We start from the raw sequence: 72089 nt of genomic DNA, 5'->3' as shown, positions 1-72089 counted from the left end.
CTATTTTACTAGATATTCTGCCCTCAATTGCTCTTTTGATTACAGTGTCTATAATTTGTGGCACCATGTGCAAAAATAAAATCATTTTGAGAAAATTTTCACATTATCCAAGCTTGAAATTATAGATAAACTTTAACAAAAATCAGGAAAATTCGACCCTGGTAAATTTGGCCATTTTTGGAATGAATGTTTTTGGCTTCTTTCGTTCTTGGAGATACCATGAAAATCTTATTTAAGCTAAGGCTCTGTTCACTTCACCTTATTTTTGCTGTACTGAAATTATTTTTACCGAAGTGAAATTATTTTTGCTGAATTGAAATTATCTTTACTGATTCTCAATTATATTTCTTCTTTGGAGTTACTGATTTTTGCTGAACTGAAATTATTTTTACTAACCTGAACTTATTTTTGCTGAACTAAAATTATTTTTAGTGAATTTTTTTTTTTTTAAGGTGAACTAAAGAGGGCCTAATTCTTTATCTGGATTTGTATCTTTTAGACATATGTAAAAGCTTTTAAATTTGGTTTCTCTTCATATTCTTGGGATTTTAATCTGTTAGGTACTGTCAGTGTATTTCAGAAAGAATATTACTTTATTTTGATTTGGCTGCAAGTCTTGTAACTGACTGTCACCAAGTCAAATGATTTACTGTTTCAGATACTAAAGATTAAAAAAGAAAAAAAAAAGCTGTTATTTGTCTTCTCTGTTCATTTTCCTGCCGCTAGAAAACGAGTATTTTGTTACAAACTGATATCCATACATATCTGAGACTAGTCTACTTGGAACATGTTAGGGCTTTTATGCTTGCACATGTCATCGGAGACATAATCACGGGGGATTTTGCTGAACCTGAGATAGCTGTTAGTGCATCACCATCAGTAGGAGGGCTGCTTGATTCCCTCACCGGAAGCATTGGGATATCAAGTATCTCTGCAAGAGGCAAACCAGTTCCTGCATCAGTCCCCAATTCCCCTGCATCTCCTGCTTCTCTAGCTGGTTCTGTGTTGTCAGATGCTCAAAAAGCTGGTTCCAGGCCACTGGAAAAAGATGCTTTACAATCTTTCATCAGCAGCTCAATGCCCTTTGGTTGGTATCTTTTGCTATGTTATTCTTCATTTGACGATGGATATGATACTAGTTACAAGTAAATCTTTTTTTTTTTTTTTGAGGAAAGACATGTACTTATATATTATATCCATTAAAAGTTATAATTATACTACTTGCTCGTATATCTTTAACGCAGGTACTCTGTTGGATCTCAGCTACTCCAATCTTTCAGCTATCAGGCTGAGTGGCTTCTCTGCCACAGATGTGCCCCCTGCAGATGTCAAGCAGCCAGCTTGGAAGCCCTATCTTTACCGAGGAAAGCAGAGAATTCTGTTCACTATCTATGAGACAATTAATGCTTCCATGTATGACCGTGATGAGATCTCTGATAGCATTTCGATCTCAGGCCAAGTTAATTGTCGAGCAGAATTGGAGGGGTTACCTGATGTTTCCTTTCCCTTGACAGGCCTGAACAACTCTCGTGTTGAGGTTTTGTCATTCCATCCATGTGTTCAAGTTCCAGAGCATGGCATTGATAAGCAATCTCTAGTCTTTTCACCGCCTTTTGGTAATTTCACTTTAATGCGTTACTTGACATACTGCAACCTTGGACCTCCGGTCAAGGGATTTTACCAGCTCTCCATGGTGTCAGAAAATGAAGGTGCATTTTTATTCAAATTACGACTTATGGATGGTTATAAGGCTCCACTTGCAATGGAATTTTGTACTATTACAATGCCCTTTCCTCGAAGAAAGGTAGTCTCTTTCAGTGGGACACCATCTATTGGAACTGTGTCTTCCACAGATCACTCAATTGAGTGGAAAATTATAGCAAGTGGGAGGGGAGCTTCAGGAAAGAGTGTGGAGGCAACATTTCCAGGAACTGTTAAATTTGCACGCTTACAGACACAAAAATCTCTTGGCTCAGTAAGAGGGACAAGATATGATGAAGATAGTGATACAGAAATGGAGAATGCAAATAACGGTGTTAATATTGAGGAGTTTCTGGAAGAAAAGATGAGAAAAGATCTGCCACCAATCGATTTAGAAGAACCATTTTGTTGGCAGGCTTATGACTATGCTAAGGTACATAACCCAACTTTTTTGGATTCTTGAATATCACTGGTGCCTATTTTTAATTGACTCTCTACCGTGTTCCGTTTCCCGCAGTAATACTCTGCTTGGGTTTTTTTTTTTTTTTTTTTTTTTTTTTTTTTTTTTTTTTTTTTTTTTGGTTTTGTTTGTTGTTGTTGTCGTCATAGTAGCTGTTTTCTAAATTTAAAATTTTAATCAAACAACATGAATTTTCAAGCTTAGGAGATACTTATACATAATAGACACATCATAAGATCTACATGTGTAGCAGGTCTTTGTTCTGCCATTTGGAAGTTTTAAGTAATTCCTACTTTCCCTTTATAGTGGATGTTATATTTTTAACTTTCTTATTGTTGTCTTCCATTTAAAGTAAGAGACTTGACAAGTTTCATAAACATGGAGAGTCAGTTCCCGATTCCCAATTCAACATTACCCCAACCTTCAAACAGGCTCCCACCTGTGGGTCAGGAAGGTTGGATGTATGCAGTTTTAATACTTTATTAGTATAGAGGCCACTCCAAATGTGTAAAGACAGTCTTATTAATAAAATTTTATTGGTGTCCTGTGATTTGGTGTTTGACTCTCTTTTTTTTCCCCTGATGTGTGATCAGATAGGCTTGGCATATCATCTTACCTTTTCTTTGGTTCATGTTTTTTCAGGTGTCCTTCAAAATCATTGGGGCTTCGTCATCTGGAATGTCTGTTGATACAAAACATGTAAGTTCATAGCTTTGTCTCTTTCTACTTGCTCCAGATTTTGTCTTGCTGAGTTGCTGCTATAATATCTTGCGAGGGTATTAAAGTGTTTCATTAAGAGGACTTCCATTTCAGGTCTCAAAAGATATTGATCAAAAATTTTCTTAGCATTTACTGAGCACTAAATTAAACCGTCTATGAATTATATAGTTTTGATACTAACTCAAGTGATCTGACTAAACCATCATGGCAATGTCAAACTGACATGGTAATTGGTGATTTTCAACCATCACTGCCTTAACCTTCTCACCAAAATAAGGTTCCAACCAAATCTCTTTGAAAGGCCAGACAGATTTCCATCATTCTTTATGCTCTTTTTTTGGGCGGAAGAGAAGAGGAGGATGGGGAATTGTCGTGGGAATCTTTTGGGACTTGCAAGAGGATTCATTTGATATTTATATAATTATATTCAGTGATTTATTCCCTATATTATTTTTAACTTTCTTGGTTGCATGAAGATGATTATGTAATTGTTGGAGATAGAATTCCATCAGTGATGGCCTAATATGAGATAATATGGGTTTTGGTTGACATATATCTTTGGGCAAGTAGTGTGAACTAATAATGGTAAGTCCGATATACATACTTACCAACAAGTATGTATATTAAGTGTTTTTGTTTTCTAATATTTTGGTAGTTAGACAATGAGTTACATTGAAATGAGATATAGGGAGAAAGAGTATATAGTTGGAGATTATTTGATTATGTATTCTTTCGAAATGACCATTCTACTCTCACCATCCATAAATAATTGTCACATTATGCCAAACTATCATAATAAAGGGTTTATTATGAACCCACTGAACTAAACAAATAGTTGTGTCCCTTCCTCCCTCTCCCCCTCACTTATTTCATATGAGGGTGTCATGGAGTATCCTATTTTTCTCTGTTACTATTGGACTGACAACTTCTTATGGACATACCAAAATAGCATGCAACTTATGTCTCCTGACACAGGATATGTCACTTCCTCTCTTTCTCCCCCTTACTCATTTCACATGACTACATGACTAACATGAGGGTGTCATGGAGTATCCTAATTTTCTCTCTTTTTTTTATTAACTGACTTCTTATGGGCATACCAAAATAGCATGCGGCTTATATCTCCAGACACAGCACGTATTATGTATCTGAGTGTATAAAAATGGTGTTATGTACTGCTTTTGGTAGCTGCTAGCTCTCCCATTGTTTTGTTGGTTGAGTATTGAACCCTCTAGCTCCAAGTCCTGACAGCTTTTTATTCTAGGAAAAAACATTTATATATCATTAATAATTTTAATTATATACAAGAATAAAAATAAAAATAAAATAGAGGGCATACCCGCTAAGTTCCAAAGGCAAGAAATCATTTTAAGAAGGCTCCCTCAATCAAGGCCAAGGGGCGAACACCACACTTCATCAAAATCATCTAACATCAAATGTACCCTACCTGTTTACCTGTCATTTAAATTACTAGACCATTCAACATGTTCTTGTTTCCATATACAGGGACTAAACTTTTGATTTTCTTAGAAGCAATTTTCATTACTTTTCTAATGACAACTTCAGGACAAACGACTGACATTGAATTTTGGAATCTCCTCTCTCTTTGCAATTTTCTCCACCTGCGTCGATTTGCTGTAGTGTCTTGTTGATGTAGTCAATCCCGTCCTAGTTTATCTCTTATTTGTAGGTTCATTGATCAAGTTGTGGATTGCATCTGTTTCTTATACTGTTATATGCTTTGCATCAGGTTAACATCTATCCTGCTGTTAAAGCGCCTATTGAGTTTTCTACTCAGGTAACTTTCCTGTTTAAAATTGTAATTATAATATCACATATAAACACTCAATTATTTTTGGCCTAAGGTTTTGTTGTGTTGGTGATCTGTTTCCTGCATTATATTGAAACTTGGAACTTGTTATGAGTCAAGTATATAGCATTTGATAATTCCTTTTTTTAGTCTTCTGTTGCTTGTGTCCTTGCGCAATCAATCTTAATCATTCCTTAAATACACTCGCACTTTCTGTTGCTTTCATCCTTGTGTGATAAAAGAACACCTCCGCCTCTCCCCACACTCAGTTTTAGCCTCCTGTTGCTTGCATCAGTGTGCAATAAAGATATCGTCTCTAGCATATTCTTGTACTTGAATTATTTCCAAATTAACTATTATTGGCTATGCTCCCTGGAGCATGTATGTCTTGGATGCTTTGTAGATGTGGATAGTGTATGAGCTTCCTTTCTTGCTTCATTTGTAAGCTTTAGTTGCTCTTGGTTTTCACATCCAAAAAAAGCAAAAGGAGCCTTTTGGCTTTTTGGGGTTCGCTGCTGTGTGTCTTTTCGGATGAGTCATAAGACTCAAGGCACTGAACCTTTTTGTAAATACTTTGTTATGTAAGCACTACTTATTCTTGGGACCACAGTTATTTATGGCACTGACGGTGACCGGTGGCACTTCGATTTGGGGCATCTCTATGTGCTGTGGCATTAGTAAACTATGTAGGATAGCTAATTAGCTACAATTGAGGAGGCAACTCGTCTGTGCGATTTGGTCGGCATATATCATGTTTGAACAAAATTATGAAACATTAGACTTCTATATCAATATTCCCCCCTCCCCCCTTCTTAGAGGGTAATTTCCTTTGCCCAAAATTTATCTGATTGACTGATGTGAAGCATGTTTCAACTTTACAGGTTACTTCAGGGGACTATATTTTGTGGAATACATTGGGTAAATGCCCTTCTGCTGCCATGCCTACTGCTTGAGCAAGGACTAAAGCTCAACTGCTCTTTTAACCTACCATACTTGGCGAAGTTGCTCGTGGCTTACTGGCGGAGTTCTAATGCATGTATACAGTCGAGGAGAGATTTACTTGGGATTAATCAATTTTGTTGTGCTACAATGAAAAGTTGTATATTCTGGCAATTGCCGCTGATGACTAGCGACTAATGAGAAATCTTTGCTCTCTGATCTTACTTACAGGAATCCCTTGTTTATGACAATGCAGGAAAATTTTGTACCCGTTCAAAAAAAAAAAAGGATAATTTTGTACAGCTAATTTGGGCATCTGGGGAAATCCACGTAAGTCCCAAAAGTGCCTTCTCATATTCTTGAGAAAGTGAAGAAATAAAAAGGACATTTTTCCAATTTTTTTTTTTCTAAAATCGTCTTATTTTTCAATCAATGGTTCATGGAGGCGGATGTACTATGCGCATGATACATCTGTTCAAAAAAAAAAAAAAGCGAAAAGAACCTTGTATAATGTAAAGAATATTTAGTCAAAGTGAATAGAACATTGAGTTAAAATAAAAAGAACATGGTTTAGAATTGTAAAGAACATATATTTAAAGTGAAAAGAACATATTGTTAAAATGTAATGATTGTAATAAAAGAACATAAAAGATATAAAAAAAAAAAAAAACATAAAGCTATTATTTAACAATGAGCTTGACTCTATTTTATAAAGAATCTTTATCTCCATATTGTTTAATTGTCAGTGTAAGGTATTTTTATTTGTGACATAATATTCGTTGTTTAGTATGAAATGTTCTTAAAATTTTGTCTTTAGATTATGGTGGGTGAATATAAATAATGTTCATTACATTATATTATCACGTTCTTTATTAATACGTATTATTATGGATATTCTTTAGATATACAAAAAGAACCTAAAGTTGGATGTTCTTTGTAAAACAGCTATATATTCTTTACAAAACAGCTATATGTTCTTTACAAAATAATTGTATATTCATTATGCCTTTTATCAAAAATTCGGGTGTACCATACTTGATAAATTCGCCTCTTCAAATAAAATTTCATTATTTTTTGCTAAATGGCATCAGAACATAGTGCTCCCCTTTTTTCTTTTCCTCCTTTCTTTTTGTCATGGCACATCAATTAATTACTTTATGCTCCTGTACAAATCTTGTACTCCAATTCTTACAACTAATTTTATTCCGTCGATGTCAATTTTCTTGCATCTTCATAAGTTTGCATATATTTGGCCTTAAGTTTCATAAGTTTGCATATATTTCACCACAACATATGCGCGCCTAAAGAAAATGAACATCAGTTCCTGTTAAATTCAGGTCGAATCCCGGTACATTGGTAAGTTGGAGTGCAAGTCTGGTGGGAAATCATGTTGCTTAAGCAACGATAATGCATTTCTTTTTGTTGAATAGATCAAGTAGTCGAAATTCTCGGATAGACCAAAGAAGATAGGCTTCTTTGAATCCGGTTTTTTGAGGGAAGATAACAGGAGTTATATAAGACATCAAGGGCATGAATCTTCTTCTCCTGGAATCCTCCGAGCCACATCACTGAGCTTTTTGCTTTGCATGGACCATAGCACCACCAAGGGATGCATACACATGTATAAAGGACCACTTTGAAGTGAAAAAGGATAGGAGATTCCAATCACTTTTCAAAGATAGCTTGTAGGTGTTTAACCCCAATTTTATCAAACTTTTGTAAAATTTACTTTTTATGTACTATCGGTGCCAAGCTTAGCCTATTGTATACCATACACTCTTCCTAATTTATTTTAACAAATACGATATTTACTATTTTACGCTAATTGTTTCATTTGGTAATATGGATGTTTGGGTGTATAGATTTTCTTCTTCTACCTTCATCAAATTGTCTGGCTTGAAAATTAAACCCTAGAAATCAGTGAAAATTTAAGGTCTAATCAGGATTTTCTTTCCTCCCACTACTAAAAAAAAAAAAAGACAATTCATTTCAATTAAATGCTTCGCATATGTTTTGAGTTTAATGTATTAAACTTATTTTGAAGCACTTGTGTTATTTGAGCTTATTCTATACGAAATTTCTTTTTTCTTTTGAATATGTCAATTTATTTTTGTTTATAATGGGTCAAAAAGAACAAAGTCTACCAAACCCTTTTTATCATCTAATTTACAAATTGTTGCCCACTTGCAATGAGTATGGTATCAATGTACCATTGTACCATGAGTGGACATGAACATGGAGCAATAAGGACCACAAGGTACCATTGTAAGAGATGCTACTTAAATTTAATTTGCCAAACACACCATTTTTGGGGTTTTGGGTAGATCTATAATCAACTAAAAAGTACATATATTGAGCTATAATTACATGAAATGAACGTGTGATTATATCATAAACTCAAATCTTAACTGCAAAGTATTTCAGATTGTATCACCTGAACAAACTTTAAAATTCTAATGCTTAACTGGAATAAAAGAAAAGAGAATGACAACAGGCTATAATAAAAATCTTAAGGCATAACAAAAATGAAAAAATATCAGCAGGTGAGATGACTCACACCACAAAATGAATAGATGTGTAAATTAGAAATATGTGAATGAAATGAGAAAACTCTTCAGATAGATTTTTAGCAGTAAAATAGAACAAAAATATATAGTAAAATCAATCTATTGCAGTAATAAAACCGGGCTTTGGCTTCAGCTTCTCATCAGAACCTCCTCAGTTGCAGTATGTATAAACCTGAAGAGAAATTGATCTTTGTACGATAATTAGAGAGCAGAAGTGTATTTCTCACTACAGATGCATACTAAAAGCAGTAAATTACAGGGTCTATATACATGCAAACCCGCTTTCCATTTACCTTTTTTTTTTTTTTTTTTTTTTTAAACCTTTATTTTTGCCCATTATCCTAGACGGCTACTACAGACCTCAAACAGGAGGAGAAAAAAACACAGGATCTAGAACAAGAATAGCAAACTGATAACCTACACTATAGGAACTAACCCACCTAAAAGATCTGCAGTAAAAAGTGGAAGAATGATTCACAAATTTTCAGAGTGAAACTTCATACAAACCCCAAAAATCAAAACCTGGAATGAAGTCAATCTGACAAAAGACGCAAACCCAGAGCTTGCCCAAGAGTACCCCACCTGAGGCTGAGACAGCCGATGACAAATTTTTTCTGCAGTCTGCACAACAGCAAATTTGGCTGTTGAACAGAAACGTATAATCAACGACAAAACCTTCATCTTTTATTACTTCCAGGAAGAAATGATGCTGATGTTTTACCTATAGCAGATCCTCAAGTTTAACTTTGCTTGCTAAGGATAGCTCATATAGCTCAGTTAACATCCAATCTTCTCCTGTCTGACCACCAAGAACTATAGCTCTCGTGCCCCCAACGACACAAGTGCTGTGTCCCCAAGCAAATCTTGGGGGTCGACCGGGTACATTTAGCACCCTCCACGTTGGCTTCTCTTCAGTAGGGTCAAGTAGATACAGATGTGAGGCAGAATGCAGACCAGCCACTGATCCACCAAACACTAGAATTCTACCACCTGGAAGGCTCACAGCTACATGGTCCAACCGGGGAGGAGGAGCAATGCCTCCAGGGTTTCCAGCACCTGGCATCCCACTTCCAGTAACACATCTCCAACATGGCTCTTCCTCACTCAAGTCCATTGTGTATACATCGTTTGAACGGAAGCGAAGTGGTCCACTCTTAGCCAAACCTCCAAACATCAAGATTTTCTCCCCACCATAAACTGACAATGAGTGGCCAAGACGACAAGGTGGAGACCAAGCTGCTGGAATTTCTCGCCACACGGGCTTATCCAATGAGAGATCCAGAAGAAAGGTGTCGCTCAGCAGTACCCCTGAATCTGCACATCCACCTGACACGATTAATTTGGTCCCATCAAGTGTACAAGAGCTGTGCCATGATCTAGGAAGAGGAGGAGCCAATCCAGAAATTTCACGCCAGGTTGGTTGCTTGGCATCCAAATCGAGGACAAAAACATCATTAAGCAGGCCTTGAGTTCCACAACCACCAAAAACAACCAGATTTGAATCATTTACACAAGAGAGAGTGTGACCCCAACGACCTGGAGGTGGAGAGCTCACTTTGACATGCCGCCACTCAGGGTTATTAGAATTTAGATCCAACACAAAGGTGTCATTCATAGGCTGCATGTTAACCCCCTCTCCACCAAACAAGACAACCCGATTACCGACTGCACAAGCACTGAAGTTGCAACGTGATGGCTCCACTGCACCACCAACAATCACCTTCCTCCATGCAGCTGCTTCAAGGGTAGTCAGTTCTCTAGCCAGCCGGCCCCACCCAAGTCGCTTTGCCCCAGGAACAGTCTCAAGAACGCGGGTTGTTTCACTACCCCAAGCATTCTGACATACCATTCTCCAAAGATCCTCATTTCTTGTTAGCTCATAAAGCCGCCTGCAGACAGAACCCACAGCAGCAATATCCCTTGGCGTTAGCCGTGACAATATCTTCAAAGCAAGGACTTCATCACTCAGTTGAAACAACCCACAAACCTCAAAACACATGTTTTGCTCCCGAGATTGAAAAGGTTGAAATGATGAAAGACTGGAACGATATAGATCAGATGACCTCATGGACTCTTTTGCTGTAAAGCTAGGAAGTGGACCAAGATCAACATTAGCTTCTGAGAATAACTGAATTCCAATAAAGTGAGTAATGGTTTCATCATCTCCATATATAGGCACCAGCCGCAATCTGTTCATGAGAGGAGAGCCATCTTTCCTAAAATTTAACAATTCACCTTGGAACTCAATCCCATCTTCAAGGCACCTCCTTATTTCTGCAACAACAGCGGAGTCCACCAAAGGATGTCTTCTCTTAGCAAATGGACCTCTGCATTGCAAAAAACGACTGCAGAGCAGCATACAGAGTCAATTTCATCCATCCTCTCTATCATAAACAGAATAGCACAATAAAAATAGTTTAATTGCAGAAAATATGATCACAGAGGACGTCCAGAATACTAAAACTCCAAGTGCCTATTAATCAAATTATTATTTACAGTAATACCTAATACCACCCCCACCACAACATGAGCTTCACTTGGGATTGACATGCAGATTGAGAACAGTAGTTAAATACAGTTTTAAAAGTTGAAAGTGGGTAGAGAAAAAAATCAAGAATGAAATAGCGTAGAGAAAAGGAGAGAGATATATGGATGAAGAGGGAAAATGAAAACATAATTGTATAATGGAAATGAACAGTCGCCCAAAAGGCAAAAGTAAAGCTCATTGGGATGGAAGTACTAAAAAAAAGCAGCAATAGTCAGGTCGAACACCAAACATTTGTCTTTGGAGGAGACAAGGAACTGCTTACTGCTATCACATACATGGGATTACAGAACACTTCTTAAACAATTGGTGCAAAAAAGGAAATTTGTTCGGGGTTAATGCTGGGGGAAAAATCATTAGAGACACCCGAAACTTTAGGATATTGTATAAAGTTGGATTTGCCTCCCAGCCCCAAGATGATGATTAGCTCCATAATGATTGTTTGATTTGACACACTTCCGAGTTCTAACATACTAGCAATTGTACTGTACTGTAATTGATAACAAGAGTAATGTCTCATTTGCAGATTGACATGAAAATGACAATGCAGGGTTTTAAAAATTAAACAAACAAATTAAGATGGAGATTTTAATATCCAGTATGGCTATATCTTTTGCAGATTTTTTTAACAAAAATTGAATGATTACTTCAGTTACTTGTGATTTTACATACTATAGCTTATCAGAGAGTGATCACTTGCATTTCTTTCAATATAACCATTGCCATGGAAGCATAAAGCACTAGGCACCATGGTGAGTATGGTGAATGAAAGCATGAAGGGAAAATAAAAATAATAATTAAAAAAAAAAAGTATTAAACAAACAGCATGAGAAAGACATGGTGACTGAATGGAATTCGTCCTGCAACATAGCCTCACTATTACAACAACCTGTATGTGTGTGCCGCAGACTTGTGACCAAGTGGGTGTTTGGTGAAGGAAATATGAGGTATAAATTCATATGGTACGAGTCAGACAATTAATAATTTAATAAAAGAGCAAAGCTCGCATAGTAATGATCCTGGCAAAGAACGCACCCATTATGTTTGTGCGTGTCAGTGTATACAGTCTATCAGCATAGAGATAATTCAGAAGTAGTAGGACGGGCTATCTTACTAGAACTGAATATTTATTCAAAGAAAAGATGTAATAGGTCTCCTAAAGCTAGATTTAACATCACTTGACGTCAGTTGTTTTAAAAAATTGCAAGAGAGAGATAACAAACTATTACTCAATGACTATATTGAGGCTACTAAAAGATGAGGAATTTCATTCTATGACCAAATATGATGTTTTAGCACTGATGCAACATAAAGGAACAATCCAACTCATGGTAAAGAATAAAAACGCCATTCTAACTCTTGATACTGATTCTGTACAGAAATTATCATGCTTCATACCCCCATCCAAAAATCCATACATTCACCACATTATATCCACAGAAACAACATAAAATAAGAATCAACACAACACCAAGTGACTGTGTCCTAAAGTCACAAACTTATTGCAAGAATACCTAACCTCTTTTCCTAAAGAAGCAATTGCTTATAAAAGGTTACTTAAATAAATTCACACCAGGTACAAGAAAGCTACACCTACAACCCAAGGTAAAATTAAAAAGAAAGAATACCCTTTTAGAAATAAACATTGATGTGATGTAGGAGTAAGATGACAAATTTCATTATCACATTTCACAAGTATATACCAAATCACATGCAGATTCCAGATATCCAGCATGTTAAAACTAAGGCAATTGAAGGTGCAAGCACATACACCAACCAATAAGCATAGATTGTCATATAGTACCAGCCTACCAGGTGCATGTTAAGTGCAGTCATCATACAATAGCATGCATGAACTAAAGTGGTTGGGGGCCAGTGGCCAAAACATAACACAAGTCACGGCATTTAGATTCAGCCTACACTGAAGATAGAAATACAGGCTGATAAAGCAATACTTAGGCCAATAAGTTTAAGCTTTCCCAGACATAAGGTCCAATTCCAAAACTTCAGTCACTTAAGGTCATATCCAACACCAAAAACTTCAGTTTATATTCACCTAAACTATTTTCCAATAGAGCTCCTAGCATCTCAATAAGAAATAACAGAGAGGGAGCAAGCTAGCAAGCAGTATACTCAACATAAAGAGTTAATAAAGCCCCACAAGTTTCAGACTAAGAGGCAGCTGCAGCAGGGCAGGATTCTTAAAGCTGAGCTACAGACATCAAAGCATATAGTTTCCATTCAAGAACAGCGAATAATAATAATGAAAATCGTGGTAGAGCATGCCAGTTATCTTTCATAAGTAACAATAACAAACAGTGATTTAGAGCTGATTAAGTAAAGGTTTAGCCTAAAGTCATTGAGCATTAATATGCTCCAATTAAAGACCAGCTTGAGCTGGCCTAGCTCAAGTTACGATATTATTTTATGTTTATTTTTATTGGTACGAACCCCATGCCACAGAGTAGACCGGACAAACCAAAGCCATGTCATCCATGATCAGCTGATGGAAAGTTCAATTGAAACAAAGGTCCAACCATTCATATTTCATACATAACACTATCAAACCCTAATTAAACAATATTCTAAAGTTTCCTATGATATCACAAACAACAATTTGTCCCAAGTATTACCCCTTTTATGTATACCTCAAAAGTAACCAAGCTATGAAACCAGAGATAATTAACTGGAGACATAATACCAAAAAAGGAAATTTTCATAATTATTCTTATTCCATCAAACCTAACCAATTCAAGAAAATTACAAAAACCCAACAAAAAAAAGTTTAAAACCCAAATTTTAAAATGACATTAAATTACCAAAAACAACATTTTTAGCCACCAATTGCAAAATCCCAGAAAACCCCACATCAGAAAATTCATAAAAATACCAATTACTTACTAAATAAACAAAATAATTACATATTATGTTCTTCATAATTTATTAGAAGGATTACCATCAAAATTCCAACAAATTACAAACACCCACTTGAAAAAATGACATTAAATTGCCAAAAACAATGATTCCAGCCACAAATTGCAAAAACCCATAAAACCCCACATCAAAAAATCATAAGAATACCAATTAAATCACTAAATTAACTCCATTTTAGAATAAATACATAAAAAAAAAAAAATTGAAGAATTACCAGTTTCGACCAAGAACTTCTTCAGCTCGATATCCAGAAACCATCTCAAAAACAGTATTAACATAAATAATAGGATGGTCAGTTTCCAAAGCATCAGTAACAACAAAACCACACGGCGTCGTTTGAAGGAGATTTTGAACAGGAAAAGGCACAGAACCAACTCCATCATTAAGCAAAAATCCTTCAAATTCATCTCCGCTATCATCAGAGGAGCTGCTATCCCACTCCATCATTTTGTATCCCTCTTCTCAAAAACCCCTTGAAATTAAAACTAGGTTACCCCATCAAAAACCCAGAAAAGAAAGATCAAAAAAGGGGGAATTTTGAAAATGCAGAGGAAAAAGGGAAGTGGGGATGATTAGGGTTTGAAGAAGAAGATTAAAGATGAGTGGATAGGAAAGAGAAAGAGAGATAGAGATCTTTGGGTGAAAAGTTCGGTGAGTATAGAAGAAAGAAAAACGAGGTACAGAGAGAAAGAATGATGAGATGATACAAAAATATCTGAGCAAATGAAAGAAAGATTGGATTTTTGGGTGATTATAATTTGAGGAGTAAAAATATTTATGTTGTGTCTTGTTTCTGTGTTTTGTTCTTCTTCTTGTGGGTTGCGTCTTTTTAGTTTTAACGCTTGCTAGATAAGCGAACCTTGTTTATTTAGTACTTGGGGATTTGTAGGAACTTAGTACAAAAGTACTAGAGACTACAAAGACTTGATTTTTTTTGGCTTTCTAACTTCTTTTTTAGGTGGGGTCTTGGGAGGGGAAGGGGGAAGTTTATATGGGTCAATACAAGAGTATCTATTTGCTTACCCTTCGACTTGAGTCGGGTTAATATGAGTCAATGTAAATTTTACTTTAGATAGAGGTCAGTTCAGTTAGATCAAGTTAGTTCGATGGTGTATCATTTTGGGTTTAGTTTACATAAATTTGGTTTATGTCAAGTTAGGTATGGACAGATCAGGTTAGGTAGGTTGTTTATCATTTTGCATTGTTTATGAGTCAATGTAAATTTTACTTTAGATATAGGCCAGTTTAGTTAGGATAAGTTAGTTTGATGGTGTATCATTTTGGGTTTAGTTTAAGATAAGTTTGGTTTATGTTAAGTAAGTTAGGTATGAATAGATCAGGTTAGGTTGGTTGTTAACAGTTAGGGTTGGGAAAATGTAGCTGGAAAATAGTAAGCTTTTGAGACAATTTAATTCTTGGATTCAACTGAAATTTTGATTGGTCCATCCTTAACTTGATTAAATCTAGCCCGACCTTGACCTGGGCTGAAAAATTGACGGGCTTAGACAGAATTTTTGGACATGAATTTCGGGCCTAACTTGATTTTTAATTGTCTTTTTTGGGTTTGGGCAATTTAAACATCCAGTTTTAGTTAAATTTTTTGTCCTGCCCCCGTGATCACCTTTATATTCTAATCATGATCATGTAGATTCACTAAGTTTATGATTTTTGGTGATGTTTGGACTATTAGGTTTTAAAAAAAGTTTGTCAAATTTTCAATTTCTTAATTGGAAATCAACATTATGCAAAACAAAACAAGCATTTAGGTACCTAGTTTATGAAATTGGGGTCAATTATAAGATGGTGTTCATCATTTTAGGTTTTAAACTGAAATTGGGGATTTGTTATCTAGTGATTAATTTACGAAATTAGGGGTAATTTGCATTAATTCATGTATTATGTTTTCAATTAGTAATTTAGTACCAAAATTGATATTATTGTTAAGAATTTATTACGAATTCTTGCTGTGAATAATTATGACTCATATGTCTTTTCCTTAAATTCAAATGGCTTTCTAAATAACTGGATGTAATCATAGATCGAGCATATATATCATAATTTCGTAATCTTGAATTATGTCGAATCTTCCACAATAGCATAACACTTTTCCCTAAACCGATTTTAATGTTTGTAGACAAAAACTGCAATTGAACATGAGAATTGAAGAAGAAGAAGAATTTACGACGTCATTGTATTTTGTAGGAAAATGTCATATGCTTGGAAAATTATTGGTTGTAATTTTTTTTTTTAAATAATTGTAAGCGGTAATTTCTAAAATGATTACAATTGCTTATGGTTGTTATCAAAGAAAAAAAAAATCTTAAAAAAAATACTTGTAGATAGTTTCTCAATTCTTGTCATCTATCTCAAAAGATCTTATGGTTAGGCAAATGCACACAAGTGCACAATCACTGAAAAACTACTCCCAATCTTCTTTTAATGGTGACCTCTTCTCTCTTTCTGTTATCTTCTTTCTTTCTAACATTCTTCCCTTTTCAAACCGCTTATTTACTTATCCAATTCACTCAATTTCCCACAAAACTTTAGCCCCTTTTATCTTCTTCTTCATTTTCTTCCATTTCTTCCATTTCCATTAAAATAAAGCTTCAATCTTTACATGTTTAGCTTCAATGGAAGGCACCATTTTCCCCAACAAACCAACATTACCAATTCAACAAGCAAAACCAAAACCAATTCACCCACAAAATCATCAACAACAACCAAATATAGCCTTGAAATTTAGCTCTACTACTTTACCTCTTCCTTCTCAATCCCAAAACCCTCCTCCTTCTTTAGCCATTGATTCTCTTCTTCAACACCTTCTTCATCTTTCTTCTACTCCAACCAATACCCATTTCTCTAAATTCACCAATTCCAATACTACCCTTTTGCCCTCTTTGCCACTTTCTTCTCTGAACTCCTTCAATCATAATGGTTTTCATTGCATAACCTCGAATTCCGCCACTCGAATGGTGGCGGATGAAGTGGGTAAGAATGGTGTTGCTTCACTCGATTTCTTGTCTGATAAGGGTAAGTTGTTATTGAATTCTATGTTGGGAATACCCTTGTGTAATTTGATTGATTTCTTTGATTCTGTGAAATTTGATTTGTTAGAAGCTGATTTAATCAGTTTATTGAAGGGGTTAGATGTTTTGGGGAATTGGGAAAAGGCTGTTTTGTTGTTTGAATGGGGTTTGATGAATGTTAGGTTACAAGATAAAAAGATGAATTATCAGGTTGTTGAATTAATGGCTAGGATTTTAGGTAGGGAATCACAGCATACTGTTGCAGTTAAATTGTTTGATGTTATTCCTCTTGAAGAGTATACATTAGATGTTCGAGCTTATACCTCGATTCTTCATGCTTATGCTCGAACTGGCAAGTATAAGAAGGCGGTTTCGATTTTTGAGAACATGAAGGAGAAGGGTCTAGTTCCAACTTTGGTTACTTATAATGTAATGCTAGATGTTTATGGAAAGATGGGTAGGTCTTGGGATAAGATATTGTGTCTTCTAGATGAGATTAAGAGTAAAGGGCTTAAATTCGACGAATTCACTTGTAGTACTGTGATTTCTGCTTGTGGTAGGGAGGGGTTGTTAGATGAAGCAAGGAATTTCTTTGCTCAGTTGAAATCACAGGGTTATAAACCGGGAACTGTTACTTATAACTCTTTGCTTCAAGTGTTTGGGAAAGCCGGAGTTTACTCTGAGGCTTTGAATATCTTGAAAGAAATGGAGGAGAGTGGCTGTCCTCCTGACTCTGTAACTTATAATGAGCTTGTTGCTACTTATGTGAGGGCGGGGTTTCTTGAAGAAGGAGCTGCTGTGATAGATACAATGACTCGTAAAGGGATAATGCCGAATGCAATTACTTATACTACAGTGGTTGATGCATATGGGAAAGCTGGAAAGGTTGATGAGGCTTTGGCTTTGTTCAATTATATGAAGGTTTCTGGTTGTGTTCCTAATGTTTGTACCTACAATTCTATCCTCGGGATGCTAGGGAAGAAGTCAAGATCAGAAGAGATGATAGAGATATTGTTTGACATGAAGGTAACCGGGTGCTCCCCTAATCGAATCACATGGAACACGATGCTTGCAATGTGTGGTAGTACTGGCAAGGAGAAGTTTGTGAATCGGGTTTTCCAGGAGATGAAGCGTAGTGGTTTTGAGCCTGACCGGGATACATTCAACACTTTGATCAGTGCATATGGTCGGTGTGGTTCACGAATTGATGCTACCAAGATATTTGAGGAGATGATGGAAGCAGGATTTAGCCCATGTGTCACTACTTACAATGCTTTTTTGAATGCGTTGGCTAGAAAGGGAGATTGGCATGCAGCAGAATCAATCATGCTTGATATGAATAACAAGGGATTTAAGCCTAATGACACCTCTTACTCCTCAATGATTCAATGTTATGCGAAGGGAGGGAACGTGAAGGGCATACAAAGAATTGAAACAGAGATATATCAGGGCCAAATTTTTCCCAGCTGGATGCTTCTAAGGACCCTTGTCCTTGCAAATTTCAAATGTAGAGCACTGCCCGGTATGGAGAGGGCATTCAAGGAGTTGCAGAAAAGTGGGTATAAGCCCGATTTAGTTGTATTCAATTCAATGCTCTCAATTTATGCAAGGAACAAAATGTATGACCGTGCTCAAGAAATCATGCACTTGATTCAAGAGAATGGATTGCAGCCTGATCTAATAACTTACAATAGCTTGATGGATATGTATGCAAGAGCTGGGGAATGTTGGAAGGCAGATGAGGTATTGCGAAACCTGCTGAAAAGTGGTGGAAAACCTGATCTTGTGTCTTATAACACAGTCATCAAAGCATTTTGCAGGCAAGGTTTGATGCAGGAAGCAATAAAGATTATGTCAGAGATGACAACAAGAGGTATACGCCCATGCATAGTCACCTACAACACTTTCGTGGCTGGTTATGCAGGGCGAGGGATGTTTTCAGAGATCGATGAAGTTATAAGCTATATGATTCAGCATGATTGTTGGCCTAATGAGCTGACTTATAAGATTATTGTAGATGGTTACTGTAAAGCTAACAAATATAGAGAAGCTTTTGATTTTGTTTCCAGAATCAAGGAGAAGGATAACTCTTTTGATGATCAATCTTTGCATCGGCTCATATCTCGCATTAGGCAGGACGAGGAACTGTAGCTTCCTGATGTAATTTTGTATAATAGGGAATTTCAGATGTCCTGTCTCTCAGTTTTGCTATCTTTTTGTTTAGCCACTGTAATTCAGATAAGTGAGATTCATCATGATTTTTTTCATAATAGGATGAAAAATTCTTTTATAAGAAATTAATAGCTTTATCAAGCTGATACTTGAATGTTTCTGGTTGTTTCTCTTCTTCGGAATTAAGCTCAATTACTTTGTACATTCACATTTGATATCATTTCCAACGATATCAAGTTCCTTTCCTCAAATATACACCTTTCGTTTATGATGATAAACTGTAAACAAGGTGGAACAATCATTTATAAGAGCAGGGAAAGTGTTATCTATTACTCCATTTATCTGTAATATTTCTCATTTAAGCCACAGGCAAAGCATACAATATATACTAGACTGGCGTGTGTGCGTGCATGACTTAAACGCGCCACAAACTGGTGTGCCACAAACTTGATACCTCTAGGTGCATCAAATAATTTACTCTAGGTTGCATGAAGTAATAATTGACAAATAAAAATGAAAAATATGGTACTTTTCATTTTTACACCTTTATAAAAATTGAATTATCTATGAGATTGTGACGTGGCAATCTCTCCACCCTTCTTCAACTATAAACCTATTAAATCCTAATATCCTATCATAAATTTTTTAAAAAAATTGTTTCAAAATATCAATTTCCTGGCATCAAAATACATTATTGTAATTATCTAAAAATATCATCTTTCATTTTCTCCATTTCATTTCATTGCATAATTACCTTTATTTTAATATTTTTAAATCAACATTTAATCAATGGGAGTCACCAGATTCTATTGAATAGAATGAAACAGAAACTATGGGAGTATTATCAGTGGCTCATAAGCCAAACCCAGAAAGATTACTAATTCATTCATCCTCTTATAATCACCAAAATCAACATCAAAATTTCCCAATTTCTGCTTTCTCTCTTGTCAAGGTTCAAACTTTATCATTCATTTTTCTGGGTTTTTCAGAATTTTTATATACCCATATTTAATTCTTAATTAAGATTACTTTATTTATTTGCAGGTGCATAGAAGTAACACAAAGTGCAGCATTTTTTCTGGGAAACAAAGCAGCTATGTCAGAGGTCAATTTGTTTCAAGCAATTTTTTTAAATTTGATAATTGTGCACGTAAGAAAATTCAAGCTGGTAAGTAAGAGGAGTACACAATTTTATTTATTAATTTAGCTTTTTTGTCCTTTGATTTTGTAATTTATTAGATATAGGAAATTCTGCATTGAACTTATGTTCTGATGATAGTAATATAGTCAAAAATAAATTATTGACAATGTTGCTTTAATTTTGATTTTTCTAATTGTCGTGTCATTACTAGTTCAAACTACAGAATCGTAGTGGCAATTATTTATTGATGGATATGAGTGATTGCACGAGTCCCTAAATAAATGGGGCCTCGATTAACAAGGGGTGTAAATCAGGTGACAATTTCGTAATACACGAGTAACAATAGTTTAATAAATGAAGTTGGAATGATTGAAGCATTGGATGGTAAGGGATGCAGGAGGAAGTTTTTTGTCGATTACTACACAAAATAATCAAGTTTGGTTTATGTAGCTAACCCCACTTGTGAAATTTAGATTTTAATTGATTGATTGAAGTTGGAATGGTTGAAATGCACGGGTGTTCTAATTGAGCCCGTAAAAAATACCCTTTTTTTTTTTTTTTTTTCCCTCTCTACGGAGTAATTCTGTATGTATGATATGAATTATATGATCACAGTCAAATGAATCAATGTAGTATTTAGATTCATGGTTCTATTATAGAAGAGCTTGATGAAGTACTATATGCACTTTATCTCCGAGGCATAACTTTACAACTTATGGTGCATTTTATCTATGTTTGCTTTGCTGTAGGAGATGTGGTTTCACCAACTTGTGTGCTTCCATTAACCGAAGAGAATGTGGAGAAGGTGCTGGATGAGGTACGCCCTGGCCTTATGGCCGATGGAGGAAATGTGTCATTGCACGAAATCGATGGTTTGGTAGTAGTGCTGAAGCTAGAAGGAGCATGTGGGTCATGCCCAAGTTCAACTATGACTTTGAAGATGGGGATTGAAACTCGTCTTCGTGATAAGATCCCTGAAATTTTGGAGGTAGAGCAGATCCTAGACACCGAGACTGGCCTGGAACTCAATGAGGAAAATGTCGAAAAGGTGAGCATCTGATTAATGCAGTTTATCTTCCAAGAAACTAGGCCTTGCCATCCTCTCCAATCTAATCACTTTAAGTGTTGAGACAGCTAGTACATTTGTCAATTAGCTTTAATTATTGGCATGAACTAGCTTTGTTTTCATACCATATCCCCTGCATTTTCGAGCCTAAAATGATCTGTGTGAACCTTTGTTTAAGGAGGTTTACTGGTTATAAATATGCAATTAGAAATAGAATTATTAGGGGATTTATGTAAAAAATAATACTCGTGCTTAAAGGCAATTTCATATATCTGCTTGATGTTTCACCTCACAGAAAATCGTAGTTTTTTCTGAAGGGGTCATTATGTAACTGTAAAGCTCTGCTAATGAAGTATACAACTTTTGTTTCTTCAGCTTTTAGCCGAGATTAGGCCATACTTAGCAGGCACCGGAGGTGGGGTGCTTGAACTCGACAAAATTGAAGATTATGTTGTCAGAGTGCGGCTCAGTGGACCTGCAGCTGGGGTGATGACAGTACGCGTTGCCATTACGCAGAAACTAAGAGAGAAAATCCCTTCCATAGCTGCTGTCCAGCTGATTGAATAGACATTCCCAACCACAAAACAGAATTTTGTCGGTGACTGAGAGGCTGAACTTCCAAGTTCACTTTTTCCCTCTGTTAGAATTCATCAGGAGATTGCCTTGGAATGTTCACGTTTTTAAGATGATCATTGCTCCCTTACTTGGTAGATTATCAGACACTACATATTGTACGAGGCGGTGGATATACATTTCTCTTGAAAGGGTTACTTTTAGTGTATAGTTCCACAAAATTCTTAGTGGTTACTTGTATTTATACTGAAACAAAATTTTCTGAGCTTGTTATCTGCAATATATTGGCTTCAAGGCCTTCATTTGAATTTGTTTCTTTCATTTCCACCTCCCATATTTTATACCCTTTTAGCATCAGAGTGATTATGATCCAAAAATTGATTCAGGGAAAGTGTTCGGATCATTTCTAACCTAGACGTAAATTTATGAATGAAATAATTTGTTTTGAAAGAAATAAATAATCTAAACCTTTTTTCAATTTTTTGCCTTTTGGATCAAGGAAAACAACTCTCTGTCCAGTTTAATAAGAGGTATTTGGTGTAGCTACTTAGCAGTGTGCATAAGATACACTGAGTATGCCAAAAATCCGAATTAGAATTTCAAAATCTATTCTTTTTGAATACATGAATAATCACACAAACAACTGTCAAGTGATTTTTCAATACCATGAGCCCATTTCGGAATTAGAGTATGCCTGCAAATCTGCAATAGAAGTCATTCTACCCAAATACCCAACAAGGCAGATACTTGAGATCCTGGAGCACATAGCAACTAGATTTTCCAAAGTGCAAAAAATTGTATGCCTATAATCCTGTTCTGGGAGTTCATCTCAAAGCAATGGAAACAGAACAACAGTGGAGGCAAAACAATACGTGTATTTTATAATATCTGGATAATACTCGAATTTCAGGAATAATTACACCTACATATGTAATCCGAGTAGCCAAACATCAGTCATATACAATTATACATAATCAACTTCATGGAGTCCTTCGATTGGCTATATCCTGCTCTAATAATCATCCTCTTCTTCCCTTGGTCTAAGTAACCTCCTAACAACAGCTGAAACCGCCCCAAAAACCATGAACAAGACAAGCAGGTCGAATCCACCACCAATGCCAACCGCTACACTGGGGCCTGGGGCAAAAAATGAAAATGGCGACCAACCCCATCCACCATAGTATGGGATACCAGGGCCAAATCCATAGCCACCAACAAGCGGTGGAGCTACAGGTGGATTCACATAGATGTTGGTCCTGCAGAAAAAGAACATAAATTATCAAAATAAAGAGTCACACACTCCAACCAAAAAATTGTATAGCTGATCATTCTTTACTGGTATCCTATACTTCTTTCAATATTAACATTCTTCTTTGGATCTAGATTATAAATATACAAAAGCTAATTCCTTTCGTCCACAAATAATACTCAAATAGTCGTGTTTTATTTCCAAATGATTTAGGATGTGATATGTCTGGCCAAATTAACCTCCATATCATACCCTTTCTCTTGTGAGTTCTCTAGGAAGTCCAATCAAAATCTACTAAATGTCCAACTATCAGTACACGTGTTCTGATTTCTGCATGATACATTGCTTACAGCTTGAAACACAAGGTTATGCCACTAAAGAAGGAATTTGCAGAGGACTCTATCAAATTTTTAATTCAGTACAGGGGGGGTCATACAAGGAGATGTTACTGTGAATTTCGTTCTACTTAACTAAAAATGGCATAAAAATCTTAAGATTGTATAGTCAAATGAGAGCACTTGCTTCTTAAACCAAAATGGCCTCATGATTAATCAAGGTTCAAGATAATATTCACATTCGCTAAATGTTTGCCTGCATCAAACTTCAGAACTCATGACCCTACAGCAAAAGAGTCATGTATACATAACCATTCAGCATTACTGCATCTGAAATAGAACAAGATCATTTAGTAAGAGTTATAATCAGAATATTTTACTTCCGATTCCAACACATGTATGGCTCCAGTTTGAACCCTTGGAAGTAAATGAGATGATGACTCCACTGAGCTAAACTCTTATTTTAATGTTAAAGAATGCCATGAGGACTTTCCAGGATAATGGAAGAGCTGCTTTCGAATAGAATTAACTTAAATGCGCACCAAAGTTTTGTAGCATGTTATAGGTCAGTGGATGCTCTCTTAAGTCATAACAGGTATTGATTGTACTCATTTAGTCGTTTTAGATTTGGAATAGATATAAAGTATACTTCCGTACAAACAGATAACATACCAAAATGCTGAAGTTGATCAAGACATCAACACAATATAAACTAGCAACACATATTTATATGAATAAATCACAGAACTTTCCAGCTATGATGTCCAAGTATACTACACTTTACGCACAAATCATCGAGAACACCAAAGTTTCTCATACAAATACATTTCCTCATCACATAACTTGACAAACCCTCAATGTAAATTCAAAAATCATTCATCATAACCCCAATAAGAACTAAATCATAGTCAATGTCACAAAACTTCAACCACCATCACCGGTAGTATTAAATGTACGCAACCTTAACCCTAGAGTAGCAAACTGACCATCATTTCCATTATACTCATAATACAAAATGCATCAAGTTTACATAACATGACAACTAATGGAGACATTTAAGTATAATCCATGCAATTCAAAGCTTGAAAACCCAACAATAAAAAAAAAAAAATTTAAGCTAAAAAGTAATAAGGGTAATAAGATTATACCTAGAATTAACTCTAGGAGAAGAAGCACGAGGAGCCGAAGAGCGGAAAGCCTGACCACCAACACGACCACCAGACTTGGCAGCAAAAGCATCACCAACTGATCCAACAGTCAATACTCCTGCTGCCAATGTTACTATTGCTAGCTTTGCCAACTGCTTCTCTATTTTCCTGACCACCCAAAAATAACAAAATTATTCATCAAATTAGAAGCAAAAGCTACTCCCGGGGGGCGTTCGATAAACTAGCTAAAAATAGAAAGATTAAATAAAAATGAACATTAATTACACCGATCGAGGCGTGATTTTGTTATGCTTTTCCAAATTAATACCATTTTAGGCAATATTTTAAATGCTTATCCAACGCCCCGGGGCGTTCGTCAATTAGAAATATAGAATTATCAATTAATTTTATGGGAAATAACCCAAAATTAGAAGCAACAAATTAGCTTTTTTATTTCCCCCAAAATTACACAAAGACTAACTCAAGAATATATCACGAAAAGCAAGAAAAATAGCCATTTACTTTGAAAAAAACACTTTGATAAAAAATTGAACTAAATATTCAAGCAATTATCAGAAAATTAAACCCAAAAACAGAAAGCAAGAAAAGTAGCCATAATTACACTGAAAGATCATTTTGACATCCCATACATTCACAAAATTTAACTACTACACTATACAAGAACTAGATCATCAAAATTAATTAGCTCAAAAGAAGAAGAAGAAAAGTTGAAAAAATTTTACCTTGAAGAATCAGTTTGATTGTGGTGATCATTTGGTGGGTATTTGCAGGAAACAATGAAAAATGAAATTGGGGTTCTGGGTTTATGATTCTGGGTTTGAATTAGTAGTGGGTTTGAGAAGAAACTCTTTTGCAAAGATCCCATTATCATTTTTTCACCTTCTTCTTCAAATTTCTATTAGAAAAAATATATTAGTGGCAATTAACAAGTTGATTTTCTCTTGTTTTCAGTTGAATAACCGGGGATTTTACCAGTATGTGACTTATTTTTTTTGGTGTTCATTTTTAAGTTGGATTACTCAACTTTCCATGATAAAGCAATATTCACACGTGGCAGATGGATAATGGATGATAATTTTTTTCAAGAATTTTGTCTATTTTGCATTTTATTTGAAAAAATAAATATGTGAAAATTTTCAAATTAAACACTTGTTTTGCTCTAGTCCATTAATCTTGTAAACCTTCGGCCTAATAAAACAATATTATTTGGATATTGTTTAGACAATTTTGAAAATTAATTTTTTTTAAAAAAATACAAATTATTATACGTGGTTGGTCATACGATATGACCAGGTATAATAGGAGTTACTTCGTTAGTATTATAAGGAATATTCGGCCAATATTAAAGGATTCCGTCAGTGTTAAAGGGATTGCTCGTTCAATGTTATATGAACTGCAACTCATTTACTCTCTAAGGTATGCATATTAACGGTAATGCATCAATATTAACATCGCACACATTATTGATAATGTAACGTGATTAAGTGAATATACTTCATATTTTAACTAGTTGAAATTCAGAATAAAATCAAATAAATTTATTAAATTAGTTGAACTTCCAGAGAAACATCAAATAAGATATGGAGTATGTTATAACAATAAAAAAAATAATCATAACAAAAAAAAAAAAAAATTGGTCTGTTTTAGGAGACACTTTTACATCATAAAATTAATTGTTCTCCATAAACTTTCATGCACAAACTTCTGCACTAATTGGGGCCTTTTTAACTTAGTCCATGCTCTTAAAGCATCACTCAATTAACAAACGTCTTCGTCAATCAACTACACACCCCCTTACGGAGGTCTTGATATCTTAGCTTGCTCTCTCGCTCACTTAAGTTTTTCAGACGGTGTAGTTAGAATCTTGGGTGTTCATGTCTAGACCCTTGAGCTTTGCCACTGACTCGACGTGTCCTTTAAGCGTGTGCAACTCACGAAGCCTACATTCATATAAAGAAAACTAATTACTTGTAAAAAATAAAAATTCCAAGTACCAAAACAAGGAAACATAGTAAATTATGCAGTATTCATTCCCACCTTGCAACTTCAGCACGCCTTTTGGCTTGCTCAGCAATCTCAGAGAGTTCCCTGTAGCTGGCGCTGTCACTGAAGAGGGTGGAAGAAGCCTCGGGTTTTTGAAGCCCATGTAGTGTCCGCTGCGTTTCGGCCCAGTGAGCTTCCCTCTCTTCTTTTCCAAAATCCTTCTTGTTGGAAAATGCAGTCTGTGTGCACCATCATCCATTACACTTAGTTACATAGACTCAATGAGACTACATTAGTAATTTTAGCAGCATCATAAAAAATGTGTTGCTTCCTTCACTATTTATGATTCCATCATGTTGTTATCTAATATTCATATTTTCCGATTACTCAATTTACGCGAGACTATATATCTAAGAAAATGTACTTATGTAGGCATTATTTATTTCGAAGTAGACATGAATGCTTGATAAGAGATCACGCACCTTGCTGTTAAACAAGTTGAGCCATGCCTTTCCACTCAAGATGTAGCGGATGGCAAACTTGAGTATGTCGAGTGGGAAATAAGTAACTATGTTGTAGACCCAAACTACACCAGCCCATCCCCATCCGCATCCTTTTATCTCAGCAAAACTCCAGGAAAAATATACAGCAATAACAGTTGCCACCTGACCCAAGGAAAAATAATCCACAAACCATAACATTTTAGACTTCATTTATATACGTGTAGGGAAAGGAGGACTGATCAAAACAATTCTTACCAGCTGAGCAATTGCGAAAGCTATCATCAACATCATACCAGGACGCTCAACAAAGGACCAGCTGCGAGACCTGGTCACGAAAATAAGGGCTTGACTTACTATACTCACTTGGAGGTATAAAGCAGCCATCATTTCCTCGCGACTGTCTCTCAAGGATCTTACACCAAATTTTTCCTACATGATAAAGGGCACAGCCAGTGGACATTATGAGATATAGTAGGATTTACTCCCTTCTTGATATTGTAAAATGTCAGTTGAAGATATATTTCAAGAATGAAACATGAAATATAAACAGTTACATACAGAAAAGAAGTCTGTGTCCTTCATAACCCAGAAGAAAATAACAGTCATCAAGGCTTGGTAACCTCCAAGAACAATTCCAGTGGCAAAGATTTCATTGAGCTTCCAGCTATCAGGCATTGGAGATGGCTTGACTCGATCCTTTGAGATAGTCATGATTGTACCTTGAAGAAAAAAGATGGTTCATACAATTTTAAGGTGCTCTTTCAAAAAAAAAAGCATACATATAATTAAAGAACTTAAACCAAGATAGATTATGAAGATTCTTACCATCATTTAGGATGGCAATAATCAAAACCATGAAGGGCGAGAAGTCGAATTTCCAGATCAAAGCGATAAGCAAAAAGCCGACCTACAGAGTTAGAGACAAGAGAACTTGGTTAATCAGTACATAATTTAATCCGAAAATGCATGACATTGTGGAATATTTACATACCACAATACGGATTGTGATGGAGACTGCATAGATCTGCATTCATATGGGGGAAACAAAAAAGAAACAGAGGGTAAGACTATAAATCTTATTTTTTTTTTAAAAAAAAGAGGGACAAAGAAAGAAAGAAAAATTAAAGGCAAACAAAACCCACAGTGTAGTTCTTCATTCTCTGGAAAATAGCCCTACTGGTTAGCACAGCGCTGATGATAACACTAAGACCAGGCTCAGTGAGAACAATGTCAGAAGCACTTCTGGCAGCATCAGTTGCGTCATCAACTGCAATACCAATATCTGCCTTCTTCAATGCAGGGGCATCATTGACACCATCTCCGGTCATACCGACAATGTGCTTCTTCTCTTGCAATATCTTGACGATTTCGTACTTATGCTCTGCACAACAAACGTAGCAGCAAGGCTTAATTATAGAAGATGAGTTTACTGTAATCCCTATTTTCAGTATTTGACGAAAAGAAAATTCTTACCTGGGAATACTCCAGCAAAACCGTCAGCTTTCTCAATCAACTCGTCTATAGGAAGGCCAGCAGTATCTTTGTCTTTTCCAAGCAAAGCAGAAGATGGGTACATATTTGTTCCCATACCAAGCCTTCTACCAGTTTCCTTACCAATGGCAAGTTGATCACCTGTAATGTTGGAACAAAATAATTATAGTAACCTAAACCAGGTGATTTACAAATGATGACCACAATTCAAGAATTGTTATATGATGACTAGCTTACCTGTAATCATCTTAACATTGACACCAAGGTTGAGGGCCTTGCGAATGGTTTCAGCACTGTCATGCCTTGGAGGATCAAAAAGTGGCAACAAACCAACAAAGTCCCATGCTGCACCTGGAGATTCCTTATTCTTTTCAGGCACTTCCTGCAAATTTAGATTAAGGTTATTAGCCCGCCTAATTAAATAAGCAGAAGCTATTTACAGTATCTTTATCTTCGAACCTGTCTTGCTACACCCAATGAACGAAGACCACGTTCAGCAAACTTCTCAATCGCTTCATGAACCCTCTTTCTGATGGCATCATTGCAATTGCACAAGTCAAGAATCTGCATAATGAAAAATGAAGAATCACATATTTGTAGCCCAAAAAGAAAGAAACGGATCAAAAAGCATAAACTCAAATCTAAAAGAACGTAAATTTACCTGCTCAGGTGCACCTTTACTAGCTCTATGCCAGTTTCCACTAGCATCTATGTAAGTCAAAGCAGTTCTTTTCTCCACAGGATTGAATGGAAGAAAGTGTACCTCCGTAATTCCAGCTCTAGCCTACATAACAACATTCAAGATTCAAAAAATCAACCAACTGAAAAATTAAACAGTTTTTACAATACAGACCTGTATTCTTAGATACAGAGATTACAAAGACAATAACTGCATTACCTCTTTGGGGTCAGCAAGCATTCCAACCATGCAAGTATCAATAGCATCTTGGTTCTCAACACGCGAGGCCCTTGCAGCAAGGAGGAGAACATGCTCCTTATCCATGCCCTTGCTAAATACCTCAATTAAGTTCTTGTCAACACTCAACTTGTTGAGAGTCAAGGTACCAGTCTTGTCACTGCACAGCACATCCATGCCAGCCATTTCCTCAATGGCAGTCATTCTCTTTGTAATAGCTCCTTGTTGAGAGAGCCTGTGGGACCCAATAGCCATAGTCACAGATAACACTGTAGGCATGGCAATAGGGATACCACCAATCAAGAGAACCAATAGATTGTGGATTCCATCCCTGTACTTACGACGCTGGATTGGGTACATCACAATGATCTCAATCACCATACCCACCGCAATGGAGATAATGCAGAAGTTACCAATGGAGGTAAGAACCTTCTGGAAATGACCAACATTGTTGGTGCTGTCTACAAGGTGGGCTGCCTTCCCAAAGAAGGTGTGGACACCAGTGGCAATAACAACAGCCATAAGCTCACCTTGCTTACATGTTGATCCGGAGAAAACTTCATCCCCAGGATTCTTGGTAACGGGAAATGTTTCTCCTGTAAGAGCAGACTGATCAACCTTCAAGGCGTCACCTTCAAGAAGACGTGCATCAGCAGGGATAATGTCACCCAATTTGATGCTGATGATGTCTCCTGGCACCAACATTGCAGCGTCTGACTCACTCCACTTATTATCCCTAAGCAGCTACACTCCCATCCAAAGAGAAAACAAAAAAAGGAAAGAGAAAATTAGAAACATTGGTAGAGTTTATAAACCAATCCTAGGCTTCAACCATAAGCTTACGCTTTTGGTTGAGTTGGACATGCATACTTGCATTATCAAGCTAAGCAATAACTAAAGATGTGGCCGTAGTACATGGCCTTTCCTTATTCAATTCTAACAATTAAGTTTGATTGACATGAGATAAAAACTCAATCAGACGAGCTTATAATCATTGCAAATCTTACCTTACACTTTGGAGCAAGATTAGCCATAAGTGCAGCAGCGGCATTTCCAGCATTGTTCTCTTCAATATACGAAATAGTAGAATTGATGAACAACAAACAGATGATACCAACAAAATCAGGCCAATCTGGTGGCTTCCCACCCCCATTAGCAAGTGCTATGGCCATGATAGCAGCAGCTTCCATAACCCAGGACAAGGGGTTCCACATAAACCCAAGAAACTTGAGGAATTTACTTTCCTGTTGTATTCATCATAATAAACTAAATCAGTAAAAAAAAAAATAAAGCAAGCTTGTATTGAACAACAAGCTGAGTTTTCTGATCACGTACCTTCTTCTCTTCCAGCCTGTTGGGTCCAAATATTTGGAGCCTCTCAGCTCCTTCCTGGGTTGTTAAACCATCCCTGGTACATTTCAGCTGCTGAAAAACTTCCTCAATTGGAATTTTTTCCTGTGAAAACACATTCGAATTTAAGTCACACATTTACATACATAGAATGAAACCCATTCTAAAGTGAGGCTAAACAAACACAGACGATCTTAGAGATGATGATCATACGTTTACATAAAATGAAACCCAAAACATTTGCTAAAGAGAGGCTTAACAAACAGACGTTCTTATATTAAGCCTCTACCTACAACTCTTGGAGGACTCTAAAGGCGACGTCTTCTAAAAAATATGGATAGCTTATACTGTAACAAATTACATGTTCCCGTTCTTTTCCACAAGTTGAACATGAATAAAAGAGAGTTGCAATGCATTTAATCATCAATCTTATGCTAAATTAAAAGTTTGGCTGGTATGTTAAGTACATTATACGCCCACAAGTTGTTTACATAGCACTTCTATAGCTCTATGAGCAGAAATAGTGTTCTATAAGCAACCATATTACTTTTACAAGATTTTGAATGCCGAGGCAAATGTTAAATGATTTTCTTAATGTTCAAATTTTGTCTTTCGAGTTGAAAATAGATCACGGAAAATTTCAAAATTCGCCCATTATGTTCAATTAATATGCACACCATATTTGTGTTAAGAAAAAGTCTGCACATTTTGTTAAAGAGTTTTTGCCCTTGGGGAACTCCACTTAAGCTAAAAAAACAGGTGAAATTGTGAAAATACACTATGTACATGGTATACCGGAATGTATGAAACTATCGCGTAAATTTATCAATCCCTACATTCTATAATGCGTCTCATTTGACCATTTAAGTTTTCACTGTACTCCCTCTGTCCTTTTATTAGGCTCCCATTTAGAAATGGGACTCTAATAAATTTAGAGAGTATTATCTAAATTCAGGTATACTGTATACCCATGACTTTTTTTCTCTTTTTGATGATTGTTTTTCATTTAATAATCAAATGAAGAAAAAAACTAACCTTGGATTAGTTGGGTGTACGGTGCACCCGGGTATATATAACAAATTCTACTAAATTCACGAATAATGAAAAAAATTGAAAAGTTAAAAACTATATGTCTCAAAATTCATAAAATCGGTGACTACAATGAATAATCCGAGTTAAAATTCTATTCTTCAATTACAATAATAAAGTATTTACCCATTCTAAATGTGACAAACATAATCAAACGAATGGAGTACAATGTTACTTTGTATTCAATCATATTGATAATCTTTCAATGAACTACACATAATATCTCCTTGTTTCCCTCAAATTATCTAAATTACCTTTTTAAATTACCCTATTTCCCCTTAAAATTCACACACACACACACACCAAAAAAAAAAAAAAAAAAATAAAATAAAATAAAATCCCCACAATTAGTATTTTGTTTAGATCATGATGATAATTATAAACAACCAAAATAATCATTTTATACTATTGAACTACAATCAAATGCTGCCAATAAGAGACATAAGCATCAACACTCAGGTAAAACAAATACTCCCTCCGTTTCATAATGTTAGTCTCATATATTATTTTAGGCGTTTCAAAAAAAGATCTACCCATATTGAATATATTTCATTTTTGATTTTTTTTAATTTATTGGTTGTGGATTGATGACATGACTCTAAGTAAGGAAATCTTTACCTTAAATTATGCAATTATGACTTGTGCTTTTCTAATAAAAAATTAAAAAAATTAAATAAGGAAAACTAATTATGAATTATGTTGTACTTTAATTTTAAATTTTAAATATATTTCTTTTCTTATTTTATGTGATTGATTCCATATGGGACTAATATTATGAAAGGAAGGGAGTAAATGTTATTATAATTAGAAGAATATAAAAAAATTCAGCAATACATACATTAAATTATAAAACAAAATACAGAGCACTAAAATAAAATTAGTGGTATGAAATAGGTTTGACAAAGACCCGAAGAGCTTCATGTATCTCCTTGATTTCATCAAAATTAATTTAATTTTAGCTGCCAATTTGTTTTCCATTGCTGGGGTGATTGTATTTTTTGGGGAAGAAAGACGAGTGAGGTTGAAGACCTTAATTTTGAGTTTATTTTTACCCCCACTACATCGTAACGTGGATAAATTACTGACAAAGTCACAACTCACAAGTCTAGGACTTTGACGGGACGTTTGATACGAGGGCTAGGGTAAAGAGAGAGGATAAAAATATTCCGCAAGTTAATGTTTGAGAACAATAGAGTTAGTCGGGTAGGTAAGGGAATTCTTTATTCCTAAGCAATATTAAATAATAGGTTTCAAATTTGTGAGTTGTGACCTTAAAATTATAAACTTGAGTTTTATATTCCATATTCCTTCCATTTTTTTAAAGTGTCCTATAGAGACATTTCACGTCTGTCAATGCAAAACTTTAACTAATATATATTTAATTATAACAATTGGAATATGAAGTATTAATTATCTACTCATTAAAACAATTCTTATAAGTACCTACAAGACTATAATTTTTTCATATGTGTAATTCACATACATTGAGCTAAATATGTTTAATGAATAGTGCTAAATTCCCTAATGGGACATTTAACAAAACACAAAGGGATTACTCTAGGTAATTTGAAATCTATTTCTCAAAGCATTGAAATTGTAATAGAATGTAATTTCCAATAATAAAATCAAGGCTCATGTTATTGTTAAGTGAAAATTATTTTTTTTTTTTGACAAGAAGTTTGTAGAAGCTGAAAGAGGGTCAGCCAAACAATTACGAAGTACTCCTTTTTTTTTTTTTTTTTTTTTTTTTTTTTTTTTTTGGAGCCGGCTTAAGAAATATCTTGAAAGTGACCTTACAAATTATACAAAAGAAAACAACGTGATCACAAGCTTGCAACTTGGAAAGAGACTAATAAGGAGTAGCATACTTTGAACGTAACATCTCCTATGAAAATTTTACCGCCAAATATTATTAAAACGCGTGTCGTTTACAGCAGGTGTTAAAATCATCGTAAAATTTAAAAACTACGACGATTCTCATAAGTCCTATAGTTTTAAAACCGTCACAAATTGATTGATATGAGCTATACTTTTTATTTTCGATGACCATGTTTTTGAATTGCTTTCTTCGTCATTAAGACAATAATAAATGTTTATGTATAGAAATATTAATAACATCAATCAATAACCAAAAAAAGGGAGGTTGATCACTCCAACTTCTAATCAAACCAATAATTGTGGAGTCTAATTTAACATTTTTGAAGAAGAAAATTCATGAAAAAAATTGTGCTACTACTATAATGCTAGCATTAAAATGTAATTAATGATAAATGAGAAGAATGAGTCACATTCTGGTGGAAGGAATTCTTAGCTTGAGGTATTAACTGGTTTGGTTTTTCGTGTCTTGTTATATTGCTCTCTGAATAACTTTTTATCGTCAATCAAATAAATTTTTTTTTTTTTTTGTAATTTCTAGAAGTAAAATGCAAAACTTTTGAGAATACCTATTTAAGTGCAACTAATTGATCTTGTTACATCTCATTCATATTAAGGTCAAAATGCTTGTTCATATAATCAGTTTATGTCTTTATGAGCATCAACTTCTAGGATAAACAAACTTGAAACTATAAATTTAATTTGTACTAATTAATTTGACAAACTACTCCATGCATCAAAACTTAAAAAATCGAAATTAAATTAAATTAAGCGGGTTGAATGAAGAAGCATTACCAGATCAACTTCCTCATTCTTGAGGCCTTCAAAATCGATGGCATTGTTAGCCATAGTTTAGAAAAAGAGAAGGAAAAAAAAAAAATTAAGAAAAAGAAAAGGAGAAAATATCAGAAAATAACAAAGAGAGAAAACCCAAATTGAAATTTTTTTTTTTTTTTTTTATGATTTTAATCATAATACCAAAAGAATATTGCATTCTCGTATATATATGAAAAAAAAATACAAGTATTAACAACTCATAGTAGTCTTAGTCAAGCCAAATAATTAAATTAAATTAATGAAAAAGTTGTGACAACATTTCATAGGGGTCATTATTATTGAAACATCAATTATTTAATAGAGTTAGAATTGATCGTGCGCTGATTAATATTGTTGTGAAATTGGACATTTGAGAGTTGAATTGGAGCATATGACTCAACAAAATTGGCATTTTTTAATGGAGTTAGAATTAACAAGGGTTGGTTTTCTACAAAGGACATGCAATAGACATAGTCACGTAACTAGAAGTCTAGAGCTCTAGAGGTCGTTTCGTTCTCTCGTGACTCATAAGGATAACAAGTGGGTATAATTTGATAGATTTTGCGCTTATTGATGAGATGTAAAAGTATTGATATAATATAATGATAATAATTTATTTATTTATTGTGTGCAAATATGATAATAATATTATGTGAGATATTATTGTGATATTAGGAGTATGATACAACAAAATAGAATTAAGTAAATAGATATTATTAGGAGACATACCAAAAGTCCTTGGAGAACAAATTAAAGACAACTAATAAATAAGAAAAGTGTAACCAATTTCACATTGGTTTCTATTGGAAAACTTTGTGATGTGAACTAAATAGATCTAAATCTGATTAGTGAAAATGATTATGAATATGGATTGATGGGTAATGGGCGAGTGTAGATGTTAAAACTCATATCAAACAAAAATTGGATAGGTAGGTAACAAATTTGAAACCTATTTGTTTCTTATTTACTCACCCTATCCCACATGAATCAAGTTGAATTCACCGGACTACCTACTGACATAGTTGAACATTAATTTAGTAACAATTAATCAAGAAATGTTTAAAATTTCAATTATACCTTAGTCTAAACTATAAGACCTCAAAGCACCCCCCCCCCCCCCTCCAAAAAAAATTAGTAACATACATGTTAGAATAACTAGTTAAGATAAGGATATATCTTTATATTTGAACCCATCTCAGGTGACACTGATGTTTAAGTGGTGGAGTTATTGTCTTCATGTGCACACTCCAAATGTCCAAGCAAAGTGCTAGTGAGTATACTATAAAGTGCTCGATTTTCTTTCATGGAATCATGGTTTTTAACTCACTTCAATCTATGATCATCCTATCAATATTAATTGGTTATTTGGTTTAACACTAACTTTTTTTAATCGTGTGACCAGCCACCATAGGATTATCCGGTTAAAGTGATAGAGGTTAATTACTATGTTATGGTTATAGGTGTCACTTATTTAGTTACATATTCTGTTAGTTTTTTAAAATTATGAAAAATAAGGTAAATTAAAACAATTTCAACTAAATTAACATATAGTTAATTGTAAATTAAAACAATTCTAACAAAGTTTTACTAAAGGTTTACTTTTCCAAACATTTAAAGGTTTATGAAAGGAAGTACTTGCTAATATAGTTTGCAACATATATACAAGTATATATTTATTGAAAAATATCCTCATATGTTGAAGTTGATTGACCTAGTCACTACTCCATATTCAACAATTAATATAATGAAATTTTAGAAAATATCACCACAAATTTCTCAAAAATTGGATTATAACACTATATATTTTCAAACTTTTATTATAACACTACATAAAAACCCAAAAATTGGATTTCACCACCCCTTAATGGATTCTTGGATGGAATCTGTTAAGTGGGGGCTATGCTGCTACGTGTCACCATATTATTGGTTTAAAAAATAAATACTAAATAAGAAAAAAAAAATCCCAAAAACACACCCAGCCACCCCAACCCTACCACCAGTACCCCCTTCTACGCCGGGAACCTCCCTCCAACTAACACACCTACAACCACCGAAAACTGCACCACTTCCAACACACCCACAACCATCGAATCCCAGAGCACTTCTGACATACCCCCAGCCACCGAAACCCCCCCTCCTTCACCGACAGCCACCACCAATTTTCTGACTCCCCAAATATAAAACAGCAGCTAGCGGTCAAAATCGACCGATTTAGGGTCGATTTCGACCGTTCAGGTCCTAAACCGGTCAATTTCAACCTTTAGTGGCCGTTTTTGGTGGTGGGATGTGAGTTATGTGTGATTTTGGTTGGTTAGGGTTTAGGGAATTGCGGGTTGGGTTTAGGTTGCCGGTGGTGGGGCTGGGCTAGGTAGGGGTTTAGGTTTTTTTTTAATTTTTTTTTAAACCAATGTCTTATTGATACGTGTTCAGAGTGGGCCCTATTAACGGATTCCATCCAAAAATTTGTTAGATGGTGGTGAAATTCAATTTTTGAGAATTTTTATGGTGTTATAATAAAAGTTTGAGATTTTGTGGTGTTATAATCTAATTTTTAAGAAATTTGTGGTGTTAATTTTTAAAATTTCCATAATATAATAATACATATAATTATACTTTATAAAAATTAAATTTTGGCAACTAATTAAATATGTGAGAAATGAAAAGAAATGAAAATGGTTTAAAGGTAGATGCCAGACACATTTGGCAAATTACAAATTGGCCCACCCAAATCTTTGACCAAGTGATGACACTCTTGTTGTCAGCGAGAAGCCAGGGCCTTTCTCATACAGTTGAGGACAACATTATGTTATGTTGCCTTATTATTACTACATTGTTATTAATTATTATTGCATAATTATATATTATACATTAATTGATATTCCCCTCAACTTATTGTAACGTGAGAGTAGCATTAAGCCATTAAGCTTACTATTTCAAAGATACTTATAATTATGATGATGGTGAAGATTTATGCAAATCGAAAAAGAATTTGATTTATGGATTACGCGTATATGAATTTAATGGAAAATTATAAATTATAATGTTCATTAATACAAAGTGTCAGAGTAGATTGATAGATCTTTCAGTGTAAAAGCGGTAAATTAATACATCTTTATAAAAGAAGGCACAAGAGTAGTTCAATTTGTCATTATTAAACTTGTTATACCTTAGCCGAAAGACAATTTTATTTGATCAGGTGTAATACTCGATCTGTTATACATCTGACACATTCAAATTTGACACACGCGTCAATGCAAGTGTTTGACCGCTAAATTAATATAATTTGTTTTTGGTGCACACTAATTTAATATAATTAAATATTAGTAAAAATTTGTAAAAGTTAATATTATGAAATTTCATGTTAAAATCTATAGTCTCACTTTTTTTAATGAATTATTTAAAAAAAGTTATTGCGTCAATTACTATGAAACATATAGGGTCGGATAATTATTAGATCATCTCTTTAACACATGTCATTGGCTTTCTTATCAATGAATGAATTTTCCTTCTCCATATTAAAAAAAGTAGAAAGGATATTATACCTCAAAAACCAACCTTAATTATTATAGACACATATATAATATGCAATTTTTTAGGGAGGGGGAGGAGAGGGGGGGAGGGGGGGGGGGGGTTGGTTTGGTAAGCCTTGCCCTAATATTTTGAAATTTTCTTTCATTTATATTCCTTTTTATTTTTAACAACCTTTGTTACCCAATACAAATTACGGGTTTGAATTGGTTATATTTGATAAAATATAAGTCATGAATGTTAGAATAAACAATGTTATATTTGCAAAGACATAATATTAAGACGTTTAATTTCTATAACCTTTCCTATCAAAACGATGTTGTGTAGCAATTAAATAGTAATTATTAGACATTTCTTTTGCGAAAAAAATAATACGGAGTAATAGAATAAAAAGAATGTTTGTGTGGCAAAACTTAGCTTGTTTGAAGATCTTGGGGAAAATTATAACTCTTTTTTTTTTTTTTTTTAGAGAAAATATTGTAGTTCGTATAAGACATGCACAACTTGCGGAGTTGTCCCTTTCTCCATCTCCTTTTCTATTCATGACTCTTGGTTCTACTACAAAGCTTTTCAAGAAAAAAAAAAAAAAAAAAAAAAAAAACATTCGTCCAAGTGCTAAAAAAAAGGGTGGTTTGTGGTAACCTAATAGGGACATGTACAAGTGTCATAAATTTCTTTGTTTTTGAGAATATTGACTTAGAAAATAGGCTTAATAATAAATGAGCAAATTCATATAATAATGGGTAAATTGGCAGTGTCCTTGTAGCTTGTAGGAACTATATTATCAAGTTTATTATATTGTTTATTAAAATCTTAGATTTGGTCCTCCCATTTATTGGGGATGCGTTCTATACTTTTATGCATTATGTTAAGAATATTACAATTTGAACTAGCTTAACATCAACTTATCAAATTAAAATTGTCGTTATTAGGTATCCAAAAAAAAAAAAGTGTCACATATATTTTAAGTGAGTTTACTAATGTTAATTGTTAAAGGACCATTTTAACAAAAAAGTTTAATCTTATAGTCCAAGAATATGTTTTTTTTATACTATATCATTAATGCTTATAATTTGCATGCAAGTCTAATTGGTTAGCCTAAATACTTGCAACAATTTGACTTAAACATTTGATAATATACATGTTCCTATTTTCTAACCTATAATTAACCTTAAATAAATGCAGTTACGCATAAATATAAATAATAAAAAATATATATTTCCTTTATTCTTTTTTACTTGATATGTTTCTTTTATCACGCTTGTCAATGCAAAACTCTAACTATCGATAACTTTAATTCTCCGCAAGTAAAAATTATAAAAGTTATATATTATGATAGTATTTATTGATACGAATTCAAAAAGATCCCACATGAATATTTTTTTCCTCATGTATTATTCACAAAAGACGATCAAAGAAGGTGTGGGTGGTGAATAGTGTAAAAGTCAAAGCAGGTCAAGTAAAAAAGAACGGAGGAAGTATAACATTTGATAATATACACTGAGAGAAATCCAACAAGATTGTACACAACAACATTTGTCAAATTTTACTTTGCATTATAACATGGGTATTAAAGTTAAATTGTTACAAATATTAAAAAACGGATGGAGTATTGAATTAGTCGTATTAAATTGCAACCTCCATTAACGGGGACCATTTTGAAAATATATGATTAATGGCAGAATATTCATATGAATCTTTCATAAATTACGACACATTCTTGATTAGACATTTTCTAAGATCCATAGACCGTATATGTCCACATTAAATTGTATAGGGTAATTAATTATGAATTATTTATGCAAAAATGTCAAATTGTTGCTCTTGTGCCATAGTTGGGTAACTAGTGTTGAGATTTTTATACATTTTAATTTGTTAACGTACGTATGAAGCTAGCAACGTAACATTATATGAATCCTTTTCCCCTCAACATCATCCATAATTATTAATCAATATTGTAACAATATAATTTATCAATTTTTTAAAATTATAATCTATCAATTAAAAAGTGATGCAATTAGTATTTTGAAGGGTAAAAGGTCGAGTGCTCATAGTTATGCAAATACGTTTATGATATCGAACTGTGTAATATATTTGTTTGACATTTTTTTCTTTCTAAATTGATTATATATATATATGTATTGCATTATAATGTTAATTTTAGCAACTATTGCAACTCTTAGATAAAAGTGTGAAAAACTTAAAAAGCTTGCATCGGTAAATTAAAGCTTATACAAATCCTTCACCTAATTTCACATATTTTAGAAAAAAAAAATATATATTTAAGTCATTGAAAATATATAAATTTTTACACTAATAAAAAATACTTTTATATGAATATACATCAAAATAATTGTCATAAATTTCAAAACAATGTGATGTACAAATGTCAAAACCTCAATGTGAATTATAGGAGTTTTCAAAAAGAATTATTATAGTGACAACATATGTAAATACATATACAAGTTATACAACTTAAGAAAAAAAAAAAAAAGTCAAATTAGGCAAGTAATAATTCCCTCCGTTTCTTTATAGTTGACACGTTTTATTAGTCACGTGTGCCAATGCATAAATTCAACCGTTAATATCTTTAATTATCGATATGAAAAAATTATAAAAAGTTGATATTTTGAAAATATATATCGTGACGAATCTAACAAGACTCCACATGACTATATTTTTCATTACATATAAATCACAAAATACGGTAAAAAAGAAGTGTGTGAATAGTATTAAAGTCAAAACGTATCAACGAATAAAAAAAGAGGTAATATTAGATACTCCGTACAAAAATTGACCAATAAAGTGTACTAGACTAGTCACATCGCATCTAAAATATACCAAGCATATTACATGCTAAATCATTTGATAAATGGATGAAAGTATTGGAGGAGCATAGCTTTAATCCTTCAATGATGTGATCTTCATGATTGGAATATTTCACAAGCATATTATATATGTCTCATATATAGGAATAAATCGATTTGTTTTTCTTAGCATATATGTCCATCATTTGTTGAGCTTTTAAAACTAGAGAAATCCAAGGTTTTTTCTCTTGCTCTATTTTTCTTCGTTTATTTCGCTATATTATTGTCATTATGCCTAATTGAGCTTACTAGAGTGGTGTAACCTATGCTTATTCTTAAATCATATTTGTTGCGGCTTATTGTTTTGATGATAGTATTATGATTCTCTCTTTCTATGTTATGCACTCCACTTAATTGTTGATTTGCCTCAATTAAGGTTGTGATGGAACCTACCTTTGTTGAAATTCTAACGTCTACATATCCAATTATCCCTTGAAGGTTCAGTGAGTTGATATACATGATAAGAGGGTACAATTACGATTATTAGATGTTCATGTAGGTATTGGTTATTATCACGGACTTTGTTCAAATTTAGCTATTTCAATAGTAAGATTATGTCATGCCATCCAAAATTTAACTTTAAGCACGCAATTTGATATATTGAACTAGATTTTGGCGTAAACGATACCAAATATACACATATACAATATGACAAATTGTTCCCTATGCTATGAGGGCTATTGCTTATTGGTAGGGGTGTCAATCGGGTTTTCGGTTCAGTTTTGGGTTCGATTTATCGATTTTCGGTTTATAACGGGTCGGTTTTTAACGGGCTGGAATTATTAACGGGTCAGTTCGGGTCAGTTTTAAATAATTTTGGGTCGGTTCGATTTAGTTTATTTTTATTACAGTTTCTTTTCGGGTCAGATTCTAATCAGATCGGGTTATAATTGGTTCGGGTCATAATCAGTTCAGGTTAAATTCGGTCGGTTTAAAAACGGGGTTTGTCAATTTAAAGCGGGTTTTGGGTCAACACATATCGGGTCCTAATCGGGTTGGGTTATAATCGGTTCGGGTTGTAATCGGTTCGAGTTGAACTCAGTCGGTTTGACAACTGGTTTTGCCAGTTTTAAACGGCTTTCGTTAACGTATATCTTCTAGTATATCCTCAATATTCTTTAATTAGTTATTCCAGTAGATCATACGGAGTATTAATTAGTTGTTTAATTTTATGTCCCTTTTTTGTATAATGATTTTAAGGATCAAATAATAATAACAAATTTAGAGTTAGCTTTTGATCTAGATTTTTAATTTTTTTTTTAATACAATATAGTGTTTCTTAAGCCATTACTCGTTAGAGGACGATAATATTTTAGCATAAGAGTTTCAATGACATCAAAATTCCAAACCTTTTCAATATAAATACTTTGTAATTCAAATTAAACCCTTTTGTTTTACTATTGATAAAATATACCCAAAAAAAAGGGAAAAAAAATTCTACGGTCATAACAGGTTACGGACTTACAGATTATAAACGGTTCGGTTATAACCGGTTACGGGTTGTAATCGGTTCGGTCATAACTTATTACAGGTTATAAACGGTTCAATCCTAATTAACCAGTTACAGGTTGTAAACGATTTGGGTTTATCGGGTTTAAACGATTTCGTTTTACAATGGGTCGGATTGCTATCGGGTTCGGAAGTACTTGGTTCGGGTTGTTCTCGATTTCGGGTTGTATCAGTTCGGCTTGATAACGGGTCCGGTTCATTAACGGTTCTCAGACATTCGGATCAGTTCAGTTTCAGGTTTTAAAAAATCGGGTCGGATCGGTGTACGTTATAAAATAACAGGTTTTTAGCGGTTCGGTTCCTTTTCGTAACGGTTCGGATTCACCAGTTCGTATCGGTTTTTTACAGCTCTACTCATTGGTTTATGCCATGCAATTTTTAGTTTTCATGTACTTGCATTTCAATTGCATATATGCTCTGCTAGACTTATTATTTCTCTTTAGAATACTATGGATTTATGGTTAATGGTAATGCTCAAATCTAACTCAAAAGCTCACATAATTTTTAAGGCGATGATGGAACGATCAGCTGCAAAATCAGCAACAAGTTTCAATCTGTCATTAGTCGTGTGCTTATTAACCCGTGTAACCCTTTGTGTAAATGTAAATGTAAATGAAATTTGTTCGATTACTTGAAACCTCCAAAGTAGCATCACAATCAGTTTTCATATGACAATAGGAGAAACAAAAATGTTGTATAATTTATACTCAAAGTAAGAGAATTCAAGCCACCAAAACATGGTTGAATCTAATGCATTATTACAGAGATAAGTATAAAAAACACAACAAAAAGGCGGTCAAAATAAGGAAGGTGGTTTGAAATTTTATGTAACAACAAAGGTAGCTTCCTGCCACAAAAGGAGTAAAAGAAAAAACACAAACACAATCCTATCCACAACACTCATGTTAACAAATGGGAAGAGCTTTCTCTCAGCACCTTAATGCAAAGTGCAGGGGAAAATTTTCGGCTGTTTTTAGGAGACACTTTTATGTCATAAAAATTATATGTTCTCCTTTTCTGCACTACTTCGGGCCTTTTCGCTCTACTTCCTGCCCTTCATTATCACTGAATTAGCAAACATCTTCGTCTTTAACTACACACCTCCTTATGGAGGGGGGTCTTCAACTCTTGTACTCCCGCTTGCTTGGGTTCATCAAACGGTGTAATTCTGTTGGATGGTGTCAATGTCAAGACCCTTTAGCTTCACCACAGACTCAACGTGTCCTTTGAGTGTGTGCAACTCACGAAGCCTACATTCATGGAAGAAAAGGAAGGTCATTTATACAAATTCCAAAGTATGGATACAAGGCAACAGGGGAAAGTAAGTAGTGCACTAGCGTTCATTGACAACATACCTTGCAACTTCAGCGCGTCTTTTGGCTTGCTCAGCGATCTCAGAGAGTTCCCTGTAGCTGTTCTTGTCTTGGAAGAGAGGAGCAGAAGATTCGGGTGCTTGAAGCCCGTGTAGAGTTCTCTGAGCAAGGGCCCATTGAGCTTCTCTCTCTTCTTTTCCATAATCCTTCTTGCTGGTGAATGCAGTCTGTGTGCAACAAAAATCATCACAATTAAGTTACTAATATTCAATTTGACTGCATTAGCATTATCAAAATTTTGTTACTCCTTTTTAAAAATTATGTTTCATAGTTTTTAGGTATCAACAAAAAGAAATTGTGGCAAAGTATTGTTAACTTAGAGTAGACGGGAGTTAAATGAGAGATCACACACCTTGCTCTCGAACAAGTTGAGCCATGCCTTTCCACTCAAGATGTAACGGATGGCAAACTTGAGTACGTCGAGTGGGAAGTAGAAGACTATGTTGTATAGCCAGACTACACCAGCCCATCCCCATCCACATCCCTTGATCTCGGCAAAGTTCCAGGTAGGATATACAGCAATAAGAGTTGCCACCTGACCAAGGAAAAAAAAAAAAAAATCATAAATCATAACATTTAGACAACTTTTCTTTACAATGTTCTTTGTTTTACAGAGGAAGAGGATGATTCACAACACAATTCTTACCAGCTGAGCAATCGCGAAAGCTACCATCAACAGCATACCAGGACGCTCAACAAAGGACCAGCTGCGAGACCTGGTCACGAAAATGAGTGCCTGACTTACTATACTCACTTGGAGATATAGAGCAGCCATCATTTCCTCACGGTTACCTCTAATGGATCTTACTCCGAATTTTTCCTACATGATGAAGAAACCGTTAGTGGATATTATGAGTAACACAAGTAGTTTTAATTTGATGAAAGATGAAATTATGCCAAGGATGAAAATATGGTTACGTACGGAAAAGAAGTCTGTGTCTGACATCAACCAGAAGAAAATGACAGTCATCAAAGCTAGGTAACCTCCGAGAACAATTCCAGTGGCGAAGATTTCCTTGAGCTTCCAGCTGTCAGGAACTGGAGATGGCTTGACTCGATCCTTTGAAATAGTCATGATTGTTCCTTAAAGAAGAAAAAGATGATTTTTAGCTTAAGTGTTCTTTCGTATAACTTAGATAGAGAAGCTTAAATTAAATATAAAAGATCAACTTAATCAATTCTTACCATCATTCAAGATGGCAATAATCAGAACCATGAAGGGCGAGAAGTCGAATTTCCAGATCAAAGCAATAAGCATAAAGCCAAGCTACAGAATTAAAAAGAACTAATTAGACGGTTAATCAGAAAATGGATTAATGATGAATCACGAAATTCAGAAAAATTGTAAGACTTTTACATACCACAATACGGATGGTGATGGAGACTGCATAGATCTGCATCAATGAGAAAAATAATAGAAAGGGAAGGTAAGACAAAAAATTCGGTAAAATGATGAGAAAGGAAAATAAAAAGATACAAGTAAACAAAACCCACAGTGTAGTTCTTCATCCTCTGGAAGATAGCCCTACTGGTCAACACAGCACTGATGATAACACTGAGACCAGGCTCAGTGAGAACAATGTCAGAAGCACTTCTTGCGGCATCAGTAGCATCATCAACAGCAATACCGATATCTGCCTTCTTCAAAGCAGGGGCATCATTGACTCCATCTCCGGTCATACCAACAATGTGCTTCTTCTCTTGTAGCTTCTTAACAATTTCATATTTATGCTCTGCGCAACAGATAAAGTAACAATGCTAAGTTTTAAAAGATGAGGTTACTGCAATCGCCTTTAACAACATTTTAGTCGAAGATATATCTCACCTGGGAAAACTCCAGCAAATCCATCAGCTTTCTCAATCAACTCATCGATAGGAAGGCTGGCAATGGATGCATCCTTGTCATTGCCAAGCAAAGCTGAGGATGGGTACATGTTTGTTCCCATACCAAGTCTTCTACCAGTTTCCTTACCAATAGCAAGTTGGTCACCTGCAATGTTGGACCAAAAGAAAGATCAGCAACCTCCTAATAATTACATATAGTGTGCTAAAAGAGATGACACAATTCAAGAATCATTAAGAGATGATTTCCATACCAGTGATCATCTTAACATTCACACCAAGGTTGAGGGCCTTGCGGATAGTTTCAGCACTGTCGTGCCTTGGAGGATCAAAAAGTGGCAACAAACCAACAAATTGCCATGGTGCTCCTGGAGCATCCTTGTTCTTTTCAGGCACTTCCTGCAAATTTAGATCAAAGTTATAAGCCTGCCTTTGATAAATAACCAGAATCCATATACATGTATATCATTCAAATTCAAACCTGTCTTGCGACACCCAATGAACGAAGACCACGTTCAGCAAACTTCTCAATAACAGCATGCACTTTCTTTCTAACATCCTCCTTGCAATTGCACAAGTCAATAATCTGTGTGATGACAAGAGAAGAAAAACAAATGTCAGTTTTGTAATCTAAAATAAAATTCCAAATGGCACACTTCAAATTTCAAAGAAAGTAAATATAAAAATACCTGCTCAGGTGCACCTTTACTGACTCTATGCCAGTTCCCGTTGCCATCAATGTAAGTCAAAGCAGTCCTTTTGTCCACTGGGTTGAATGGAAGAAAGTGAACCTCCCTAATTCCAGCTCTAGCCTATATACCATTATACAATATATTAGCCAACTGAAACATTGAACCGTTTACACAATATAGACCTGCTTTCTTAAATATGCAAATCACCAAGACAGTAGTAACAATACCTCTTTGGGGTCAGCAAGCATTCCAACCATACAAGTATCGATAGCATCTTGGTTCTCAACACGTGAGGCCCTTGCGGCAAGAAGCAGAACATGCTCCTTGTCAACACCCTTGCAAAATACCTCAATCAAGTTCTTGTCAACACTCAACTTGTTGAGAGTCAAGGTACCAGTTTTGTCACTGCAAAGCACATCCATACCAGCCATTTCCTCAATGGCAGTCATTCTCTTTGTAATAGCTCCTTGTTGAGACAGCCTGTGGGACCCAATAGCCATGGTCACAGACAACACTGTAGGCATGGCAATTGGGATACCTCCGATCAAGAGAACCAAAAGATTGTTGATTCCACTCCTGTATCTACGGTGTTGAATAGGGTACATCACAACGATCTCAATTGCCATACCAACAGCAATGGAGATAATACAGAAGTTACCAATGGAGGTAAGAACCTTCTGGAAATGACCAACTTGGTTGGTGCTGTCGACAAGATGGGCTGCCTTTCCAAAGAAAGTGTGGACACCAGTGGCAATCACAACAGCCTCAATCTCTCCTTGTTTACAGGTTGAACCAGAGAAAACTTCATCTCCGGGATTCTTGGTCACAGGGAGTGATTCTCCTGTTAGGGCAGACTGGTCAATCTTTAAAGGATCACCTTCAAGAAGACGTGCATCAGCAGGGACGATGTCACCCAATTTAATGCTGATGATGTCTCCAGGTACCAACAATGCAGCATCTGACTCAGACCATCGACCATCTCTAAGAAGCTACACACACCCAAAGAGAAATATAAAAAGGTAAGATATAGTTCATCATTAAGGATATAATATAAAAAAGTACATGACCTTTTCCTACTCCAAAACAAAAGTAGGGAAATGCCTTCTCAAGTCTTATACATAAGAAAGGTCCATGTCTTTGACTTCTCAATCAGACAAAAACTGTATTGAACTCATCATCTCAGATCATACCTTACACTTTGGAGCAAGATTAGCCATGAGGGCAGCAGCAGCATTTCCAGCGTTGTTTTCTTCAATGAAAGAGATAGTAGAGTTAATGACCAACAAACAAATAATACCAACGAAATCTTGCCAATCTGGTGGCTTCCCATCTCCGTTTGCAAGTGCTATGGCCATGATAGCAGCAGCTTCCATAACCCAAGACAAGGGGTTCCACATAAACCCAAGAAACTTGAGGAATTTGCTTTCCTGTTAAATGCATGACAAAATAACAATGTTAAAAATTCGTGTTCAGAAGCAAGTGTTTTAAGTAATCTTTAGCAGCTAAAGCCACAGTATATAACCTTCTTTTCTTCTAATTTGTTGGGTCCAAAGATTTCGATCCTGTCGGCTCCTTCTTGGGTGGTCAACCCTTCCCTTGAACATTTCAGCTGCTCGAACACTTCCTCAATAGGAATGTTTTCCTGTAACAAAAATGTAAAAGTTAAGCTTCAAGTATCTTTGATAAGATGGCCAAAAAAGGCGGCTTTAGTTAAGTATATGGATGATGCCACAAAATTTCATGCTCCCATTAGTAAGTGACTAAACTATAAACAAACACTACAAATTAAATGTCAAGTTCTGTACCCCAATGTATCAATACAGTTCAAGCCACAAGTTAAACTACAAATCTATTACTTTATATGGTCTTTGTGAAAGAAAACACTTATCCTTTCATGATCAATGTACAAGGCATAATGTTTTTTGGAGGGAAATAAAGACTTCTAAATTTGATCAAATTCATATAAATAGACTAATCAAATTTGTTAATTCCTAATTTCAACCAATTTATTTTCTTAAAAAATTTACTTTTAATTGTGCTGTTCATTTTTAAATAGTAATAACAATATTTATATTTTCAATTAAATTTAAAATATAATGATGCTAAGTTAAGTTTTTTTTTTTTTCAAAGGAAATCAAAATATTTTTATAAAAATCAAGATAATACGGAGTGAAATAGAATCAGAAAATATCTGTATACAGTATACATTACTCCATTTAAATTATTGTTTATTATTATTTTTTTTTTAATAAAATATAAACTGAGTCAACTCGGTAGGAAACGAAGACCCAAAAAAGCCGTTGGTACGGAAAACCAACAAAACAGTCTGGAGTAACGTGAATGACAGATAAAAAGTTGAGTGATTATTATTTTTATTTTTATTTTTTTTTTTGGAGAGAGAAATTTCAGGCTGGCTATTTCACTCGCTTTAACAAACGCGTGTTTCACACGCACCTTAAAATTTGACATTTATATTCCCAATAATCAATAATAATAAAATTAAACAAAAATTTGACCAACAATTCATATTCCCAAGGTAGAAATTAAGTAAAGTGGACCCCAAAATTAAACTCAGTTATTCAGTTAGAGTTTTGTCAGTACAGCTGAATCAGTAGCGTAAAACGAGTAAATTCTTTTTACTCTTTCTCCTTTTTTATTAAGGTTTTTTTTGGAGTACTACGGAAGGTACTTTGCATCTATTTCAGGCAAACTTATTTTAGTTTTTGTACTTTAATTTGTTAGTTGTATAAATATAAATCAATCAATCAACAATAACTACAACAAAGAAGCTTCCATTTATTTAAGTATAAATTCAATTCATTAAAATTAAGTTAGTCAAAACCGTTTCGAAAAACACTAGAACAGTGAAACTTGATTAATCTATAGATATAGAGCACACAAATCCAAACATGTCATAAAGTGTCGTGACCCTAGCCAGTGATAACAGCATGTGGCCGAGGGTATTTATTTACCTTTGAAATTAATAATCACATATATTACAATTCTATGTTAGAATTATCGGGACAAAGTTGAGACTAACAATTTATGATGACAATAAAAGGATGTCACCTCAACCAATACACCTTTCAATCTAAATCTACCAAATGAGAGAACATGATCAAAAGCTTGGAAAGAGCCAAATTTTACCGAAATTGGCTCTCTACCTCTCCAATAGACCAAGATATTTATTTATTCACCAAGATTTTTCCACTAAAAATATGACATTTTTTTAAAAAATATATCATAATAAATGGACCTAACATCACCAAAGTTGTTTTCTTACATAAGCCTTTTTTTGCTAATAGATATTTTATTAAAATACCTATTTGTTTGAAAAAGTGAAGAAGAAAAAAAAAAAAAAAAGCAATAAATTAACAAACGTAGTTAAAAGGGATATGAGTACCTAAATAAAACGTCACACCCCAACTTGTTAGGAATATGAGTTGTTATTGAATTATTTGATACCCAACTAGGCATTTAATTTATTTAATTCTAAACAAATAATTGTTTGGGGTCTAATAAGTAGTTCCTATTATAATAGTATAAAAATTGAATTAAATTTTAATCAAATTAATGAGTAATAAAAGTATTCGATTTGCTTTGTAAAAGAAATTCTTAGCTTGTGGGCATCGAATTATTTTAAACAATAATAATAAAACCTCAATGGTGAAAGATATTAACACTTCCAATGTGATATAACCTAAAAAAACAGAGAAAGTACGGGCATAAATAATTAAACTAAACATCCGCTGGTCAAATTGCAAGAATCTAGTACGGTTATTAATACGGAGGATGAAGTTGCTAAATCCAAGACATTAATTTTAGATAAGTTTGATTAAAAAGTAAACCTAAACTATAACTAGTTGTTTGGTAACCCCGTGACAAAGGAAACTTTAACAAAATGTCAGTAATTAAGGAATAACACCCTTTTTTTGACTTCCCCAATATATGCCCGTTTGATCTCCGTGCTTTCCCCTATTAAAGTGGATCAATCAATTAAAACTTCCATTTCAACCAAACAAACCAGGACTTTATACTCAAGGGTGAAATTAATTCATTTTTTAACAAACCCGAGTCACGGCACGATTGTAACCTTGGATAATTTATCGTCGTTTCACATGACTAATTGATTGTTGTAGCCATCGTATGACTTATTATAGTGTGAATTGATTTATTTATCGTGTTTCAAATATCTAATTGATTAATGTAAATGTCGTATGACTTATTATGAATGATATTTTTAAACCCCGTAAGATAAGATACGGTTAAAAATTAGAAAAGTAAAAAGCAATTCACGTGAAATATATTTAAGAGGTTAGTGCCTTAGAGGAGTAGATCTTAGACATAATGAAGAGAGAAATATGGGTACGTGACTTTTTTTGCCATCGTTGTTTACATGGAAAAGTTCACACACAAATAGCCAAAAGGTATCATAAAATTGAGTGGCATGACACTTTCTTCCCATGTTTTATTTCCATCACATAAACTTTATTTTACCAATTATCTAATCATATTATTAAATACTCTATAGAAACAAAAAATAATAGTTTTGTATGAGTCATAATATCTCAATAATACATGAGAATAAGAATATAACTTTACTACGAGTACTATTTCCCAACTTATAATAGTCAAATTATACATACCCATATTTTCAATGTTTGGAAAATGTGTTCTCATTAAAATCATGTTATACTCCGTTAATAGTCAATCATCGCGACAGGTAACTCATATTCCGTATTGTACTTTCGTAAAATCATGTCATATTCTTAGTTATTTATGAGCGAAATACGACAACTAGTACAGAAACAGGACCGAAATAGTATGTGTGAACTAGTAACAGAAATGCTAAAAGTAAGGCTAGAATTTTAATTTTCCACACCTTAACTTCTCATACATGCATAAATGGTCAAAAGGTAACAAATCTTAAGTAGACCGTCAAAAAATTAAGGCAAATTAATGGGAAAATCAAATCTACCTATTTAAACAAGATCTCAAATCAAAATCAATCAAAAAAAAATTCTATATTATGTTCAACTAACAATAATCTCATAAAGTCAAGATCTTGGCTCAAAAATTAAAATTTGAAAAGAAAAAAATCATGAAATTATTTGTGTATACTTAATTTTAATCACAACTAGTGGAAGTAGAGATCTGAGGGAGGTGAGAAAAACAATAATTTCAACGGTCATTTTATGCCGACTGAAATAATACTAATAATAATTACAAAATGACAATTAAAAATATAATTAACAGTTTTTTTTAACAAAAATAATAATTAAATCAAATAAAAATTAAATAAAAAAAAAATGGGACCAACGGCAGCAGGTAAAATAGGAAGAATCTTTTGATGGACTGAGTACATCTTTTTGCAGAAAAATAGGTCAGAAAATTTTTAAAAAAAAATAATTAAAATTATTATCTTTTCAAACAAATTCCTCAAAAAATACCGTCAATCAGTTGATTTTTGACTTATTTCTGCGAAAAATGCTTCCCCTAATTTGACTTTATTTTTCCAAAAATACATTTATTTTATTTTATTTTTTGTGTTTCATTTTTTCAATTTTACCACTAACTTGATACTTTGATAGTGACCAATTGGAATTTAGTATTCAATTGATTCGAATAAAATTTTCAATACCCAATAGCGGATAATCAAACTCCATTAAGTAAAAAAAAAAAATTGAAATTAGATCTCTAAAGTGAACATATAAATCAAACCCAGTTCGAAATCCAGTTTCGAGGATTTCGAACTGGGTTCGAACAATTTCATTGTGCTCTTTTGTCTAATTATTAATCCCGTCCCGATGTATTGTAATTCATCGGGACGGGGTGGGATGATATAGTATCCCTGAAACAACTAATCTAATTGTTAAAGAAAAAAATTATGAATATCATCAAATCAATTAACCAAGAATAAATGAAAAAAAAAGGTTCAATTAAATTGAATTGGAATTGGAATGAGTGAAGAATTACCAGATCAACAGCCTCATTTTTAATGTCTTCGAGATTAAAGGCCTTCGCCATTGCTGCTGCTGCTAGTGCTTTAGAGGAGAGAGAAAGTAGAGAGAGAAAGAGGAGAGAAAAAAAAGAGAGAGAAACTCTGAGAAAAAAAGAGGGGAAAAAGAGTGATTATATAGAGGAAAAAAATTAAAGTGGGTTAGCCATTCAATGAAGTTGGCCCTTTAATTTTTTTTTTTTTTTTTTTTGGGGGTTTATTTTTTGTTTGGGTGAAAAAGAAATTTTGTTAATTTGTGAATTGTGATCGAAGAGAGAGAGTGAGTGAAGTGAAGACTATTTTTGTGTGTATGTTGGTATCCTTTTTATACCGTAAAAGAAATTAATTGCTTTTATTTTTTTTTTATTTTTAATGTTGTTTTAAATCAATTGAGTTTTGGGGATTTGGAGGTTTGTGACTACAATTATATATACTTCCTCTGTTTCTTTATATTTACAACACACCTTTTAACATATTTTTCGAGGAGGTGATTAAATTAGGTAAACGAATTAATTAAACTATGAAATTTAAACCGTAGTAACTTATCCCTTTTTTCTATAGGTGGTAAAATTTTGTAAATTAATTTATCCGTTTACCTAGTCTAATATCTTCCTTAAAATACGTGGCGAAGGGGTGTGTTGCAACTAAATAAAAACGGAGGAAGTATAAAATTGCATTCTTAGTAATGGTCGTTTCATAGATACTAATTCCTTCGCCCCCGCCCCTCTTGTAAGTGCGCACACTGATCAGTGTGGAGGAAATTGGTGAGACCAAATATAATACGGAGCTTATTGTCTATACTAGTTTTGGCCCCGTACAATGCACGGATTTATAAAGTATGATATAATAATAGTCCATTGAAATAGAGTTAATTGAAATTAAATAACTTATGTAACTTTTTTAAAAAAAATTTGAATTTATTAATGTCTATCCTTTAAACAAAAATAAAAATAAATACAATAAAGCATTTTGGAGGGATATTTTTTCACAAAATCATGTCAAGTGTCCCCTCTAGTGATTACTTTAGGGCCTGTTCACATTTACTGAACTGAACTGATTGGAGCTGAACTGAACTGAACTGAATTGAACTGAAATGAATATTTTATGAGAGAGGAAAATTAAGAGCTGAACTGAACTGAAATTAAGTAAATGTGAACAGACCCTTAGTATATAGTATATATAGTATAGATAGTATATAGTATAGAGTCTCCTTTCTAACATTTAGGGCCTGTTCTCATTTACTGAACTCAGCTGAACTGAACTGAACTGAACTCAGGTGAACTGAACTGAACTGAACTGAACTCAACTGAACTGAACTGAACTGAACTGAAATGAATATTTTATAAGAGAAGGAAATTAGGAGCTGAACTGAACTGAACTGAACTGAACTGAATTTCAACGTAAGAGAACAGGCCCTTAGTACACTAATAAAGAGAAAGGGGGCTCCAATAAAGAGACGGAAGGAATATTATTATGTACTTCGTACTCATAGAATCATACGAAGTATTAACTATTAAGTAGAGTGTTATAGAAATAGTAAAATAGAAAAGATTTTAACCATTGGATTTTGAGTATCAGCGTGGATACTTTAACCAAATATGCAAAATTGAGAGGGGTATTGTGGGAATATATTAGGCTTGATTCTCTGTTTTTTCTTTTCAGATGGAAAAAAAGAAAGAAAAAAAGACAAAATTGAGAGGGGTATTGTGGCAAAAGTGAAATTTATCACCTAAAACCCCCTTTCACTTTATATATAGGATATGCACCTTTAATTAAGAAACAAAGGAAGTTTCAATCTGACCGATCAAAAATAGCTAATCAAACAACACTAAATGTTATACAGAAAAATAATTAAAAAAAAAAAAAAAAGTAATTACTCTGTAGTTCAATAGTTTAGCCAATTGAATGAGTTTTGAGATCGAGTTAATGTTTTTAATTAACGGCTTAGGATATATGCAACTCTTAGAGTTTTATCAAAAGATACTCCGTAAAATATCTTTCAGAAAATGATATACATTTGTGAATTTTTGAAATAGATATATGTGTGTGAAATTATGATAAAATTACACATTAATCAGCATTATTATTAACATTAAATACGAAGTAATTATTAATATTCTTTAATAAAAAATATTATTAATATTTCCTTTACATGTCCTTATTAATCATTTTTTAAATATAAATAAATAAGTATAATTTTGCTATGTATAAATGATTAATGAAACCATTATAACTGTGGGCCTGTTCTCTTCATATTATTTTCAGTTCAGCTCAGTTCTTAATTCCCTTCTCTCATAAAATATTCAGTTCAGCTCATTTCAATCAATCCGAACAAGCCCTACTTATAAACGTATAAGGTCCTATTTTTTTTTAAGTTTTTAAATGGAGCATAGCAAAAACAGAGCAGATTTCAACAAAGTAACTCTAAAAAACAGTGCCTAACTGTATAAGTATTAATAACATTAATAAAATACTTCGTAAGTCATAATCGTTACTCCGTAGTAAAATAAGGAAATGAGTATCATATCTCTCTCATGCAACCAGTGACATGTCGGTTGCTTTGAGGATGCATGAAATGAACTTCTGTTGGAGTTGTCATCTTCCATCCCACGCCGTCTTTGATTGGTAAATTTGTTAAGAAGAAAATAGAATTTTGTTTTTATTTTAGAGAGATAATTTATAAATTATAATATAAAGGGGTTTTTCCCAAGTATTTAGAAATCCACATAAGATTAAATTTTATTAACGCTATATAAGATTATAAATTTCGGTTATAGCCAACTAAATAAGATAATATTCGTTAGCTTTTGCCATTTATAAATTCTTATACAATTAAATAATTCATATGTACATAAGCAAAATTGGCGAATGAGACTTTAAAGTTTAAATTAATTAAATATATAATATATTTTATGATTAGGAATTTTATCTAAATATATAATGGAGGAAATTCACAATTTATTTTAAAATAAAATATTAAATGATAGGAATAAAATAACAAATTTTATCACATTAAATACAAAAAATATTTGTTTTAAAAAATACAAATGAAGCATCGGGCTTCATCTAGTTTGTTATATTTTTCAACGGTAAAATATTATCCGGTCATTAGTTTTACCTTTAAAAGAAAAATAAAAAAATACAAATAAAAAAAATCAATTGGAATAGCAATTATTTTTACTCTTTAGGAATAAAAATTATTTTTACTCGGCTCCTTATGAATAGAAATTGTGTATTTAGTCATAAAACCTTTTAGAAAAATGTATAATTAATCAATCATTTCCAAACATTAGTTTTACCTTTAAAAGAAAAGAAAGAAAAAAAAAGGAAAATATCAATAATAGTTTTTGAGGGAATTTATATATATATATATATATATATATATATATATATATATATATATATATATATATATATATATATATATATATATAAACCACCATGTGGATAGTTATAATATCAGCGGTAATTATTTTAGTATTAGTTATAGATAGATTCTCTCTACTTTTTATTTTTTTTATAAAACTATTTATGATCTTCATATATTTCAATGTAAATGTGATAAACGAGCATGAGCTACACCTGTCACAACTGTCCACTTTATACGACTAAGGAGGTTTTACCACAAAACCATATGACAATAAGGGGAGTAGCCCTTTATCCTTATAAAGTGGACACAAGTCACACATTCTTCAATGTGGGATACACATGACCCATCTTTATTTTTACACTCTTTCAATGTAGGACAATATTTTCACTCACATGTGAGTTTGCTCATGGACTCAACACTTTTCTTCACATGTGAGTTGTCCATAATACTGGCTCAAATCACAACACAACCCAACATGCCTTCTGATACCACGAATATCGAATTCTTATGATCACGACTTACTTTCTCATTAACTTGCAGGAAAATATATATGTTACGATATTCCTTACCCTAGAATCAGAAGATGGAAATTGCCTAAAATACAAGATAATATCTTCTAACCAAATCTATAACTAAATTAAAGTAATTACCGCTGACATCATAACTATCCATGTTACACCTTTTTATAAAAAAATTTCCCTCCAAAACTATTATAGACATCATTTTTCAAGGTAAAGCTAATGTTGGAAATGATTGATTAATTATACATTTTTCTAAAAGCTTTTAGAACTAAATTGACTAAATACACAAATTCTATTCCTATGGAATAAAAATAATTGATAATTGGTCACATTCACATTCTTTTTTCCTCTACACAGATTTATTTCATTAAAAACAATCTCTCACATTTTATTAGTGATGGTAGAGTTTAAAATTTTCACTCATTATTAATTATTCAAATTTTCTATAATGAATAAAAAAAGAATGCTAATATTTTTAAAATTTTATTATAACTATGAACTTAATTAGAATATTTAACATCATATCCTTCATTTTAGCTTAATAAATCTACTGAGACTCTGTGAGGGATCACAATTTATTATATTTTGCTTAAAGTATTTATATTACATACACTTACAAGTAAATTTTTTTATTATTACAAACTAACCTAGTATTCTATAAGATAATCCCCAAAATTATATGATACGATATTGTCTCAATTAAATAAGTTCCAGCGATAACTAATTCAAATATTTAAGAAAAATTACTCACATGTGGATATCGTTTAATACAACTAAGGGCCTGTTCTCTTATGTTGAAATTCAGTTCAGTTCAGTTCAGTTCAGTTCAGTTCAGTTCAGTTCAGCTCAATTCAGTTCAGTTCAGTTCAGTTCAGCTCCTAATTTCCTTCTCTTATAAAATATTCATTTCAGTTCAGTTCAGTTCAGTTCAGTTCAGCTCAGTTCAGTTCAGTTCAGTTCAGTTCAGTTCAGCTGAGTTCAGCTCAGTTCAGTTCAGTTCAGTTCAATTTAGCTGAGTTCAGTCAATGAGAACAGACCCTAAATATTACAGTTCAAATTATTAATATTGCTTCATTATTTTTTTGGTCAAAACTAAGGATATATAAGCCTTTTTTTTTTTCAATGCAAATGGATTCTACAATGCTAGCTGTTGATTAAATATATAAGAAAAAATATACGCATGAATTTGTAGGATTATACTGATTAATCTCAAATGCTTAATATGTACTCCCTCCATTCTTAAATTCTTATTCCATTTCTACTTTTACACTATTCATTTATATTACTTTGACTAATATTATTTTTGTGATTTATACATAAGAAAAAAATATAATTTTATGGGTATTTGTTGGAATCCTCTCAATGAATATATTATTAATTTTCAATTGTTATAATTTATACTTATTCAAAAATTTACATTGGCATACGTGCCCAGAAGAAATTGAGAAAATATTTAAAATGAATGGAATATATAATTTCACATTGTCAAAATTTTTAATATAATATATGTACTTGAAAACATTTATATTAAAAAAAGTGTGTGCAAAAAGAAATGTGAAATAAATAAAACAAGCTAAGACTAACAAAAAGAAATACAAAGAGTAGTAAACTTAGAAATTAGTCTAGCTAGCAAAAAAGAACTACTTATTTTAATTATTATGTTTGAATTGAAGGAAGTTTATCAAGCATAGTTGACAAGTATAGTTTCCAATTTTTTTATATCATGAAAAGTCTCTTCTATGGAAAGAAAAAAAAAGTATGATACACTTGTAATATGTACTTGTATATATTAACATTTTCATTGGACAAAAAAAAAAAAAATTAGTGAAGTGTAATTAAAAAGACTTATAAATAGAATAGTATCAATTGTTTGAAGCTATAAGACGGAGAGATTAGGACAACTGAAAATGACTAGGATGCGTAATAAAATCGATACCGTTTTTGTCTTTCCAATTTCTCAAATGTAAGTGTGGGCCCCACCCATCTTAGGGGCAAGTGATGATCATTCATACACTTGTCAACGATGACCCAATAATAGCCCTTCTTCCTTCAATTGCTCATCACCTCACTTTATGTTGCCTTACATAATTCTCCCCTCATCGTAATGTGAAAGTAACATCACAACATTAAGCATTACACTAGTTTATTACTAATATCATATGCTTAAAATAATGGTAATTATTGATTATAGAGTAATGATAAAACTATACCTTGAAAGGGCATTCTTTGGAATGGGTAAGAGTTGCTTGTCCCCTATGTGTAATCCCGACTTAATAATACTTTTGATTAGAGTTGATCATCAATTGTCCCTCCTATTGGCTGCCTTGCTCGTGGGAGTTTAGGCAGCCCAAAAGAGCGTCTTTATTTTAAAGTCCGGTAAAATCTTGCTTAACTTTGGAAAGTCAACAGTGATGTAGCATATTAATGTTTGATCATATATATACTGTTTATTCAACCATATCTTTAATTACTCTTTTCAAAGATAAAAAGTAATAAATAAGTCATTTAGATCAAGATAGATTCATGTCGAGATAGTATATAAGCATCTAGAATAAGGATAATACTTTGTAACTTTTTGAAAGTGAATATGCTATAGTTTAGAAATACGTACTTTAGGAAGTTGCCTTGTGCCTTTGTCCCTTAAATTGGAAGACCTTAGCTTGATGATTCTTGCCACTACTACAAAATTTTCTACATAAAAAAGGATCTAGAGACAAGAAAATGGGGGCAATAGGGACAGGTTAGAAAATAGTAACAATTATTTTAGATTCTCTTTGTAGAATTTTGACTTAGAAAACACAGTAATACTAGCCAATGAGCAATAGGTAACGTCCTTGTAATACTATTTTCTCCACTTTAGTGTTCAACAAACTTTGTGTATGCTAAAGTAAGTTTAGGTTCTCCTATTTATTGGGGATGTTATGTATGTTCTTTGCATCTTCCATGGGATAGATTTAGCTTTTGAAGTCATTTTCAAATCAATCAACAATTGATCAAACATAGGATAACAAAAAGATGTATATGTATTGCTTTATTCAAGAGATCTATAAGATGTAAATTTTTCAAGTTTTTGATTTTCCATAAATTGATAAAAATCACCCTACAATAAATTGAATGATTGCAACAATTGTCATCAATTTTACATTATCAGGCCTTTTACACAACCCTTATAAACAATGATTCATTTCAATATGAGCAACAAATTAAACTTTTGGAGTTGATGACACACTACTTTAAGAGGCTACTAAGGGCCTGTTCTGATTGACTGAACTGAACTTAACTTAACTTATTGGAGGTGAACTGAACTGAACTGAATATTTTATGAGAGAAGGAAATTAAACACTGAACTGAACTGAAATGAATTGAAAATAATTTGACGAGAACAGACCCTAAGACTATATTATTGTAATAAATTACGATTATACCATAGTTACACATTTACCTTTGTTGTTCCGCTTTTTTTAATGTTACACATGAGTAAACATAAAAATATAAATCTAATCGTAAGGTTGGTTTAAAATGAATGAAGTGTAATCCTAAAGCTTGGAATCTGGTTAAAAAATATCTAATATAAGCAGCTAAACTCTCCAAATTCTAGGTTGACTTGTAGACTCCTTGAATCATGTTAATAATATCCTTTGACATTCACACAAAGTGATTCATGGTCATGGTGCAAAAAGAATGTCATTACACAAAACTTTGATTGACCTCATCTACTAAAATTAAGAACACATAAAGATTGAAATTTGTAGCTAGTTGCCATCATCCTCCTTTATAATTGTCATGCAACCATGCATGCATGCCATCAAAGATGTGGAATTTGAGTGGCCATCAACAAGGACTCGACAAGGTTTAAAAGAAATTGGGCAAAAACCAATAAGTTAAAGCGTGATGTATAAGAAACATTATTTTATTTTATTTTTTGACAACAATAAATTCAAACTATTACAAACTATGAACAGTTCACCACAAAACTTAGATGAGCCAAACTAGCTCTTACAAACCTACGTAAACAAATACAAAAACTTAAAAACTTCTTGTTTGAACGATCTTGGTTGCTTGAAGAAAAATTCGCTTGTCTTGGATCATACTTTCGAAGAGTCATTGCAAGAACTAGTAGAGCAGTTGAGAGGACGGAGTAAAAATTGTTGTTGAAGAGCAAAACACATAGGACTAGGATTAACGGCAAAAGGGTTGGTAAAAAGGTAGTGTCAAGGCCACACCAGGTGAAAAGAGCTGCAACTTGTGACTCAGTGCCGTAAACTGGTACTTTTTGTCTCTCCTCAAGAAGAGAGACTTTTGTTGACATGCTATGAGCCCCCAAACTTTGCATTTGTGGAGCCGCCGTGCAACGATTTGAGAAACCATTGCTGAGTTTAAATGAGAATTAACCATTTCCAATTCTCCAAAGATCTTCCGACAGTTGAAATCGAAAGAAAACACGAAAAAAGACCAAATAACACCAACCAACTCCTTACCAAACACCACTGTTTCTAAACGAAAACAAACTTTCACCACCATCGACCTAGAACCAAACAAGACATTATAGTACCTTGTAACCCCTATGACAAAAACTAACACAAAACAATACTCCTACAACAACACTCCTTTATCCTTTATAACCTCAACTACCAAAATAATTAAGCTCCACACATGGTTAGAGTCTAAACAACACCTAACAACAACCTCATGGAGATCCACCAAATTAGAGAACAGAAAGAGAAAACCAACTAATAAAGAGGCCATCACTTACAAAAGCTACAAAGAACCAACACAGTGCAACTGTGAAACACCTTAAAGAAGCTAACAAAGCAGAACCTACCTCACCTTAAAACACAATTAGGACAATGAATCGATCTTTGTAGCCTAACGCAAGAACTCGCCCCACCTCGACCAAACTTCGACATAGGAAAGAGAAAACCCTAACCCTAACTTCACCTGGCCTTTACCGTCGAGGTAATCTTTATCGATACCCTTTCAACGGCGGCGTTAAGGCTAGCCTTGACTTCTTGTTTCTTCAGTAACACTAACACAATCGTACTTCTCGTTGTTTAAAAAATACCTGAAAATTGAAGCCCTTCCAAGGTCGGATCTGCTTTACCTTCGCGCGGAGGATCGAATGATGACTTTCACAGAGAAAAAAGAAGTGAAGGGGGGGGGGGGGGGGGGGGGAGGGGAAACTCAACAGAGAAACGGCTGCGGCACCAAATCTTCGGCGAGCACCTAGGTTTACGGGGGGAGGGGGCTGTGTTTTAGAGGAGAGAGGAGAGAGCGATTCTGTTTTAGGGGGGATTACGACTGATATTTTTTTTATAAGAAACAAAAATTAGAGAAGTGGAGGAACCGAAATAACAATATACATCTTTCGTCCCACATTAATTTTTTTACATTTATTATGATACATAATTTTAAAGTAAATGTGAAAAACGATAGATAACATGGATGGTCTTTTTCTAATAAAACTGCATAAATATAAGAGAAAATAATACCAAGTTAGTGGGGTTGAGAAATTTTGAGACTCTAACTTTGTAAATTAGGATGCATATATATATGAAAATAGTACTGATACTTAATAAGGGCATCACAACCAACATTAGTAATAAATTAAATGTGGATCATTCTTCATAAAGGAAAAATAGCTTGAAATTAAAGAAATTTGTTAATCAAAGATGCATGATATTGTTGAATAGTCCAACAATGTACGTAACTTAATATGTTGAATATAGGAGTAAAGTTTGTCACAAAAAAAAAAAAAAAAAAAAAAAAAAAAAAAGAAAAAAATATAGGAGTAAAGGTGATTGATTGGATGCTCAATGAAAGTTAATACAGAGTACTAGATTGCAACACTAAGCTAGTTTACAAGTAAAAACATAGATTTGACATTATCTTATCATTATCACCCCACTTTATGAATTTGACAACTTTGAATGCTCAACTTTGAAGGGACTATATCTACAAAGGCTTGGTAACGTATTAGATAGTTCCATAATTAGATATTGTAATGGCATTATAAAACCATCTAGACATACATGGCACCTTTCTAATGGTCCAAAAATATGTAAATGATAGATCATATTTTCACATACTATATATTAACGTGAAATCTTTTATGGTTGGAGCCATAGCTTTTCAAAATGGATTACTTCTTGCCGAATCTCTGAACGAACATTGCCCCGTATCTTTATTGAGGGTGATAACCTTAGGCCCTGTTCTTTTGAGCTTTTGGGCAGAGCCGAGCAGGACAGAGCAAAGCAGAGCAGGGCTAGGCTTCCTGTAGACACCCAAATGTGCCTCTCCAAAACAAAACCCAGTAATGAATACCTTTCACGTCATTTAATTATCGAACGAAGTGAAAGTGTGGAAATTCTAGTGACGTGGTTGTTTTTATTAAAATATCTCTCTTTCTATTTTTGAAAATATTTCTTTTTACACTCTATTTATGAAATAGCCAGTCAGTCCAATTTAGTTTGGTCCATGATGAGGGTCCAATAATTGTGTAGTTGGATTGGGCTCGAAAAGAGCTTTCCAACGATATATTATAAACCCAATTCCGATGAGTAACGAGGAAGTTATGGTCAAAATATTAAATTGGGCTCGAAATGAATTTTATATGTGGCCCAATGATGTAGAGGAGGGCCTATTAATTATTATTCCTAAAGTTATTAGCATTTATTTTAATCTTCTAGAATATTTATAAGGTTCTTTTAAATTCTAATGATATTAGGATTGATAATTATATTTTAAAGAGTTTTATTTGGAATAAAATAAGAGTTTTATGATAAACATCATTTTAATTTGATAAACACGAAATTTACTGCTTAATCATATTAAGAAAAGGATTACGTACAAGCGCATCTTATCTTTAAATTAGCGCCAAACGACAGAGTTTGTCGCCAGAGTCTGTCGCCGGCGCTAATGTCTGTCGCCGGGAGCTAATGTTTGTTGCCTGGCGCTAATCCCATCGCCTAGCGCTGATGTTTGTTGCCTGGCGACAAATACCAGTTTTATTCCGTATAGAATTTGAAGTATTTTCTATCGTTTTCGGACTATTTTTCTATAAATAGAAGTCGTATCTCCCCGTTTTCAAGGATTCACAATCATTATTTACAATCAACAATCATCTCTTCTTTCTCTCTAAAGCTAGAAGCTTATTCTCCCTCTATTCTTTTTCTAAACTTCCCCTTTTACAAAATTCCACATTCACAAATTCTAGACACACCTAGCCAAGTTCAAAGTTGCCTTCGCCCTAGACGTGAAAGGTTGATAGTTTCTGAGGGTTTGGTCCCAAATCCTATTTCAATTCTTTGATTAGATTTACTGTTTAATATTTTCCTTGAAGTTACTAACGCGTGTATTTTGTTATTAGAAAGAGATACGAGGTATCCAAGTAAGTAATTTAATTGTTATATAGAAATCATGCTTTGATTATTTTAATTCCTAATATCATGTTAATATCATATTAGGGATAAAACTTTGATCTTTAATGTTCGGTGACATGCTAGGGTTTGTTATTAATCTTGTTAGTATCATGCCTAGGATCTTGCTATTATTATTATGCTCTATTGTTAACATTATTATTATGATGATGATTGTTATTATTATGTTGCTTGATATTATATTATTATTTGTTATTGTTTGATCACGCCTTTTATGCATGTTTTAAAGGGAATTTATACTTGTAATCACGCTTAATAAGATAATTAATAATCTTGTTTAGGCTAATATGATTATAATTCAAGTGAACCCCAATAATAGTTTTATTTGTGCATTAAATATTCAACCAACATAGATTAAACAGGTTTAGGGTTAACCTATTGATTGCATGTTAGTCAGAAAGAGCACATGAATACGAGAAGAATAAAGTAGAGGCCTATTATTAGGGCAGGTTCAATCTCTTTTAGGTTGGATTTGTATCTTCATCCCCGAATATCCAGTCATGGTTCCAGACTACTATGGAGTTAGCGATCTCATGGATCGTGAAGGGGTGTAACCTTCACCCTGTGAACAGTTTACAAGTTCCTAAAACTTGTTGGCGACTCTTTTGCTCTAGCTTCTTTCCCTTTGGACGCCACCATGCTTAAGTGTATGATCACAGTGGGGCTCAAGTGTGGGATGCTTGCAATATTCCCTACACTTCCACACACTGCGGAGCAAAGCAGAGTAGATTTTAGCAGAGCAGAGCAGAGCAGGACAGAGCAGAGCAGAGCAGCTGTAAAGAACAGGGCCTTAGTGTAATAGATATTATACTGGGATTAAGGGCCTGGTCTGATTTACTGAACTGAACTGAATTGAACTTATTAGAGCTGAATTGAACTGAACTGAATTATTATTATTATTATTATTATTATTATTATTATTATTATTATTATTATTATTATTATTATTATTATTATTATTATTATTATTATTATTACTACTACTACTACTATTACTATTACTATTACTATTACTACTATTATTATTATTATTACTACTACTACTACTACTACTACTACTACTACTACTACTACTACTACTACTACTACTACTACTACTATTGTCGTTGTTGTAATATATGCTAAAAAGTATGAAATTTGGCTTTAATTATCATTAGTAATATCATTAGACATAAAGATAAACTGAACTGAACTGAACTTATATATTAGAGTTGAACTGAACTGAACTAAACTGATTAGAGCTGAACTGAATTGAACTGAAGTTAAGCCGAAGAGAACAGGCCCTAATATATAACATGTTCTTGGAAAATTCAATTGTTGATGGATGAAGTTAATTAGCGCATCTATAGAGAAGCTAATAGAGCTATGGATTTTATCGCCTCACTAGGTGATAACTTGTTATTTGATATGATTTTAGGGTGATTTTGAGCCTCGTTTACTTTTTGTGTATCCCTTGCTTCACGGGTTGTTAGTGTTTTTGTTGAGATTTTAGGTCCAAAAACGATCATTTGAGGCATATGGATGATAAACCAAGGTTAGAAGCCGTGACAATAGAGCAAAACCGAAGAAAATGTGAAGAGAAGGGCCTAGAAGACCCTGCACGGCCGTGCCATGTCCTGCACGGCCGTGCAGGAGTGTCCCAGCCAAACCAAGCTACTGCCCGATTTGGCACGGACGTGCAAGGCTTCAGCACGTCCGTGCAGCTCAGCCAGCATGTCCGTGCCATAAGCTGCACGCCCGTGCAGTTCACCTGGCCCAAGTTTGAGCTACTGCCCAAATCTGCACGGCCGTGCTTAGGGTGGCACGTCCGTGCCACTTAGGCTGCACGTCCGTGCCACCTCTGGCACGTCCGTGCGCACCTGCAAAAATTCCCGACTCTTGTTTTCTCCGTCCTTTTTATTTGAGGGTCATATAAATACCCCCTTTGGCTCAATTGTACGGCATCCAAGTTTTTAGTGCTTCCTCTTAGTTTGTAATTGTAGAAACACAAATACTCTCAAATCATTAGTTAGATTTTAATTATTTGCTTGGAATTTTCAATCTCAATCATTGCAGAAGACAAGCTCCTCCATTGTTATTCAAGTTCAAGCTTCTAGTAATATTTTTCTTACTCTTTTCCCCTATTTCTTCTTGCTTAGTTGTTAATTATTTGCTTGATTCTTGTATGATTAGATTGTTAATTAGCTTAACTCTTAGTTTGATTATGCTCATGAGTTGTTTGAAATCCTTAATTGCTTTAATCTCCATGGATTGTGAGTAGTCTAATTTTCTAGGGTTTGGGTAAAACCCTCAATGTAGTCACTAATTACTTGTTGCATGTGCTAATTTGGTACTTGTTGGGTGTTAATTAGTTGAGCTTAAGTGGTTTAATTGCTTAGTTCTTGTATATGGCCATTGCTAAAACTATTATCCAAGCTTTCTCAACGAAGGATCGAGAGATGAACTTGAGTTAGCTCCCTTATGCTTGATTGACTTGAAATGCCATGAGAATAGAAATTTCTAGTCAAGGGAATGTTTATGTCATCGTGATTATGCTTTAACACTTGTTTTATGCTTTGTAACCACGAGAGTAGGTTGTATTCATGATTCAAGTAATCCCTCTAGCTTGAGAGAGTAGTTGGGTGCTTTAGATGATTTCCCCTATTATACCCCTTATTTTACCTTGTTTATGCATGCTAATCGTGATTTGTGATGAAGTTGAGTGGTATAACCCGAGCCCTAAAATCCTCTAAATATTGTTAATTTCCCCTAGCTTTAGTTAACTGGAACTAGTACTTGTTACACCAAACCAAACCCACTTCAACTTCACTTAGCTTATTTATGCGGTAGTATTTCGGTGGTTGATTCAACGCCTCTCTTGGGTTCGACCCTTTCTTACCCTTGCTATTAGCTAGTGAGACCAAGATAGGACTTATTCTTTGGTAGGCTCAATGACGGCCTATCACTAGGTCATACACAGATAGTCAACAACTAATGAACCCTTTTTTAGATAGTAAATCTTGCTATTTTCTTAACTTAGATACATTAGGTCTAAGGGTTTGTTCACATATACTGAACTGAACTAAAATGATTGGAGCTGAACTGAACTGAATAGAGGTGAAATGAATAGTTTATGAAAGGAAATTTGAAGCTGAATTGAACTAAACTGAACTAATTGGACCTGAATTGAACTGAAATTAAGCTGAAGTGAACAGACCCTTAGTGTGTGTGTGTGTGTGTGTGTGTGTGTGTGTGTGTGTGTGTGTGTGTGTGTGTGTGTATTAATCCGGTGAGAACCACCCTTTATGAGAACCACCATCTATGTGAGAACCAATACCAACCATTAGATTATATGAAATTCAATAACTGAGATTAAAATACAAAACCCATCCAAATCCAACATCCAACATAACCTCTTTCTCTCTTCAGAAAAAAATACCCAGCTTATTTCTTTCTCTCCTAAGTTGAAGGTGGAACATCAATGGCTTGAAGCTTCAAGGATCAATACTTTCTCTCTCCTCTTGTTCACTTATACATAATTTTAGTAAGTAATTTTCGATTATCATGCCTTAATTTTGGATTTTCATTATAATTTTCGAATAGAATTATCTCAATTTAGTATTTTCATCAAAAATTTTGAATTTGATGTTCTAATTATCAAATTTTAGTGTTCTGGAAAATTTCGAATTTGAATGCTCTTATTTTGGTTATTTGAGCTTGACATTATGATTTTTTGAGTTGAGTGTTCTCAATTTAGGATTTTCATTCAAAAAATTCCTATTTCATGTTACTTTTACATTAATTAAAGCTAATTTTCATGAAATTTCCTGTTTTTGTCATATCATTCAACCTTAATGTTATTCATTTGATAAATTCAATAAAAGATATGTAAAATGAGCAAATATTATTAAAATGAGCAAACTAAATATGAAAAGTAATATAATAAAAATAAAATGAGCAAAAATTCCTAGGTCATATATCAAATGAGCCAAACAATTCTTGAGCAAACAAATCTTTACTCATTTATCAAATGAGTAAAAAATTCTTTCCTCATTTTATCAAATGAGCAAACAATTCTTTGTTCATTTATCAAATGAGCAACAATTCTTTGTTCATTTAATTTGTCAAAATGAGGAAATATTATTTGTTAATTTATCAAACAAGCAAACAATTCTTTGTTCAACAGTTTTGTTCATTTATCAAACGAGCAAACAATTCTTTGCTCATTTTTCAAATAAGCAACAATTTTTTGTTCATTTCGTCAAATGAGCAAAAATTCCTTGTCCATATACAAAATGAGCAAACAATTCTTTGCTTATTTATCAAATGAGCAAATAATTCTTTGCTCTCATTTACCAGATGAGCAAACAAATCTTGATCTTTGCTCATTTATCAAATGAGCAACAATTCTTTGTTCATTTTATCAGATGAGCAAACAATTCTTTGTTGATTTATCAAATGAGTTGATTAAAAATTTATAACATAGAAAAATGATTTAAAACATATGATAAAATAAACCTATTAGCTCAATTGGTAGAGCACTATGCAGATGCATAGGGGATGTAGGTTCAATTCCTACATAGGTTAATCTCTATAAATGACCAAAATAATAATAAAAAAAAATATTATATTAGCACTAAATTATACAAGCAAAAAATTGGTTTGAAATGATTAATAACTATAGAAACTTTGTTACAACTAAAATTTCATACAAACTCTTGTCTCCACATTACACAAATGAGCCTACGTAGGATTCAAACCCACATCTCTTGTGCATTTGCACAATACTCTACCCGTTGAGCTAGTAGGTTAATGTATACAAAACATTCAAAATAAAAAAATAACTAACATGTAAATTAAGGTTAAAATATAGTCTATGACTATATCAAGAATTTAAGATACTTGGACAAAGTTTTTCTATGATTAATGACAGGATAAAGTCGTATCACCTAGTCAAAAATAATTCCTAAGTTCCTCTAACTATGCAGATAGGAAAGAAGGGTCGATCCATAGGGAAACAAGTCTTCCTATTCCTAATTAATTAAAATAATCTAATTATAAAGTGATTAAATTATAGATGTAAGGAGTTAACTAAGGGAGATAAAAATAGGGATAAATCAATTAATAAAAGCCTAGGGCATAGGTTCACCAATAAATAATATTTCAGGGTAAAACATAATAATCAATCATCAATGCATTAATTAATCAGATCATAAAGGTCTTTCGCTACGTATTACAATCACAGAGTTAATTTACCGGTATTAAATCTCATCTCTCGAATCTTGACTTAACCACTTATAAATTAGTCCACCTATTGAAACTAAGCCTAAACATCAATTCTCATCTCTCGAATCTAGAATCAATATTGCATAACTCATACAATTAAACCAGGCCTAATCTAATTGCATAGCATTAAATCAATCAATAGGAAATTAATCAAGCATTGACAATCAACAATAATAAATTACCCCTTCATATTATTTATGGATCCCCATAAACCCTAGAAAGAAAACTACTCACGCATAATTAAATCTAAACTAATCAAAGCAATTAAACAAGACATGATGAAATAAAGAAATTAAATTACTGAAAATAATACAGAAGAAATCGTTACCAAAATTAACGCAAATAATGAATTGTATTAAGAACAAGGTTGTAGAGTTGTAGAGAGAGAAACAATGAGAGAAATCTAATCTAAGAGTTTTATTAAGGGGAGAGAGAGAAAAGTTAGAGAGAGAAAGAGAGTAAGAAGTAGTTCTAAACTCGCTTAACAAAAGCATACTTATACTAAGCTAGAAAATCCTAAACTTAAACAAACTAAAACAACGCCTAATCTTCTTCCAGAAACACGCGCCCGGTCGGGCGCACCCCTTTTTAATCGTAAAGCTTCTCTCGTGCCCGGTCGGGCGCGAGCTCGGGCGAAGTAACACCCTTCCTTCTTTCGCCCCGCCCGGCCGGGCATGCCTTCGGGCGAAGACCCTTGAGCCGGGCAAGGCCACTTGGGCTACTCTTGGATTTCGATTGGGCTTCGATTCTTCTGCCCAATCCAGATTTCCTCTTTTGGGCCTTTAATAAAATGAACAAATACAATAAACAAATGCACATGTTATACATGTAAAATACTAGAATATGAAAAGTAGCAAGGCGAGCTGCAAAGTAGAGATGAAAGTGATTCCCTTATAGATGATAAGTACTAAGAAACCCCTATATTGGCCATAGCCAGCATTCTATAAAAGAAAGAAATGTCATCATTTGAGCAAAGAAAAATTTGCTCATTTGACAAATGAGGAAAGAACAATTTGCTCATTTGAAAAATGAGCAAATAATTACTTGCTCATTTGCAAAATAAGCAAATTATTGCTTGTTCATTTGACAAATGAGCAAGATTTATTTGCTCAATTAGCAGATAAGCAACTAACTAATTTGCTCATTTGCCTACCTTTTGTACTAATCCATCTTGACAGTCCAACAGTCAAGGCCACTATCATCCCTTACCACAAACAAATTTTGCTGATCTTGATTTTTAAAAAAAATACTGTAATAAATAAAAAAAATATTGCACTTCATATGCTAAAGTGCATCAATTAACTTAAACCAATTAAACCCAATAATCTTGCAAAAATTAGTACAAAGTTTGCAAAACAAGGTAGCTTGCATCCTAACATAATTACAAAGTCACCACATATAACAACTCCCCATGTGTTCAGAAATCTCAATATTATTTATCATCATCTGCTACCAAAATATAGGCTACCACCTAGGGCCTATATCATTCAAAATAAGTTTTCTCATTTTTTAGTATTTTCAGGATTCTTCACACCATCTATATCAACCACTGGCAGATCCTTAATACCAAATTATTCACTATATTCTAGCCTATAGAGGGGAGTATCAAGAAGATATAAAAAAAACAAAATCATTGAAAAGAGAATGAGGGGGAAATGAGTAAAGACGTAATCAATTGAGCAAACAATTTCTTGCTCATTTATCAAAGGTTATCAAATGAGAAACAATTATTTTTTCATTTATCAAATGAGCAAAGAGTAATTAGTGCTACGCGAGGAAGAAAAAATATAATTCTTTGCTCATTTATTAAATGAGCAATAAGTTTTTGGTCATTTGTCAAATGAGCAAATTGTCAAATGAGCAAACTATTCTTGTGTTTGTTTATCAAATGAGAAGACATTTATTTGCTCATGTATCAAATGAGCAAATAATTTTTTTCTCATGTATCGCTCATTTATCAAATGAGCAACAATTCTTTGTTCATTTATCAAATGAGCAACCAATGTTTTGTTCATTCATCAAATGAGCAATATTTCTTATCTATTGTAAATGTTCCTCCTAGTTTAGATTTCATCTTCATTGATTAAATATCAGTTAGATTTCAGCCTTTTTGATTATATATTAGTTTGATTATATATTATTGTAAATGAGCCTCTATTTTAACTGCTAACTGATAATTAGTTTAGTTCACTAAGTTGTTATATTTTCTCAATTCCCGAGTGCCTGTAATGTAATCCTACATTATTGTGACATCGGTAACATATCAGCAGCCAAAATCAACTAAAACCTAGCTAATGGAATAAACTATCAACTAGCCACTACACATATAGAGCGAATCTAAATTCCCTTAATTAGAACTCAGACATATGTAACATCATATTAGAAACTTTTACCAAACACTTGGGTGTGCACATTACATGCATTCCTTTAATTAAAACTCAATTATTACTACCTTAAAACACAAAATATTTACACTGCATTATTTAACAAGTAACTAGCAAACATCAAAACGTTACATGTCCAAAAAACAAACACAATTACATAAAATAATTGAGCAAAAAGGGACTTAAATGTCCACAAACACACAAAATTAGAAAAATATCATCTAAATTATCAACACAAACACAATATTCATAAAATTTGATGATGAAATTGAAAAAATCGAACACAAAGTGATAAACTAAGCCGAAAAAATCGAACACAAATTGAACAAATCTAGCAAAAAAAAAAAAAAAAAAAAAAACCAAACACAAATTGAAAAAATTAATCCAAGAAAATCGAACACAAATTGAAAAAAAAATAAAAAAATTAAGCTGTAAAATGAATTTTTTTTTAAAAAAAATTGAACATTTTACATTGAAAAAATTTATTAACGTAGAAGAATTTGATGATAAAATTGATAAGCTTACCATATTTTGATGATGAATTTCTACCCAAACACACTGGGAAGAGAGAGAGAGAGGGAGAGAGAGAAAGAGAGAGAGAGAGAGAAATAAGTAGCTGAGAGTTTTAGATGTAAGCTATGAAATTTACATATATGTCATTATGAAATAGTGAAAATGGACGGTTAGATCTAAGCAAATCAACGGGTAGATTTGTTCTCATATATTAGAGTGTTCTCACATAAGAGATGTATTTTCACATGAACCCATATATATATATATATATATATATATATATATATATATATATATATATATATATATATATATATATATATATAAAGAATAAAATTGAAATGCAATAGTATTAGTGAGA

General features: G+C 33.5%; 7 protein-coding genes across 8 annotated transcripts in view; 3 read left to right on the top strand and 4 right to left on the bottom strand.

The window, feature by feature from the left end:
* Positions 1–5854, top strand: part of LOC145578693 (AP-5 complex subunit mu-like) — a 7936-nt gene extending 2082 nt beyond the window's left edge. For both annotated transcript variants that reach the window (XM_081635988.1, XM_081635989.1), the window contains 5 exons: positions 795–1087; positions 1245–2134; positions 2804–2860; positions 4632–4679; positions 5573–5854. In XM_081635988.1, coding sequence (XP_081492114.1) covers positions 795–1087; positions 1245–2134; positions 2804–2860; positions 4632–4679; positions 5573–5644 — 1360 coding nt within the window. In that variant the 3' untranslated portion in view covers positions 5645–5854. The remainder of the gene's footprint in view (positions 1–794; positions 1088–1244; positions 2135–2803; positions 2861–4631; positions 4680–5572) is intronic.
* Positions 5855–8196: 2342 nt separating this feature from the next.
* LOC145579938 (adagio protein 1-like) lies at positions 8197–14480 on the bottom strand. Its single transcript, XM_081637246.1, has 2 exons — positions 13891–14480; positions 8197–10542 (listed from the first exon to the last, which is right to left on the bottom strand). Exons 1-2 carry the CDS (start codon positions 14121–14123, stop codon positions 8919–8921), a joined length of 1857 nt encoding a protein of 618 aa, XP_081493372.1. The 5' UTR covers positions 14124–14480; the 3' UTR covers positions 8197–8918.
* A 1532-nt stretch (positions 14481–16012) lies between these two features.
* Positions 16013–19007, top strand: LOC145579937 (uncharacterized). The gene has a single exon (XM_081637245.1). It carries the CDS (start codon positions 16307–16309, stop codon positions 18851–18853), a length of 2547 nt encoding a protein of 848 aa, XP_081493371.1. The 5' UTR covers positions 16013–16306; the 3' UTR covers positions 18854–19007.
* Positions 19008–19540: 533 nt separating this feature from the next.
* On the top strand, positions 19541–21975 carry LOC145578692 (nifU-like protein 3, chloroplastic). Its single transcript, XM_081635987.1, has 4 exons — positions 19541–19826; positions 19919–20042; positions 20765–21063; positions 21457–21975. The coding sequence occupies exons 1-4, from the start codon at positions 19707–19709 to the stop codon at positions 21646–21648; spliced, it is 735 nt and encodes a 244-aa protein (XP_081492113.1). The 5' UTR covers positions 19541–19706; the 3' UTR covers positions 21649–21975.
* Positions 21976–22509: 534 nt separating this feature from the next.
* Positions 22510–25421, bottom strand: LOC145578691 (uncharacterized). The gene is made up of 3 exons (XM_081635986.1): positions 25130–25421; positions 24387–24554; positions 22510–22910 (listed from the first exon to the last, which is right to left on the bottom strand). The coding sequence occupies exons 1-3, from the start codon at positions 25276–25278 to the stop codon at positions 22667–22669; spliced, it is 561 nt and encodes a 186-aa protein (XP_081492112.1). The 5' UTR covers positions 25279–25421; the 3' UTR covers positions 22510–22666.
* A 417-nt stretch (positions 25422–25838) lies between these two features.
* LOC145578690 (plasma membrane ATPase 4-like) lies at positions 25839–30752 on the bottom strand. The gene is made up of 15 exons (XM_081635985.1): positions 30636–30752; positions 30308–30544; positions 29283–30044; positions 29046–29168; positions 28844–28948; positions 28622–28766; positions 28367–28525; positions 28036–28274; positions 27885–27917; positions 27719–27800; positions 27452–27612; positions 27149–27322; positions 26873–27055; positions 26445–26629; positions 25839–26347 (listed from the first exon to the last, which is right to left on the bottom strand). Exons 2-15 carry the CDS (start codon positions 30512–30514, stop codon positions 26251–26253), a joined length of 2655 nt encoding a protein of 884 aa, XP_081492111.1. The 5' UTR covers positions 30515–30544; positions 30636–30752; the 3' UTR covers positions 25839–26250.
* Positions 30753–42995: 12243 nt separating this feature from the next.
* On the bottom strand, positions 42996–52373 carry LOC145579936 (plasma membrane ATPase 4). Its single transcript, XM_081637243.1, has 16 exons — positions 52218–52373; positions 47764–47883; positions 47432–47668; positions 46469–47230; positions 46239–46361; positions 46031–46135; positions 45804–45948; positions 45533–45697; positions 45202–45440; positions 45069–45101; positions 44893–44974; positions 44630–44790; positions 44354–44527; positions 44060–44242; positions 43690–43874; positions 42996–43584 (listed from the first exon to the last, which is right to left on the bottom strand). The coding sequence occupies exons 1-16, from the start codon at positions 52266–52268 to the stop codon at positions 43488–43490; spliced, it is 2862 nt and encodes a 953-aa protein (XP_081493369.1). The 5' UTR covers positions 52269–52373; the 3' UTR covers positions 42996–43487.
* Positions 52374–72089: the final 19716 nt, after the last annotated feature.

Source organism: Chenopodium album, chromosome 14 (genome assembly GCF_948465745.1).
Source record: "Chenopodium album chromosome 14, dcCheAlbu1.1, whole genome shotgun sequence".
Lineage (NCBI taxonomy): Eukaryota > Viridiplantae > Streptophyta > Magnoliopsida > Caryophyllales > Amaranthaceae > Chenopodium > Chenopodium album.
This window is presented reverse-complemented; position numbering and strand designations above follow the sequence as displayed.

Coding starts and splice junctions, on each gene's coding strand:
- LOC145579938 (XM_081637246.1), bottom strand. CDS start 14,123: ATGATGGAGTGGGATAGCAGCTCCTCTGATGATAGCGGAGATGAATTT. Junction 10,543..13,890: donor GAAGTTCTTGGTCGAAACTG/GTAATTCTTCAA, acceptor GCTGCTCTGCAG/TCGTTTTTTGCAATGCAGAG.
- LOC145579937 (XM_081637245.1), top strand. CDS start 16,307: ATGGAAGGCACCATTTTCCCCAACAAACCAACATTACCAATTCAACAA.
- LOC145578692 (XM_081635987.1), top strand. CDS start 19,707: ATGGGAGTATTATCAGTGGCTCATAAGCCAAACCCAGAAAGATTACTA. Junction 20,043..20,764: donor ACGTAAGAAAATTCAAGCTG/GTAAGTAAGAGG, acceptor GCTTTGCTGTAG/GAGATGTGGTTTCACCAACT. Junction 21,064..21,456: donor ATGAGGAAAATGTCGAAAAG/GTGAGCATCTGA, acceptor TTGTTTCTTCAG/CTTTTAGCCGAGATTAGGCC.
- LOC145578691 (XM_081635986.1), bottom strand. CDS start 25,278: ATGATAATGGGATCTTTGCAAAAGAGTTTCTTCTCAAACCCACTACTA. Junction 24,555..25,129: donor AATCAAACTGATTCTTCAAG/GTAAAATTTTTT, acceptor TTGGGTGGTCAG/GAAAATAGAGAAGCAGTTGG. Junction 22,911..24,386: donor TCTCCTAGAGTTAATTCTAG/GTATAATCTTAT, acceptor CTTTTTCTGCAG/GACCAACATCTATGTGAATC.
- LOC145578690 (XM_081635985.1), bottom strand. CDS start 30,514: ATGTGGAACCCCTTGTCCTGGGTTATGGAAGCTGCTGCTATCATGGCC. Junction 29,169..29,282: donor TGCTTGCTGACCCCAAAGAG/GTAATGCAGTTA, acceptor GTTGTTATGTAG/GCTAGAGCTGGAATTACGGA. Junction 27,801..27,884: donor CCATCACAATCCGTATTGTG/GTATGTAAATAT, acceptor CTAACTCTGTAG/GTCGGCTTTTTGCTTATCGC.
- LOC145579936 (XM_081637243.1), bottom strand. CDS start 52,268: ATGGCGAAGGCCTTTAATCTCGAAGACATTAAAAATGAGGCTGTTGAT. Junction 47,884..52,217: donor AAAATGAGGCTGTTGATCTG/GTAATTCTTCAC, acceptor TTTTTGTTACAG/GAAAACATTCCTATTGAGGA. Junction 43,585..43,689: donor AGACGCGCTGAAGTTGCAAG/GTATGTTGTCAA, acceptor CCATGAATGTAG/GCTTCGTGAGTTGCACACAC.